Source organism: Temnothorax nylanderi, unplaced genomic scaffold (assembly GCF_030848795.1).
Source record: "Temnothorax nylanderi isolate EJ_2023f unplaced genomic scaffold, tnyl_v1.0 TNYL_tig0141_pilon, whole genome shotgun sequence".
Classification (NCBI taxonomy): domain Eukaryota; kingdom Metazoa; phylum Arthropoda; class Insecta; order Hymenoptera; family Formicidae; genus Temnothorax; species Temnothorax nylanderi.
In genome coordinates this window covers 335479-407567 of record NW_027249203.1, presented here as the reverse complement: position 1 = coordinate 407567, position 72089 = coordinate 335479, and the positions used below count along the sequence as shown (strand labels likewise).

The 72089-nt window shown below is 38.2% G+C and overlaps 3 protein-coding genes and 1 long non-coding RNA gene across 11 annotated transcripts in view; 2 read left to right on the top strand and 2 right to left on the bottom strand.

Annotated features, from left to right (window-relative positions):
* Positions 1-27609: 27609 nt before the first annotated feature.
* LOC139777224 (uncharacterized) lies at positions 27610-37789 on the bottom strand. Of its 2 annotated transcripts, XM_071714524.1 has the most exons (5): positions 37353-37789; positions 36525-36713; positions 36297-36442; positions 29954-30305; positions 27610-29302 (listed from the first exon to the last, which is right to left on the bottom strand). In XM_071714524.1, exons 2-5 carry the CDS (start codon positions 36700-36702, stop codon positions 28767-28769), a joined length of 1212 nt encoding a protein of 403 aa, XP_071570625.1. In that variant the 5' UTR covers positions 36703-36713; positions 37353-37789; the 3' UTR covers positions 27610-28766. The 2 variants fall into 2 exon arrangements, with proteins under 2 accessions (XP_071570625.1, XP_071570627.1); XM_071714526.1 differs by lacking the exons at positions 36297-36442; positions 36525-36713; positions 37353-37789 and adding exons at positions 30562-30836; positions 30981-31254.
* A 44-nt stretch (positions 37790-37833) lies between these two features.
* On the top strand, positions 37834-42069 carry LOC139777222 (uncharacterized). 7 transcript variants are annotated; one of them, XM_071714518.1, is made up of 8 exons: positions 37834-37953; positions 38232-38345; positions 38680-38763; positions 38843-38944; positions 39016-39132; positions 39204-39320; positions 39392-39508; positions 39754-42069. In XM_071714518.1, the coding sequence occupies exons 2-8, from the start codon at positions 38235-38237 to the stop codon at positions 41974-41976; spliced, it is 2871 nt and encodes a 956-aa protein (XP_071570619.1). In that variant the 5' UTR covers positions 37834-37953; positions 38232-38234; the 3' UTR covers positions 41977-42069. The 7 variants fall into 7 exon arrangements, with proteins under 7 accessions (XP_071570619.1, XP_071570618.1, XP_071570623.1 ...); XM_071714517.1 differs by lacking the exon at positions 37834-37953 and adding an exon at positions 37960-38100; XM_071714522.1 differs by lacking the exon at positions 37834-37953 and having other exon boundaries at positions 37960-38345; positions 39031-39132; positions 39219-39320.
* Positions 42070-54015: 11946 nt separating this feature from the next.
* LOC139777227 (uncharacterized) lies at positions 54016-54979 on the top strand. The gene is made up of 2 exons (XR_011719285.1): positions 54016-54105; positions 54180-54979. It is a non-coding gene; the product is annotated as an uncharacterized lncRNA (long non-coding RNA).
* A 15293-nt stretch (positions 54980-70272) lies between these two features.
* LOC139777218 (uncharacterized) overlaps positions 70273-72089 on the bottom strand; it is a 2604-nt gene continuing 787 nt past the window's right edge. Inside the window, exons 3-6 of the mRNA XM_071714513.1 lie at positions 71712-71963; positions 71381-71419; positions 70368-70424; positions 70273-70286 (exon numbers count right to left, since the gene is read on the bottom strand). Coding sequence (XP_071570614.1) covers positions 70273-70286; positions 70368-70424; positions 71381-71419; positions 71712-71963 — 362 coding nt within the window. The remainder of the gene's footprint in view (positions 70287-70367; positions 70425-71380; positions 71420-71711; positions 71964-72089) is intronic.

Here is a 72089-nt window from a genome sequence, read left to right as displayed (position 1 = left end):
TAGTCAAAGGTGGCAATGATATCTCTAGGAGTCTCGTGAGTCGAAAGGCTCAAAACAATGTGACACACTACTAGGCGGCCGGTCCTCGCGGGCCGGTCGTCGCACGAGCCCGGTTTGCCGTACGGCGCCTCTGTCCGTCGTCGGGATCTCACCGCTTACGACGGCACGGCGTCTAACGGTCGAACATGAGTTTCGCGAGTTCGATGTCGAGACTCGGAATCGTCTGTAGACGACTTGGGTGACTTACAGTGCCAGACTAGAGTCAAGCTCAACAGGGTCTTCTTTCCCCGCTAATTTTTCCAAGCCCGTTCCCTTGGCAGTGGTTTCACTAGATAGTAGATAGGGACAGTGGGAATCTAGTCCCCCCCCCCCCCCGATTCGTCACAAGTAGCGCTGTCCAGTAAGGACAAAGGGGTTCAACCCCGAGGGGAAATGTACATGGTAGGTTTTCCGGATGTACGCTAATTCCGGGCCCTCACTGCTCGTCGGGCCAGCCTGGGCGGACCCTGAGGGGCCAGACCTGGGTCGGAGTGTCTGAGGGACGGGGGGTTGCTTGGGCGGGGTTCCTATGGGGTCCCCGTCACGGGTGCTCCCCCCGGCTCTCTGGGGGTCAGGGCTGGTGACTTTAGGGTCCCTGGCTCTGGCCCCCTGCCCTCCTAGGAGGGCGCGGTGAGGAGAGGACGTCCCGCTCCCTGATGGGCGGGCCTGATGGTTGTCGGGGCGCTCCCTGACGGCTTGGGCCTGACTGATTGCCCCTGCGCTTCCTGATGGCTTAGGCCGGACTGGTTGCCGGGGCACTCCCTGACGGCCTGGGCCTGACTGGTTGCCCCAGCGCTCCCGGATGGTCTGTCCTGACTTGCTGCGGCTGGATCTATGGTCCTCTCCTCTACCGCCTGAGGGGCGGCGCGTGGTTCGGGTCCACCACGCGTCGCAGCTGGTCCTGACTGGTCGCTACGGCGCTCCCCGATGGGCCAGCACCCTCAGAGTGGGGGGGTGGTGGATTGGGGTTAGTCCCCCCCAATCTGCCACTTATTAGCTTTTGTCCTTAAAGACAAGGGGGCTTGCCCCCCAGGAGGGTGCCTGTTCAAGGCCGGCGCGGGGAGGATCGTGGAAGAAATGCTTACGCGATACCCGGATCCTCCCCCGTTTAGACAGCGCCAAAGGTGGGACTAGTGGGGGTTTTAGCCAGTAGGTCGTGCGCGTATATACGTCTAGCGACGGGCGCGCACGGAATCCGGCACTACCCCGCCTCGGGCCCGAGAGGCGGGGTGTTTTTTAGAAGATTTCCCCCACTTAAAAAAAAAAGGTAAACGTAAAGCCACTGATCAACCAGCCATCATACAAACGCTAATAGAAAAGCGCCAAAAAGCTGAGGAAGAAAAAGCAAAGAGACACTGTAGCGAATTCCACCGCGTTCGCTCGTAGCGGGCGAGAAGGGGGGGTGGAAAGAGAAGAAATGCCGGGACTCGTCTCGAGTGAGACGATAAGGTTTCGGGACTGGGAAAATCCGGAGAATAACTTGAAATGTCCTCACTTGATTTAACACATTTTAATGTTTCTTACAGTGGCCTGCGTATTATCGCGCGAGGCATTAAGTTGCGCTGTAAGGCAAATCGGAGCGCGTAATGCGTGCCGCGTGCTCCGGAATGGAGACTCGCGTTGAGAGCCGATCACGATTTTCGGTGTCCTGAGCTGCACAATCGACGATACGGAGATGTCTTTCACGATCGACGATACAGCGACGTCCTTTAGAGTGTTAGCGGAGAACTAGAAGTCGGTCGAGCGACTCCACACTTTTCGGAGCAACCGTCGGGATCTTATTTCTCGCGACGGACCGTTCGCTTAAACCGAATTGCACGCAACTCAGACATGATCTGACTTCGCCGCGGCGCTGTTGTTTGGGAAACATCGCGATCACGTTCGACGATCCAGGAAGTGGCGCCGCACGGTGGATCGCAAAAGTGTTACTGTGCTTTGACTCAATTTAGATTGTTCGATCCTGAACAATCCGCCCGCCTCGAAACGACAGTTTCGAATATAGTGAATCAACCGGGTTTTATTTCCACCATGCAACTTCCGGATCGCTGAGTTCCAACCTTGAAGGACGTAATCGCTCGGTCCCTTGGTCCGCATAACTTGACTTAATCAAATATTTTATTCACAAAGACGCAAAGTACTGCATCGGCATGTCGCAACTTACAGACTAAAGATTCTTACCTTCTAAGATTACAAATTTGACAAAAGTCTATGTGGGGGTTTTTGACGCGTCGTCGCGCTGTGACTCGATATTGATCGGCAACAAACATAATTGGGCGAGAGGTCGCTTATACTCCGACTTTGCCGTTTTAATAGAGACAACGCGCACTAATCCGTCTGAGCCTTCGTGACAGCGTATGACTCGCCCAAGCTCCCATTTACATGGGGGTAATGTCGAATTCCGGATTAGGACCATCGAGCCGACTTTAATTGAAGGCTGAGCTTTACGCCACTTGACTCGTTGTTGCAGCGTGTTGACGTAGTCGGTTTGCCAAATTTTCCAAAATCGTTCAGTGATATGTCGGATCAGTTGCCATCGCGACAGTCGATTTTCTTGAATGTGAAGGACCGAAGGTTCTGGGATCGCCGTGATAGCCGCGCCGATCAAGAAGTGCCCTGGTGTTAGAGGGTCGTAGTTGTCGAACGAATCCGTTAAAGCGCCGAGGGGGCGGGAGTTTAGGCAAGCCTCAATTTTGCACAGGAGCGTTGTGAGCTCTTCGAACGTGAGCGTATGCGATCCAATGACTCTGCGTAGATGGTGCTTGATGCTCCGCACTCCGGCTTCCCACAGTCCTCCGAAGTGAGGGGCGTGAGGGGGAATAAAGTGCCATGTAACCTTATCTGACGCTGTTCGATTTAGGAAGTCAGGATCTTGAAGAGCCTTTCGATATGCAATGGTTAACTCGGTGTCTGCACCCGTGAACGTAGTCCCGTTGTCGGAATACATTGCTTCGGGTAGTCCTCTGCGAGCGCAGAATCTTGTGTAGGCGTCAAGGAAAGCGGAAGTGGAGTAGCTCCCCACGAGCTCGAGGTGCATCGCTCTTGTCGCCAAACAAATGAATACGGCGATGTACGACTTGCGTGAGGTGATGCCTCGACCCGCGGACGCTCGAGTGGCAATCGGGCCAGCGTAATCCACGCCGCAATGAAGGAAAGTTCGTGATGGAGCAAAAACTCTTGCTCGCGGCAATGGCCCCATCAATTGAGTGGGAATGGCTGCCTTTTCGCGCGCACAGGTGACGCACCGATTTATCATCAATTTGACCATATTGCGAGCTCGGAGTATCCAAAACTTCCGTCTTAGAGTAGCTAGCGTCAGTTGAACGCCAGCATTCGTCTCGCACTATCATTTGAACGACTGAATGGGGCGCTAAGAGAATCGGATGCTTGACGCAGAATGGAAGCGGAGCTCTTTCTATCCGCCCGCCTACGCGAATTAGTTTGTTGCCGTCGATGAAAGGGTTTAGGGAGATAATTGCGCTTTTTGAAGAAAGCGGCCTTTTTTGTTGAAGGGCTCGCAGCTCCTCGGAGAATATTTCGGCTTGAACCGTCTGAAGCCAGAACAGCCTTGCTTTCTGGTAGTAGTTAGCCGTTAGAGCCTTTGAGTTTGGAAGGTCCGATAGTTGTTTTGACTGGTTCCGACATCGGTGGACAAACCGAATGACATAGGCGGTGACCCGGAGAAGTTTGGGCCACGTGGAGTATCGGGAAGCGAGGTCCCAAGATTCTTTAGCATGCGCGAGATTGACAGAGATTGATTTGGCTTCTGTTTGCGCGACTTCTTCTGATGACGACGCGAGATCGATCGGCCATTCGGAGGGCTCTAGACGTAGCCAATCAGGGCCGTGCCACCAAAGGGAATTGGACTCAAAGTTTGTGCCAAGGAGTCCTCTTGATGCGCAATCTGCTGGATTGTCTTTAGTTGGCACGTGATGCCATTCGTCGTACGGTGTCCGAGATTGGATCGCGGCAACCCGATGAGATACGAACGTCTTCCACTTAGACGGATGCTGTCTCAACCATTTGCGAACGACTTTTGAATCTGTCCAGCAACGACGTCGGAATTTTGGATGATTTAAGGAGGCGCACACCGCTTCCATAAGGCGCGATAATAAATCTGCGGCCAGCAGTTCGAGCCGAGGGATGGTCATGGGTTTGATGAGAGCGACCTTGGATTTCCCAGCGAGTAATGCGGTGGTCGTTTCCCCTGAAATTGATGTAACGCGTATGTAAACGACAGCGGCGTAAGCGACATTGGATGCGTCGGCGAAGCCGTGCAGCTCACACTGGGCTGTGTCGGAGCCTCGGTTTACCCATCGAGGTAGAAGTAAATTCTCTAAGGCAGCGAGTTGCTTGTAAATGAGCTTCCATTTTGTGAGGGCAGAGTCTTCAATGACGTCGTCCCAATCGAGCTTACGACGCCAGAGCTGCTGCATGAAGATTTTCGCGTTAATTGTAACTGGCGTGACCCATCCGAGCGGGTCGAAGAGTTTGGCTATCGTGGATAAAATCGTGCGCTTTGTACGAGGAAGAGATTCCGGTAGCGAAACTTGAAACTTAAACGCGTCGAGCGCGGGATTCCAAGAAATACCAAGCACCTTCATGCTGTCTTCAGGCTGCAAGACGTTGCAGGCTAGTCCGTGATCGTCTGAGGGAATATCAGTGAGGAGTTCCGATCGATTGCTTGCCCACTTTTGAAGTTTGAATCCTCCACGCTGTAGGAGAACGCAGAGTTGCTCACGCATGCACCGCAGAAGGGGCATGTCTTCTGCCCCATAGAGAACGTCGTCGATGTATGTGTTCAGTAGTAAAATGAGACAGGCAAGGGGGAAGTCGTGACCTTCATCCTCTATAAGTTGTTGAAGAACTCGTAGAGCTTGGAATGGCGCAGGTACTTCGCCGTATGTCACTGTGAGCAATCGATATTCTTCCACCGTTGAAGGTTCCTTACCGTTCCAAAGGATGCGCTGATAGTCTTGATCGCGTGGATCGATCCAGATCTGGCGGTACATTTTTGCTATGTCCGCCGCGTAAACATATTGAAATTGCCGCCAGCGCATTAGGACGTCGAACAACTCAGTTTGTAGTTTAGGGCCAGCTAAAAGATGACTGTTTAGCGAAGTGCCATTTGACGTTATGCTAGAGGCGTTGAAAACGACCCTGAGTTTAGTCGTTGCGCTAGAGGCTCGAATTACAGGGTGATACGGAATGTAAACGGTTTGTGTACTTCCTGCGGACGGAGAGGAGGCGACGACCTTCTCCATATGTCCCAGTTCTTCGTACTCTGAGAGAAAGGCTGCATATTCTCGCTTCAAGTCGGGGTGACGGTCCAGTCTGCGATTTAGTGAAGCGAGCATGCGCAGCGCTTGAGCTCGGGATTCGCCAATGTCTATGGGAGGGCCCTCCTTGAAAGGCAGCCGCACTATGTATTTTCCGCCTTGATCGCGGGAGTGAGTTTTGCGGAAGTGTTCCTCACATTGCCTTTCCTCGGGTGGGAGTATCCTTTCGCAGGGAAGTTCTTCGACCTCCCAGAATTTGCGTAACTCTTGGTCCAAGGAACAATGCTGAACAGTGATAGAATGAGGTAGCAAGCTCGTCGCGGAGGTGGGTCCGGAGATGACCCAACCAAAGTGAGATTGTTGAGCGATCGGTTGTTCTGCCGAGCCTCTTCGAATCCCGTCCTGAATTATGCTGCCGTACAAATCGGCACCTATGAGAATGTCAATTGGATCGGCTCTTGTTGGATCGTCATCAGCCAAATTTAGTTGAGTCAGATGACTCCATTTTACGTCGAATTTGGCGCGGGGAGGAATGTATTTGGTTAGTGAATTTATTATAAAGGCGAGAGTTGAAAAGGTTGGTTCGGCGCGATCTCGTGGAGTAACGTGAATATTAGCCGCGTGACGGCATGTTCCAACCTTGACGCATCCTACCGCAGATATTGAAGTGCGGGTGCGGATGCGTTGCACACGCAGTGTTTGTGCGAGCTTTTCCGTGATGAACGAAACTTCCGATCCTTGATCTAGAAGGGCTCTGACGCTTAGTGTACGCCCAGACGGACAGCTGACGTTGACTCTCGCTGTCGCAAGCAACACCGGAGTAGGAACCGCGGTGATCGAGACGGCGGAGAGCGAATTTACCTTTGAAGCTTCGATTGCGGTGGACGGTTCGCTCGCAGGAACCGTCACGAGATTTGTACTCGACGAGAGCGAGTCATCGTGCAACATTGAATGATGCTGACGCTGGCATGTACGACACGTGAATTTACTTTTACAGTCTGTCACCGCATGCTTAGTGCTTAGATAATTGAAACAGCGTTTATTTTGCTTAACTATATCGCGACGTTGACTCGGGCTCTTTTCGATGAATTTTGGACACTTATTAATAAAGTGAAACTTTTGACACAGTGGACAGCTCGGATTAAATGCTGTTGATGCGTTAGCGGTAGTTACCTTGAGGCCGCGATTGAATTTCGAAGAGCCGGGAGGCGCGAGTTCCTCGAGAGCGAGCGCACGCGATGATAAAAATCGATTGAGATCGTCGTACGTTGGGGGAGGAGAATCGTCGCCGAATTTCAATTTCCACGCTCGGCGCGTAGCGGTGTCGAGTTTTTGAGATACAAAATAAACTAAAATATCGCTTAATATTTCGTCGGATGAACGATCGAGACGCCTTAACGCCGCAAGTGGCTTTTCAGCTCTGTCACGTAACGCATGTAATTCCGTAGCCGATTCGCGAGAAATGCTCGTCAGATTATACAGCGCCGAAACATGAATTTCGATTAGTCGACGTTTATTTTCAAAACGCGTTGTGAGCGCTTTCCACGCGACGTCGAAATTCTCCGCGGTAATAGTTAGACTAGCGATCGCATCACGAGCACGTCCGGTTAAACTAGACGCAAGAAAGTGCATTCTACTAAAATCCGACAGTTCTTTATTCTTAATTATTAACGCTTGAAAGCGATCTCGAAAACTCTCCCACTCTTCGAATTTACCTGAGAACGGAGGCAATTGTATGGAAGGCAAGTGCATTAACGACAGCGACGCTGATTCGGATCGCATAGTCGACGACGCAAAGGATTGATTTGGATTGATGACGGGCTCCAGTTCCTCCAGCCTTTCCGCCATATTATCCAGCGCCTCCTGATAGTGATCCTTGTGGATGTCCAATTGGTTGGTGGCGAAGTACTCCACGGCTTTCCTTTTGTCCTCGGGATAAGCGTGAAGGAGAGCTGCATGACCGTTGACGCATTGCGCCCACGTTTCCTTGAGCGACGTTATCCGCGAATGTTCGAGAGCACGCGGTAGCGCGAGATAGCGCGAGGTAGAAGACGACCACAAATAACGACACAGCAAGTAACCGAAAAATAAAGTGTGTATTTACAAAATGTATATATGTACAGAAAGGAAGCCGTGAGCGCGCACAGAGTTTAGCACGGCAACGGCGGCGGAAGCTATCAAGCAAGCGAATGCGTGTAGCAACGCGAAAAGCGGCGTTAAGCGGTTTGTAAAGGCGGTCGTATAAAGATACTAGGCGATGTCGGCGAGAGACAAGGCGAAAAGCAGTTAAGCAAGCGAGTGCGAAACGGCGGTGGAACGCGGTATAGCAAAGCGGTGTCGAAAAGCGGTGTACTAGCGGTGATCTGCGAGCGAAATCGGTTCCGCGGCGCAGCGGCGGTCTTTTATCACCTCCGCGGTGATGCTCCCTCCAGGCAGATCACCGATGATTTCGGACGGGTGATTGGCCCTCGGCGGCCTACGTCATCGCATTGACGTCACCGTTTTCACGTGACAATGCGAAGTGATCGTTACTTGTTTTCGTCAGCGGTGTTTATGGCATGAACTTTCTCCCTCGTTGGCGCGGTAGCGTGACTTTGTTATTGCCGAGCGAATGTCAGCGAATATTCCAGAATGCGACTAAGAGAAAATCCATGCCACAATTTGCCAATAATGCGACTTCTACATAGCGATCTTTAAATAGTGCTGAAGGCGAGCGAACCCCGACATGCAATCAAACGCGATTTCCGGCAAGAGTAGCGCAATCTCAAACAGCGAACGAATTTTTGCGGGAGTGTAATTATTTCGGCCCATCTTCTTGAAGTTATCTAAAGCTCGGGCCACAGAATAAAGCAACGACTGTTGCTTTGCAATGAGTTCGCTCATGGCGAAAGTTTGTCCGCTTCACTTGTACCTGAGTTTTGAAGCACTTCGATTTCACTATAATATTATGTGTTGAACTGAAACACTCAGTATGAGCGACTATTTTCAAGACGCTTAGTAGAGTTCCCGAGTCGCAACGTAAACACTTAATCCGGCTCGAAGGACCAACAGTTTTTTGTAGCAAATTCCACCGCGTTCGCTCGTAGCGGGCGAGAAGGGGGGGGGGTGGAAAGAGAAGAAATGCCGGGACTCGTCTCGAGTGAGACGATAAGGTTTCGGGACTGGGAAAATCCGGAGAATAACTTGAAATGTCCTCACTTGATTTAACACATTTTAATGTTTCTTACAGTGACCTGCGTATTATCGCGCGAGGCATTAAGTTGCGCTGTAAGGCAAATCGGAGCGCGTAATGCGTGCCGCGTGCTCCGGAATGGAGACTCGCGTTGAGAGCCGATCACGATTTTCGGTGTCCTGAGCTGCACAATCGACGATACGGAGATGTCTTTCACGATCGACAATACAGCGACGTCCTTTAGAGTGTTAGCGGAGAACTAGAAGTCGGTCGAGCGACTCCACATTTTTCGGAGCAACCGTCGGGATCTTATTTCTCGCGATGGACCGTTCGCTAAACCGAATTGCACGCAACTCAGACATGATCTGACTTCGCCGCGGCGCTGTCGTTCGGGAAACATCGCGATCACGTTCGACGATCCAGGAAGTGGCGCCGCACGGTGGATCGCGAAAGTGTTACTGTGCTTTGACTCAATTTAGATCGTTCGATCCTGAACAGACACAAAAAAAGGATGGAAATGGAAAACAAAATGTTGGCAAAACTGGATAAACTTCTAGAGAAGAACTAAATACCTCAATGGTACAGAACCAGTTGCACAGTTTGGAAAAGTGCAATTACATAGTACAAAAGTTTGGTTGTTTTTCGGAATATATATTCTATTATATATTATTTTATTACACGCACGTTTATTTTATTATTAATATATTCTCTCTTACGTTATATTAAACAAAGTGATACCTATAATTTCATTTATTAACATTAAATAGTATATAAAGTAGGTATATAAGATGGGTATATAGAAGATTAAAATATTAAAAAATTAAAAGATTAAAAGATTAAAAGATAAAAGATGAAGAGAGATAATGATTAAACCAAAGATTACATTATAATTTTTTAAGGTTTTTAGTTTGTATACAATAAATATTAACCGATTGCATAGTAAATTGTAGTTTTTTATTTCAAATAAATGAATATGTACCAGTTATACATTTCTTAGTCGTAATCTCTGAGCTATTAGATCTCGCTTTGCAGCACCTGCATAAGCAGCATCACATATTTTCATTATTGACCATCACACAATCTATCACATCTACATCCTCAATTACTTCTATATTAAAATCATCATTTTTCATTAGATACACATTATGTAATACACAACAGGCAAGAATATGCAGTGGAATTAAGTCTACTCTATCCATTGCAAGTGTTGTAAGAAGGCTTCGAAAACGTCTCTTTAATAGTCCGAAAGCTCTTTCAATAGCAATTCTCGCAGAAGCATGACAAAAGTTATAATTTCGTTGACGTTGTGTCATATGGCCATTGTCTCGATACGGTATTAGCAAATTTTCATGCAATTTATAGGCTAGATCTCCAACTAAGTGGCACTCTTGTGGAAACTTTGACACATTTCCAAGATAGGATTGTACTTCCGACAGACGAAACACTCGTTGATCATGTACCGACCCCACATGTCCAACATAACAGTGGATAAATTGGCAAGTGTGGTCACAAATAGCCTGCAACAAAAGACATGCAAACCAATATAGATTACATAAAATTGGCATGAAAATCATTAACATTGGAATTCCCGATAAAATTACTGAAGTAGAAAATATTACCTGAAGTTGGATTGAGTGATAACTTTTGCGATTGATATACGCTGCTGGATCATCTTTAGGAGCTGGAATATTGATGTGCGTGCCATCAATAGCACCAATGACTTTAGGGAATCCACTGGTAGCTTTAAATCCTGCCCACACTTGACCAATTCGTTCATTTGTAGGCCATTTAATTACAGTAGGTGCCAGCTCAATAAGTGCATTTATAACACGTCTTGTTATATATAATGCAGTACTTCTACCGACATTAAATCGATCGGAAATCGACTTGAAGATTAAAACAAAAATATATAACAGTTGTTTTCTAGTTAAGGCTCCTGGGGTTTCGCCGCCGTCATGTTAGATCATGACGTCAAAGGCGGGAAATGACACGCTGAAAATTCTTGCGTGCCATTTCCAAATAAAAAGATATTTGCATAAAATAACATACTTCAAATTACTTCAGCACACTTTAAAAATACTCCGAGAACTATTCCTTTCTCTTCATAGTTAATAAACAACGGTAAAATAAATGTAATACGAAACCGTGCGCCGGCGCATAAGCACTCATATTACATTCATTTTATGGCTGTTTCTTAACTGTCAATGGAAAGGGATAGTTCTCGGGAGTATTTTTGGTGTGTGCTGAAGTGATCTGAAGTATTATGTTATCTTTTTATTTGGAAATGGCACGCAAGAATTTTCAGCGTGTCATTTCTCGTCCCTGACGTCACGATCTTACATAATGACGGCGAGAGCCCAGGAGCCTTATTGACACAAATCATGAGCATAAGCATGACAAACATAAGCATCACTCTGTTTATGTTGCCAACATGTCAAACAAAGAAAGATTGATGCTTGTGTTGACTGATATCACTGACCATGTTCAACAAAACTGTGAACTTATTCATTACCTTAAAGAATCTGGAGTAGCTAATCGCCACAACGCCAACAAACACTGTTTGCGTGGAGAAATCATAGGTGCTCCCTCTGTTTTCTCTCTTAGTAGTATCGGCAATAATAGACAGAAGATACTCGAAGGTTCCAGGAAGCATCCTAAATCATGCATTAGTTATTGTTTATCAGTTAGATATTGTATTCTCTATTCAAATCTGTACTAAACTGTTTACCATAGACTTTTTGATAGAGAAATATTTTTAGGAAAACATTCTTTATATAATTGATACCTGAAATGAGCTTTGAAATTTTGACTTGTCAACCCTGGCACTACTGTTTCAACATAATTTTGTACTCTGGACACTTTTCTTCTTTTATTTAACATTTTTTCCAATATTTCAAGTTCATCATTATCGCTGTCACTTGATGACGTATCTACCAACTCCCGTATTTGCAGTGCTATTATTGTTACCAAATCTCTTCGATTTGCCTCCATTGTTTGCTACTGGAGTTTTGTGCTCGACGCAATTCTCCGCGGTATATACGGGGGTAATATCCTTTCGAGGCTCGGACACGTGCCTTACCACGTAATCGGCGAATCTTAAGTCCTCGGTGGTAAGATACAGCTGCCGCTTTAATAGAATGGTAAGATCGAGCTGCCTCAGCTCGAGATCGATCGCCTCTATCCGTGTGTTTTCAACCTTTTACAAATGCAATATTCGATTATAAATCAAACCGTTTATATTCCATCCCTATTCAAATACACATCTAGCATTTAAGCTTACCTCGACTAGCACATCGATAGCTTCTTTTGTACAAACAGCACATTTGTAGCGCCGACTTAAACGCACGGACAATTTCCTCAGCTGCCTCAGCTTCGGGAAGAACGAGACACCCGCGGGGGGTAGTGTGCGACGATTGCACCCGGTTAACGAAGCTGATCGCGCTCAGCGGGCGAAATTGCGCCCGTGCGACGAGACGAGACGACACGCCACGGCGCGGTACAGCGTACAGCGACGGTGAACGGTGACGATACAGCGCGAATCGCGAGATACAGTGCGACGAGACGAGACGACACGGACACGAATGCCACGCGAGAGGAACGAAGCAACGTATCGGCGGATCGACGATCAACGATCGCGAGAAACGTACCGATTGACCGTCTCGCGGAGAAGAGTATGAAGAGACGAGGAAACCGATGACCGAAAAGCGATGTGGGACTTCAGACTCCAGGTCAATTAACCTGTTACCTAAACGCAAACGCAAACACCATAATGCCAACGCTACGCTAGTGCCGTTCATGGAGCTTGCTATCGCTATCGCGCTATTGGCTCCATGAACAGTTTTGGTAGCGTTTGCGTTTATAGCGTTAATAGCGTCTTCCCGAACGTACCCACAGAACGATCGGAATGCGTCCGGCGGACGTGACGCCCACCGTCGCCGAAAAACTGCTGCGCACGGTGTACAGTCGCGCGAAGATCGCCGCGCCGGCGAGATTTCGAGTCGACGATCAGGTGCGCGTGAGCAAATTTAAAACGATCTTCGAAAAGGCTACACTCCCAATTGGACCACCGAGATCTTTCGCATAGCCAAAGTACAAAGGACCAATCCCGTTACGTATCTGCTGAAAGACATTCGCGGAGAAGCGATAGCCGGAGGATTCTACGAACACGAGTTGCTACGCGTCTCCAATTCCGACGTCTATCTCGTGGAAAAAGTCCTGCGTAAGCGCGGCAATCGAGTGTACGTGAAGTGGCTAGGGATGGACAGTTCGCACAATTCGTGGATAGATAAGGCGTCTGTATTGTAACAGAAATACTTAGACATTCGTAGACACGCACAACGTGTACTTTATTATTAATAAAAGTTTACACATTCATTGATTTGCTTCTTACGTGTTATTGATTTTTTACGATAAAACAATTTTAGAAAGCGTATGATATTGTTTCTTTTTTTACAGCGGTATTCCGTAATGTCCCCACGGAAGCGTTTTCTCGCTGTCCAACGTCACGTATCGCTTATCGTCGTGCGGACTGAGAGATAGTTTTTGCTCCGACACGGTGTTGTTGTGAGCGCACAACGTATTAAGGATTAATTGTACTTGGCAACACCGAGGGCCGGATTACTTGGTAATCCGACCCTAGCGACAAGAGTCGAATCTAACATCCGCCGAAAAATCTGACGATTGCATCGGACGACCGATCATCCAATGCAATCCGACACGGGAACCAGGAGCGTTAAACTCCGGGACAACCAAAAACGCTGATGCGAAGGTCAGCGCAAGGCGCTGACCGCGTAAGGTTAGCGCTACCTCGGTTAGCAACGGCACGCGACTCGGACATGATAAATACCGCCGAATCATATCAAATCAAAATCGAAACGAGCACGTGCGTCACAATACCTGTTACAATATTAGAACTCGTTAAAATCTTCAAACGTCATTCGAGTATAACGCGATTATCGGACTTAAATAAATGGGACAATTGTAAATTTGAACAAGATAAATATATTTGAATTCATTATTTAACACATTGCGACGAGCTTTATTCTCCGACCCGGAATCTCCGAAACCTGTGCCGGAACTATCCCGGTTACGGCACAACAGTGTAAACCTTGTGCAACGTCGAGCGTATGCACGACTGGCGCGTCTTCAGCTCGCGCGCGTTCCGCAGGCACGTAATCCTCGAACGTGATCTTCGCAACTACGTTTCTTTTAACATCCTTTATTCTCTTGGTGTCGTCGCGTCCGAGTACCTTATAAGTGTACATCTTCGCTCTGAGGCCCACGAACTCCGTCATGATCGCGCCGTTGTTCTCGTCCTTCATCAAACTGGGCACCTTCTTGTTGACGCGCGGCATGCCGTGGGCGTTATTCTCCGCGTAATTGCTCGTGTCGATCCTGTCTATGTCGCGTCTCATACGCTCGTACGCGTCTTCGCACTCCAGCGAATAGATCAGACTATCGGTATCCGTGTAAAGAATTCGACACCGGTCGCGATAGAGCGGCACCATGTAGTCGTAGTGAAACTCGTAGAGACGCGTCTTGGATATCTCGAGAATACACATACCCACGTAGACCGGCTTGTTGAATTTTACCTCGAGCCTTCGCAGCTCGATTGCCACCAGATTCTCCGAGAAGACGCTTCTGCTGTGAAAGTTCGGCCTGCCGATCAACGCCTCCGCACCGTACCGTACCGTGATCGCGCACGTTCTCCATCGTTTTGCCGAAGACGGCATTGTTCATCAGTTTGTACATATTCCGTTCGAACTCGTTGCTCGCGCGCGTCATGAACGTCGTGTTCAGCTCGATGTAGCCGCGAAGCCACGGTGACTGGGCGAATCGCAGGACTCGACGAACGCGCGTCAGACGCAAACCGAGTCGCAGACATTGCTGCAGGTTTCGATAGTGCGTCACGTAGCGCGATTTGTCGTAGAGAGTAGCGAGCAGTTTCTCCTGCCGCTTACCGGGCGGTTTATCACGCGTCGGGCACAGCGGCAGGTCCGCGTGGGTGTCGTGCAGGTCCCGCGGATACTCGAGATCCACCTCCAGAATGTAACCGATATCGCTGTCCGTCGGCACGGTCGTCACGTCGAAATTCTCAGGGTCGTCGAGCCACTGGAAATTCGCGTACGGCAGCGATTCGCTCATAGCCCAGCCGTACAGATTGTTCACGTCGTAATACATGAGATACGTAGTGGGCTGAGACGAGTCGTACGTCGGTACGTGCCTTGTTGGCTCGCGCGTACCTGAGCGAACATTGACTGAGGCCGCCGCGTATTCCGCGTTCCACGAACAGCGCCATGTCGATGTCGGTGAGCAGCTCGAAACGCACGCCGGTGTACCTCAACATGGCGTCCCACGTGTACCTCGGCAACGTATAATAATACGCGGGATCCAGCCCGTAACTCGCTAAACACGTGTCCCGAAAATTTTCAAAGATATCCGCCAGAAGAAGCACGTCGGTCTTGAGATACAGATCGCTGTACTCGCCGAGATCTTGCACGCGAAAACGTCGCCAGACCCTCGTCGCGTGCTCGTAATCGCTCTCGCTCGCGGTCTCGTCGGTCAGGGAGCTGTAAAAGACCTCGCGCGGCGGAAGCTCGGTCTCCCGCAGTTTGTCCACGCTGTCGACGTACTCGTACGGAAATACTTCCTTGCGAGTGAGCAGATCGAGATCCTCCGTGCTCAAATTCGCGTACTCCGAGGGCGTTATTCTCAGCTTGTCCTTGTCCAGATAGGACGCGGTTTCGATACTCGCGGCTAAAAATTTGTACGAATCTACGAATCGAAGCCACACGAATCGATTCCACATCCCGTCCGTTTGCGTCTCCTTAACGATCTTCGAGAAAGATATGTAATTTTCTTTCGTAAGCGGCAAGAGATCGACCTCACCCTCAAATCGTTCGCAATTTTCTCGATGATAAAGTGCGCGTCGTAACCCGACAGATTGTGGAAGAACACGGGAATCACGTACACGTTTCTGTAATTCAGATTGCAACGAGAATGCGCCGGACCTCTGTAGCGTCCGGTTAGATGACAGTGATCTCGCATGCGCTTGTCCTCCGGTTGGAACACTTTCCGACACACGTGACAATGCGTCGCGCGCCGAAATTCGAGTTTCTCGTCCTCCGTAAGTTCTATCATCGATATATTGGTTGAGATTTTAATCTTAGCGTGACGTGCGAGAACGCGAAGCTCGTTCACGAACCACGAAACGCAGTCCTCGCCGCGACGATATCTGTACGTAGATACGGTATCGTCGTAGGTGCAGCACAAATAGTAGCCCAGGCTGAACGGTACGTGACGCTGATAAGCGTATCTTTCCGTTCTCGCGCCCCCTTCGGCATTCTCCCTCTCCCGTTGTTCGAGAAAACACTCCAGATCCGCGTACACTACGAAGGGGAGTACGCGGATCTGGAGTGTCTTCTCGAACAACGGGAGAGGGAGAATGCCGAAGGGGGCGCGAGAACGGAAAGATACGCTTATCAGCGTCACGTACCGTTCAGCCTGGGCTACTATTTGTGCTGCACCTACGACGATCCTTTCTGTCGCTCCTTTCTGTCGTGATTGTTGAACGACAGCCACTTATCGTTCTCGTTCAGAAGAACGATGGCGCAGTCGTTCATTCGGCCGCAGTCGACGCTGTGAGCGTCCAACTTTTCGCGCGTATAGAAATAGTGTAGACATCTGCGAAGTAACGTGCGTGCGATTACTATGTGTTTATATATATAACAATAATACCTCGTCGTTTCCTTATTCCTCAAATTTTTTTACTTACCGATCGCAAACGTGCTTCGCACACCGGCTCACGGTCAATTGCGAATTCACCAATCGCGACAGATTCTTTATCCAGGCGAAATGGCCCCTGTTGACGCCACGTAGCGTATCGCGCAGATACAGGAGATTTACGTGTCTATCCCTCTTATCGTCGGTTAACCGCAGAGGCACAATCGCGTTGTCGTCGGCGCCCCGTCCGAACCTAATCTTTTTTTCACTTCCTTCCCGAGTTGTAAATACGTTGATCGATACGTCGTTCTGACGTTCGAACTTTCCGATCTGTTTCAGATCTATGGGAAACTTGATCCCGTCGAGATTCAGCACCGTCCAGTAATCGGGATACGAGCCGCATCGTTGCGCGTTGTGCTTGGCGGGATACAGAGCCGCGACCACCGCACGCGCGAAACACGTGTCGTTCTCAGACAGCACGTTGACCACCGCCTGTTTAAGTCTTATACCTAGCGGTATCTTCATCCAACATCCCACTCGCATGGGATTACACTTGTTCACGTTCACCGTTAGGTTGAGTATTCGCGACAACGCCCATCCGCTGTCGCGTTCCTGAAATTCGTCCAACGCCGCTAGAATCGCGTCGCGCACGTGCTTTTCGTACCACTTGCCCAGATCGGACTCTTGGAGAAGCTGTTCGTTCCGCGTATCGATACTCTTCATATCAGTCTTAACGTCCGCTACGAATTCCCCATTGAATATGGCACTGACCTTCAGATACACGTATCTGTTCAAATTATCCTGCACTTTTTCGAGCACGGTGCCCCTCGCATCCTCGAGAAATCGCGCGGGTTCGATGTACATATAGTTCGTCACAGCGCCGGTCAGTACGCGACTTTGGAACGCCGTATCGATCTCGACCCACGAAAATCCTCTGCCGACGCTGCTACCGCCGTCCCCACCGTCCAAACCGGCACCTGCGGAGCGTTCGAATCATCGACACAGATCCTCCCTCGAACCTTCCAATCGCGCTATTCGAGCCACCAGAGCGGTCACGGCTCCCGTACTTCCTCGCCCCCCAGAGCGTTTGACTCGACAACTCTCCCGCAAGAGCCGGAGACACTCGTCGCATCGTCGTCTCCACGCGCGGTACCCGTCCGCGTCGCGGACGTCCGCGGCGAGAAACTCGTCGCACTGTTCCTGCATCCTATCCAGAAGGGCCTTTCACCCTCGGGAACACTGAATTTCACTCGATCGAACAGACGACAAGACCTGTAGGTGTGAAGCCTACGTATCTTCTCTCCTCCATCCACCGTCTGATAATACAAATAATACTAGAGCGGCAGGTAACGCATATAATCGTTCGCCCTAACGGAGTATGCCATTGTCGTCTCTATCCACGCTCGCTCGCGCGCAGTTCGCGCTCCGATCTCCCTTCGCAGATGATGAGTCGCCAGATTCCATCGCGCGTCCTCATTCACAACCGACGCGCATACGTTTGACGATAACGACGTTTCGAGTCTCGCCTATTCGTCGTCCGAATCGGACGAGAACATGGGCATGGGCTCGTAGCAGTGCAGTTCGTCGTCAGATTCCTCGGGCGAGGGATAACGGCGATCGTTCATTCGCGAGTACGCATCGATAATGCTATCAATTAGACGTAAATTCACCGTCCTCTATTCTTTTCCAATATATTTGGTAATTGAGAAACATCCGGTTCGATTGGCGATCGACGAGGTGTGAAGCCTACGTATCTTCTCTCCTCCATCCACCGTCTGATAGTACAGATAATACTCGAGCGGCAGGTAACGCATATAATCGTCCGCCCTAACGGAGTATGCCATTGTCGTCTCTATCCACGCTCGCTCGCCAATTAGACGTAAATTCACCGTCCTCTATCCTTTTCCAATATATTTGGCAATTGAGAAACCTCCGGTTCGATTGGCGATCGGCGACAGAGCTGCCAATTCTAGACCCCAGCCTGACTCGTAAATCGAGTGGTGGGGATACTACGCGCGCTCGGCGGTCCGTCTTCGAGCTTCGGCTAGCTTCGGAATACTAGACGAGGACAGTCACATTATGTTTTGTCTCCTTCTCGCGCGCTGAATTCTTCCGTACAACAGCGAGAAGTCTTTCGTGAACGCGAGGGAAGGATTTTTTCGGCGGTGCAGCGCGACGCGACAAAATGCTCTCGTCTACTATCCGCTAGGCTATGTACATATAAAATTATAATTAATATAATTGTATAATATTTTTCCACGTCACCTAAGAGGTACTATTATAGGCCTATTCCACTAAAAAATGACACTATGAAATGATCGTAGCTTGTCAGGGGGACAAATAAAATTATGTAATATATATAAAAAATTGCACTTATTGTTCGTCAAAAAGATAAATAAAATTAATAATTTAATAAATATGGTAAATGAGCTATATGTATAAAAATAAAATAAATAATAAATATAAATAAATATAATATATAATAAATGAATTTTTACATTTTTACTCTGACCTATTGCAATAATTTTGACAATTTTTTCCAATAAGTATTCTAAAAAAGACAAGACACGTATTTTTTTGTTTGGATTTACGATTTATATTTTTGATAGTGTAATTTTAAAAATTAAATTTTTTGGTAACTACTTTTTAAAATGTTAATATCTTGGAAATGTTTAATCTTATCGAAAAACTAATATATACATCAAATATATACATCATGTAATTCATTTTAAACTGAACAAATTTTATCCCAAGATATTAACGTTTTAAAAAGTAGAGCTATCGAAAAATTCAATTTTTACAAAAATTACACGTTGGTGCGATCAAATATTGATCGTAGGTCCAAACAAAAAAAAATACTTGTCTTCTTTTTTTCAGAATACTTCTCGGGAAAAAAGTTGTCTAAATTAACTTTCTAACTGAAATTTGTACAAACTTTTTAAAACAAGAAGTTTTGAAAATCATAGATCTGTAACTGATATAAATTTAGGACCCGACTGCGAAGAATACCTCCGTCAATTAATGAAGGATGGAAATGCAAAGGAGGTTGCAATTGTTCGACAGAACTGTCTACAATTTTATATTACCGCGGCCGAGGAAATTTGTAAAAGATTGCCGATAAATGATACATTTTTAACAAAGTTAAAAGTATTTCTTCCACAGATAGCTTTATCAAATGACAACAGAGAAAGATTGTTTGAAGATCTTTCTTTCATTGTTAAAACAATCGGCGGTTTTGACAAAAGTGGTCTAAAGACAGAATGGTTTACATTGAATTTAGATTTCACAGATACAGAGAAAGATGATTTGTCAAAATTAAATTTTGATGATATGTGGGCACAAATTTTGCAAAAGAATGATTCAGAAGGTAACGAAAGATACCCACATTTAAAATCTGTTGTGAATTCTATTAGATCACTGCCAAACTCAAACGCCGACGCGGAGAGAATATTTTCTTTTCTAACAGATATCAAAACAAAAAAACGAAACACATTATCCTCGGCCACTGTAAATGCTATTTGTGTATTAAAATCAGCATTAAAAACAAGAGGGGAAACTGCTCTGAACATGAAGATTGATGTAGAGCATTTATCTTTCATGAAGACAGACAAATTATATCCTACTATTTCTAAAAGACAAAAAAGTAGTCTTCGGCTATATGCTGCAGATGATGATATTGCTGGTCCCTCTTCGTTTGACATGCAGGAATAACAAAAAGTTAATAATTTTTAACCTCTTTTTTTTAATAGCAAAGCATTATATCAGTTACAGCTATGTAAAAGAAATAATATTTAATATTATTAGGGCTGGTGATTTGCTTCGAAGATTTTGATATTCGAAGCTTCGAAGCTTCGAAGTTTCGAACAATATATTTGTGCGAATGTCGAATTCATTTAAAGGACGCTAAAAATATTGTAAAAAAAAAGAATTAGTCAATATATATACAAAAGAATGTGTAATTATTCCTAAATTACAATCTTGAAATTGTTACGTCCTGCAGACTCCACGATTCCCCTTTTTCGCGAGAATTCTTAGGTACCTAAGATAGCCCTAGGTTTAAGATAAGTAAACTAAGCGCGGACGGTTATCGATCGGCAAGCGAGGTTTGATCTCCTCGCATTCCTTTTTTTTACGATCAAACTGCCTATTTGCTTGAGGAACTAAAAGCGACCTCCCAGACGAATTCTATCAGTTGTCTGGCCCACCCGGCGACATAACGCGCGAAAAGGGCCTTAGTCGCAGATAAAATTGGTAAAAATCTTTATTGCATCGAGCGAGGTTTGTTCGTACGATGTTTCCGACAAACAGAAACAAAGCCTAACACGTGTTCTAAAATACACATGGTGGAAGTTTCTGTTTGCACTTAAGATCGAGAGGTATGGATCGTCTGTTAACATAGGAACAGGGTCGCGAGATAAATAAGGACCCCTAATAAAAGGAAAATCGGCAATAGTCGAAAACAAATGCGTCATGTGACACTGGGAGAAGCGATGAGTTGCACCCCCGATAGGACGGTGGAGGTCTTACGAGGGGACTCACCAATGGAAAACCGGAAAAATCGATAACCGTCTCTAGCTTTCTAGGATAGGCGAAAACTTAAGATCTGGCTCTTGGGTGAGAAACGTCTCGCCCAATAGAAAACCCTCTAGATAAAAATTAGAAGAATCCCACCAACCAAAAGTCCCAAAACGAAAACCAGACACCTCCCACAAGGAAACCCACCCTTTCCACCCTTGGAACTTTCCTATAAAAATCGCGACTTTAAGCACTTACTGTCACTTCCGATCCGGCACGAGACAATTCACTTCTGAGTTCATATACTCATCCCAGTTTTCGTTAAATATTAAAGACGATTTTTGTTGTTCGGCATCCTAAAAAAATTGCGAGTAAATTCTGTGCGCGCTAAGTGTCACGAACCACCCTCACTAGCGACTAGGCGAGACCTGCGGTCAGCACCAGCCCCGACAGAGATCCATATATACTCATACACCTGTTTCATCAAAAAGTAAGTCCTGTACACACACACACGTATATATATCGGCTCCCCTTCGTTTATATATTCACGGGTTAGGGAAGTCTCTCAGTTAAAACCTTCAACTATTTTTAACCCTATTACTTCCGAATTAGCCGATTTATCGGTAGATCCGCCATAGTCTTTCTCTATTACTTTGAGTTAGCTGACCCGTCGGTGGACCGAGGTATATTGCTTTGAGTTAGCTGACCCGTCGGTGGACCAAGGTATGTTGCTTTGAGTTAGCTGACCCGTCGGTGGACCAAGGTATGTTGCTTTGAGTTAGCTGATTCGTCGGTGGACCGAGGTATATTGCTTTGAGTTAGCTGACTCGTCGGTGGACCGAGGTATATTGCTTTGAGTTAGCTGACTCGTCGGTGGACTCGAGGTATATTGGTTGAGTTAGTTGACTCGTTGGTAGACTCGAGCCACTCCTTGGATCTCCAAAACCTGAGGTGACTTCCCCCCAGTTGGCGGATTTTAATAATTAACAATCCGCTAACTTGTAGTGGATTCGGCCGGTCCCACCCATGAGAAGTCGCGAAACGCCGCGAGACACGAAAGACGTCGTCAACATAAGCGGGCGCGAAAGGAGGTCGAAACCCAAGGATCGGAATTTCCCCAGGAACAAGATAACCCCGGTCCTCCGCATCTCGCCATTCCACCGCTTCCACCAGCGTTTACGGAGGAGCCCTGTTGTTCATCACGGGAGAATCGCCCCGTTGCCGCACCCCGTCGCGTTGTCCTACCCTCTCGCCTCGTTCCCGCACCTTATCGCCCCGTTTGCCGCGTCCGCCCTTTCCGCATACTCCCCGTTAGACCCAATCCCCCTCCTCCGGTCGAACACAGGGTACCATCCCCGACCCCCTCGACCGCCTCCACCATCGACATCGATGAACCTAACCCTTCCGAAATAGTCACCCTAGATTAACAATCATTTCTTTTTTTTAATTCATAAAATTCTTGTCCCTCTGTTTTCACTCCCCAAACTTTTCTTATATTTAGTTCTTAATGTCGACTTAAATTTCAAGTACTCATATACACCACACACACACCTAATCAAATTATTATGCTATTCAATCCCGATCTCGATGTAATAATAGCGGGCAGGATGTCCACTTCCAAATAGATTCCCCCTCAAAAGGTTCTGCCCGATCACCCCCGCACTTATGTAACACCCGCGAGAAGTACACACATGTACCTTAAACATACACTTCCATTGTAAAATGCTTTCAATCTACCGTTTAATTTGCCTAGTTCTCACCTATTGTAATATCGACAGATTACTTAACTTAAATTTATAATAAATATTTTATTTATGTTAAATACAAATTTCCATTTATTTATAATCTAAGACCTAACTCACTACTCATCTCCCTCTCGAAATTGCACGAGGTCCGATCCCGAGTTAAAGGGATTAAATTCCTTGACTCGAAAGAGGACCGACGATCGCACCGCTCACGGAAGGCGTCTTAGCGTCCCTACAAACGTTGACCCTTCCTGAGTCATAAAAGTGCGTTCGGGCTCGCGCCACGCGCCGCAGAGCGCGTACCTGCGAGCAGTATTGTTAAGCTTCGAGTTACGTCCTTCCTTACCCCGACCCCACTGGTTAGCCTTTCCTTCGCTTCCCAGATTTTCTTATCCTAATCCCGGGGTTGGATGTAACAAAATATTATAACATGAATTATTACATGTTTAAAATAGAAAAGTTTTAAATAAAAAATTTAGCCCTTTTTATTGAAACATGAAACGAGTTTTCGGAAATATTTCTCGTTCTGAAATTATCAAATAACACATACTGCGATATTTATCCTCAATATGCTATAGTTGTTTGAAGTATATCTATCACTTAAAAGATTAATATTGCAATTGGTATTTATATATCTTATTTAAAAAAATATATATTTATCAAGAATAGTTGTTGAGTTATTTATATTTGTTTATCGCAAAATTCGTATGTGTACATATATATAGCGAGAATAGCGCGCGTTGGCTAATGTATAGTTTTTAAGAGTGGAGATCACTTTTAAACTTTCAAAAAATCAATTTTTTTAAAGGTTGAACATTTTATAATATTTTTAAAATAAAACGCTTGTTACAATTTGAAACATTTACCAAGTTACAATATTTTATTGCGTCGCAACGGAGCTGCATGGCCTCTGAGAATGTTTCGACAAATGTTTTTATTTTTCAAAACAAATTTTTATTAAAGTAATAAAGCCATGTACTTTTATTTTTTTTGACAAATAATATTTAGTTTTATTTAGTTTTTATTTTAGTTCTTTTTTAATTTTATATTTAGTTTAAAAATAATTTTGTTAACGAATTGTTAATTGTTAATTGTCTTAACAATTTTTATATAGATTAAAAGCAAAATGTGTTGGACACCTAATTGATGAATTTTCGAAAAACACGTGATTAAAGTTTCAGTGACAGTATATAACACAATTTTAATCTCTGACGCAATAAAATATTGTAACTTGGTAAATGTTTCAAATTGTAACAAACGTTTTATTTTAAAAATATTATAAAATGTTCAACCTTTAAAAAAATTGATTTTTTGAAAGTTTAAAAGTGATCTCCACTCTTAAAAACTATACATTAGCCAACGCGTGCTATTCTCGCTATATATATGTACACATACGAATTTTGCGATAAACAAATATAAATAACTTAACAACTATTCTTGATAAATATATATTTTTTTAAATAAGATATATAAATACCAATTGCAATATTAATCTTTTAAGTGATAGATATACTTCAAACAACTATAGCATATTGTCCTCATATTGAGGACAAATATCGCAGTATGTGTTATTTGATAATTTCAGAACGAGAAATATTTCCGAAAACTCGTTTCATGTTTCAATAAAAACGGCTTAATTTTTTATTTAAAACTTTTCTATTTTAAACATGTAATAATTCATGTTATAATATTTCAAGATTGTAATTTAGGAATAATTACACATTTCTTTAGCATATATATTAACTAATTCTTTTTTTTACAATATTTTTAGCGTCCTTTAAATGAATTCGACATTCGCACAAATATATTGTTCGAAACTTCGAAGCTTCGAAGTTAACTTCGAATTTCGAAGCTTCGAAGCTTCGAAGTTGTCAAAAGTAACAGCCCTAAATATTATGTAATATGTATTATATAATTTTATTATATATATATATATATATATATATATATATATATGGGGCGTTCCACGCCAAATCGGACACCATTGGGCTTTTGCATCTCCGATTTTTTTGAAAATGTTTTATGTTATAGTATTAGTTGAAAGAGGCCTCCATGATTTTTTTCAAATTTTTTTGTCAAAACGTTTTCAAAATATCGATTTTTGAAAAATTACGTTACTTTTTTTTTAAACGCCCATAACTTTACGAAAAATGGGCCAAATGGGACGTTTTTTTTTTCAAAATGTTCGTATTTAAACACACTTTTGATAAAAAATATCAAAAAAATTTTTCAAACTGTATTTCTATAAGATTTTCAAATTTTTAACATAAATTGTTGATTTACAAAAAACACGTACTGATCGATTTTCTTCAAAATTTTTTGTAAAAAACTATCATCGATTCCACAAATTTTAAGCCTAAATTCATAATGGGATAATGACGGGATCTATTTTTTTTCGATCTTTTAATTTCTATTTTTTATTTATCCGTGCTGAAAAATATCTGAAAAGAATAAATAATTTACACAGGAACTACTATTAATAATTATCTGAGACATAGTGATTACTAAATAGTTTACAAATTGATTTCAGGAAAAATACAGTTGAATTAAAGCGTTTATTATGCTTGATAATTTTTTTTTATTAAGTAGCGTTTATTTTCTTACACGTTTAAATATTTTAAAAATTCGAGATTCAACAGATGATGAAAATTCTTTAAATCTCAAAGTGCCTTCTCCGTCTGGAATTATACAATGATATTTCTGCGTTCCTGTTATTGTCTTAGCTCTAATATATCGCTTGTCTAATGATTCTTTGCTCTGAATATAATCTTCGTTAGAGAAGAATTGCACATAGATATTTGGCAAAGAATTTGATTTTATCGCCCAGTTATATAATTCTTGAGGAGTTGAGATTTGTTCGTCATATGGAAGTTGAAGACTTGCTCGTGCCGCTATTCTCTTAACAGTTCCCCCTACTCCATCACAAGGACCTTTGCCATGAGCTGTTGCAAAATAATGCCATTCAGCTTTTAGCCCAAAGTCTTCTTCATGAAAATTGAGATTTACAAAATTTTTATAATTTTTAAATTGTTGAGGTGCTCCGTCGGAAAAATAAATAACTTTTACAGCATCATTGTTTAATTTTTTGATAAAACTCGTAGTAATTCTTGTGAATTCATGAACAGCAACTGCATCATGAGATAAGCAATCCGATATGATTACTATACTGTTGTGAACAAGTTCATTATTTTTTTTGTAATAAATGACAACTGGATAAATAGTTGCTTGACTGTTATTCCAATGGAATCCTGATGCGGCATTCTGAATAACAAAGGCATAGTTTTCCGCAAAATCACAAATAACAATGTACTCATTCTCTCTCAGTGATTCTTTCAGCGTTCTTAAATAGTTTGCTTGTTTTTTAGCAATATAAGTGTGTGATAAAAGACTTGTTATATTTTCACAAAAACTGTCGATGAAGTCTGACGAATTTTTTACGAATGTCTCCAAGCTTGTATGAGGCTTCGAAATCCAATACTTATAAGTTATTTCATCAATTCCATTTTCATCAAATATATCTAATAATAAATTTTCTAAAGTTTGTATTCCTGGACACTTATCACAGTCGTGAAAATAACATTTGGAAGTTGGATCCTGACAAATAATTATTTTAAAGCAGTCACTATATTGCTGTAATGGTATTGCTAATTGGTCTGTAAGAGCTGCCAAATCACACCCTGGAATAAAGAAGATCATAACTATTTTTTGACAAAGATTTTACTAGTATATCACTTACCTAACATCATTAACTTGACGTTTTGGTGCATAGAACAAACACAAATAGTGTGAGTTCCGCTAGAACCAGCAAGTACGCAATGTTGAGGACGTAATGACGCAAATTTAGAAAAACCAACCCGATAAGCTGGATATCGTACTTTAAAAAGTTCATACAACTCTTTTAAGTTGGAGAGAATAAGGCGTTTTTGGATATGTTCACGTTTTCCGTCATCGTTTCTAATAGAAAGATAATCTTTCATTCCCGGCATATTCATGCTAATTTCATCGTCTACATAGAATTCCAAAATTTTAGACTTTATATCATTTGATAATGGTCGACCTAAACATAATAAAATTCAACTTATCTTTACTGAATAAAATATTAAAATAAGTGGTTTTTATATAAAAAAGTCTTTACTAACCTAATTTCGTACTTGGTGTTGAAAGAATCCCTTTCACTTCTCGAAGAGATTTAGCTATTGATGCCATGTATTTTGTACAGCCAATTGTATCACATAATCGGGATAACCCCCATGTTTCAGGTAAAAGGGTGAGAATTTGAATTTTTTCAGATCGATTTGTATTAGTGTCGTTAAATTTAATTTTTAATTTGTCGATCATTTCCAAAAAATTCTTTGAATTAACTTCATCCTCAGACTCTTTCAACACTCCTAACGACGTCTTCAAATCGTAACATACTTTTTGGACTTTGTTTTCTAAATAATTTGGATTACGCCCCTGGCGGAAAAAATTCTCCAACTTTTTATGCAACAACTGCGCCAAACTACAACCAATTACGAAAAAAAATACGCGAAAACTACAAGTAAAGTAGAGATTCTACATGGAAATAAGAAGTTTTAATGCTAAACAATGCTAAGATTACAACTAATCACAAGAAAATGCGCGATTTCGAAAACTTTCTTAATTGTTTGTAGATGAGCGTAAAAAATTCTCAAACATTTTTAACAACTCCGCCAAACTACAAGTAACTACGACAAAAAATCCGCGGAAACTACAACTAAATTAGAGATGCAATTAACTTAATGCCAAACTACGCTAAAATTGCAACTATTCACGAGAAAATGCGCGGTTTCGGACAGTTTTTTTATTTGTTGTAGATAAGCATAATAAGACATAGAAATCATTAATTATGCGTAGAAACTGGTTGCGCATAATTTCTACGTTTTTCTCCGTCTAATTACAACTTAAGATGACATTTTATGGACAGTAGAGCAGCAGCGGCAGATCGTACTGATTGGCTACAAAATATAGAAGTTCTCGAGTTTTTAGAAATTCTCTGTCTTGTAGTCAATCGGTACGATCTGCTGCTGTTGTTCACTGCCCATGAAATGTCACCTTCATACATATAAATCTACGTAATAATTTTAATAAACTTGATCCAGTATACATAAAATCTACGTAATAATTTTAATAAACTTTATTCAGTATACATACATACATACATGTTGAGATCACTTGCTTATGCAAGATTTACAAACACACAGGTCAATTTACCGGAAAGTTCTCATAGAACAATGACGCCAAACTCTCCGATGTAACGTAACATATTAACGGATTAACGCAAACGTGCATCGTTGGTATAAAAAAACAATTTATTAGGAAATAAACTCTTGAATGCAAAATCTGTCTCTTATGCGCAGCGCTCGATACTACGAGATCTTAATAGGCTTTATCAATTATATAATCAAATATATAAAAAAATATATAATCAAAATTTCCATAATCCAACTTTTCTGCAAAATAATCTAAGACTAAGGGATTTATAATTAAGGGACATAAGTTTTTGAGGCGATGTGTTTCCTACATGTACGGGGATCCAAGATTTCAAAATCCAAAGATTCTAAAAGCAGAAAACTCCCGAGACATCCGAGCTTAAGAACTAATGAATTTAAAAACACGAAAATTCTTTAGATGCTTTTTACATGGATTTTACGAATAAGATCCTAAAAATATTGTGTGAACACTTACAATTTTGTAGGTTTACATTGATCATTAAACAAAAATATTTAGTATTATGTATCTATATGTTATACAAGAAGTGTTAACTGTAGTTTATATAAAAGTAGTTTATATAAAAGTAGTTCATATAAAAAAAAACAACGTACATATTAAACTAAATCACAAAATACTTTGATTAAATTGCACGTTTCACGAACACACTTAGCGCATAATGAAAGGAATAGGGGACAGTTCAATATTAATGTATGAAATTCATATGTAATTTATTAACACAGAATAGACGAACAGAGAAATAGCGCTAAGAAACAGTGATGAAATTTTATTCTATTTCTGTTCCATATGCACAATGAATATGTTAATATTAAACATATTCATTGTGCATATGGCATACAGAAATAGAATAAAATTTCATCACTGTTCCTTAGCGCTATTTCTCTGTTCGTCTATTCTGTATTAATAAATTACATATGAATTTCATACATTAATATTGAACTGTTCCCTATTCCTTTCATTGTGCGCAACCCCTTAAAGTACGCTTTGGCTCTAAATAAAAGGAAAACAAATAAATGATTTCTGACTCATATATAAACTTTACATTAATCACACCTCACTTACAGCTTCTGAACTCTCAGAGCAGGAATGCTCACTATCTGACTTGTCGTCTCCAGAAACTTCCAAATTTTGTAAATGTTCAGTTGTAGGGTTTTTCTTTTTTGTCACTTCAGGATTGGGCGTTTTTATAGCCTTGTAATTAATTTTCTTCCTGGCTGCTGAAATTGCCCCGTTGAAGTATTTGTTCAGTTTAGTTCTATTCATTTGCTCCTCAATAAAAGTCTGCGGCATATGTCTCTTATCTCTCATCCAATGGCAAAACAATGATGAAACTGCACTTTTTTTAGTAGGAGTTAATATCGGTTCCTTAACATTACGTTGTTCACGCACAGAACGTTCAGCCAGCTTGTCGGGTCCCCAGACAGCATAGCATGCACTTCTTATGAATGAGCTGAACTCTTTTTCACGCATAAGTTCCTCGTAAATCATTGTAGGTATCCAAACATCATCTCCTATATGGGTTGTTCGTTCTTTTAACGCATTAATTTTATTCTTATATTGAGGTGCATTATCACCAATATTATCTGCAATTATTAGAAACATTGAAACGTATTATAAATGTAGAATTTAATAATATAAAAATAAAATAATTAAGGACTCTCAATAATAATAAGAACATAAAAGAAAAATTGGCAATAAGAGAGTCGACGCGATTATTAGTGCGTAATGTCAAAATAAGACACAGATATATTTTCATATTACAAGTTTCCGGACGTTTCGGCTCTTTTTCGAGCCATCCTCAGCAGTACAATAAACCATTCTCCATCATAACCATGAGCTTTCGGATTAGGAGGTCGGAAAACCATGAAAACTAAATGATTGCTATCAGATAGTCCGGAGAACGGAAGGTGGTCAACAATATAAAATAACATTAAAAATACATTAAAGATTGAAGTGTCCATGACATGTTGTTGTCACGATAGATCGCACGACACTCAATATAGCAATCATTTAATTCTCATGGTTTTCCGACCTCCTAATCCGAAAGCTCATGGTTATGATGGAGAATGGTTTATTGTACTGCTGAGGATGGCTCGAAGAAGAGCTGGAACGTCTGGAAACTTGTAATATGAAAATATATCTGTGTCTTTTGACATTACGCACTAATAACCGCGTCGACTCTCTTATTGCCAATTTTTCTTTTATATTCTTAATAGTATAAAATAAATTCTTACCATGAATCGTACGGTTGCTGATCGTTTCTAGAATAGTAACGATATCTTTTCCGGTTTTTTCGGTAAGGTTGTAATTTCCAGATTTTTTTAAAGTATCATATTGTTCTTCCCAATGCCTTGCTCTGTTTTCAGCATGTTTTAGTTTCTGTAAACATTCATCTAATTCTCTTTGTTTTTCTTTTAGTAAATCATTACTTGAACACTTGTCTTCTTCATTATTAGAAGCATCGGATGCTTCACTCCCAACATCAGCACTGGAATGTAACGACCGCTGCTTAGATGCACTTACATAAGCAGCAATAATAGAAGTATTAGTCTCCTTTGTAGATTTTTTACAAAGCTCTTGATCAATCTAAAAATAATTTATTAAAAAATTACATGAATTCTGAATAACACACGCAGCAAATATAAGAAAGTGTTTCAAACTAAGGTTTCACGATTCTGAATCGATTCTTTTCCGAACAAATTTGGAGAAAAAGGGTTGTTCGTGTTGCTTGCATCCCAGTGAAAACAACCTAGTCAAAATGATGTCAAAGTGACATCATTTTACTTGGTTACCTAATGCATTAACCAAATTAAGGATTGTATACGTCATAATGTTTCTGTACCACGAGTCGCAATGAAGCCTTGAGAATCAGATTTGAATGACGAAACATTTCAGTTTTAATTATTCTGTCATGATAATTCTGTCATGATGAATCTGTATCGGGAAACGTCACATCCCAAAAACCTTTAAAAAGATTATATTTATTATATATAACATAAAAAGTGATAATAAAATAAAATATTATATAGGCCAGTCATATTAGAGTAATTTAGGGGGTTAACCTTCCAATTACTCTTTTCAGGTTGCAACCACCATGAATCGCTTTGATTTAAGGTGCTGTAAGTGGGATTAATTTTGCTTCGCATAATTAATGCGCATTAAAAAGTTATTAACAATATTATCAACAAAATACGCAATTTTTTTTATTTTTTCTCAAATATCTCGAAAACTAAGCAAGATAGGGTAACTAACTATACGTACCTTTTTTGTAGAGCGTAAAATTATCTACAATAATGATCTGAACAACATTTATCGTCAAGTCAGTCGTTTAGCTTGCACGCGCCGTCAAAGTCCGAGACTCGGATCTCGAAAACCCTCGATTTCATCGTTTTTTTTATGTTGCGTCGGTGATTTTTTTCAGTCATTTAAAATGGAATTAAAAATTCCCAAAAAATCACACATCATCTGAGAACTACAAAGAATACTTTTCAGGGTATAACCGATTTTTTAGACCCTTTTTCTTTAGTTTGTAGATATGTAAGCAAAAAATTTTGATTTTTTGGACTACTCTTAGTTTTTCGCTGTTTTCAGACCTTAGAATTTATTTGAGACGAATTTTATCGTATGCATCTTGTTGTGGACAAAATTTGCAACAAAAAAGGACCCTTGTATTTTTTTCGTACGACGAACGCTGATTTTTTTATTGACGCGCAAAGTTATCTAATATTGCGTATAGGTCGGATAACGCTCGTTTTACACTAAAATAATTATTTTTTATTAAAATTTACGTAATTTTTCGCATTATTATTGAACCATATTGCAAAGCCGTTTTCAACGCATTCTCTCATGTTTAATTATTTATTAACAAATTGTTTATTTAAAAATTATTATAAACAATTAGAAAAACATGTTATAATCGTTGCACTCGTCGTCTCATATCAACTCGAAAAATGTTTTTAAAAAATTTATTCATATTATTTATAACATTTATTCAAACATACAGACAGTGCATCTTTTGACTATTTTCCACACCACCTCTGAGGTAAAGTCAATGGTGCGTTTTTTTTCTGTGGTTTCCCCAGTAGGCCTAATAACATGTTTTTCTAATTGTTTATAATAATTTTTAAATAAACAATTTGTTAATAAATAAGTAAACATGAGAGAATGTGTTGAAAACGGCTTTGCAATATGGTTCAATAATAATACGAAAAATTACGTAAATTTTAATAAAAAATAATTATTTTAGTGTAAAACAAGCGTTATCCGACCTGTACGCAATATTGGATAACTTTGCGCGTCAATAAAAAAATCAGCGTTTGTCGTACGAAAAAAATACAAGGGTCCTTTTTTGTTGCAAATTTCGTCCACAACAAGATGCATATGATAAAATTCGTCTCAAATAAATTCTAAGGCCTGAAAACAGCGAAAAACTAAGAGTAGTCCAAAAAATCAAAATTTTTTGCTTACATAGCTACAAACTAAAGAAAAAGGGTCTAAAAAATCGGTTACACCCTGAAAAGTATTCTTTGTAGTTCTCAGATGATGTGTGATTTTTTGGGAATTTTTAATTCCATTTTAAATAACGGAAAAAAATCACCGACGCAACATAAAAAAAAACGATGAAATCGAGGGTTTTCGGGATCCGAGTCTCGGACTTTGACGGCGCGTGCAAGCTAAACGATTGACTTGACGATAAATGTTGTTCAGATCATTATTGTAGATAATTTTACGCTCTACAAAAAAGGTACGTATAGTTAGTTACCCTATCTTGCTTAGTTTTCGAGATATTTGAGAAAAAATAAAAAAAATTGCGTTTTTTGTTGATAATATTGTTAATAACTTTTTAATGCGCATTAATTATGCGAAGCAAATCTAATCCCACTTACAGCACCTTAAATCAAAGCGATGCATGGTGGTTGCAACCTGAAAAGAGTAATTGGAAGGTTCGATGTCTAATATGACTGGCCTATATACCTTCTGGTGTATTTGGTCGCTCATATTTCCGTCGATGTCGTGAGCATCGATTTTTACGTTTTTGTAATTCTTCTTCTGACAACGACAAAGACTTATAATACTAAAAATCAAATATCATAAATTACTTTTTTATGAGAAAAATATTTATATATTTATATTTATATTTATATTTACTTATTTATATTTATATTTATATTTATTTATTTATATTAACATTTATTTTTTAATTTATATTTATATTAATTTATATCAGGGTTGAGTAAATAAATATATTTTTTTAACTAAATCAAGTTAAAGTTAATGGCTTATAAATTTAATTTAGTTACGTTAAAACTTAAAAGTTACATGAATAAAAAAAACTAACTCAGTTAAAAGTTACGTTAAAATTAGATTAACTCAAGTTAAATTAAAAGTTAATTTTGAAAAGCATTATTTATACTACATTAGAAAGTCGTAATTTTTTAAAGTTAGATTACCCAAAACAATTATAATGTAGAATATGTAGATTATCAAATAAATTCAATACTTTATTTGTACATAATTTTATATGAAATAACAAAGAAATATTATTTTTATGTGGAATTGTATTTTTTCTTTTACAATTCTTTTCTTTTGCATTGATACATCTTTAACTTAGGAAAAAACTGAATAAGTTAAAGTTTATATGTTTTAAAATGACTAGTTAAAGTTAAAAATTAAATTATTTTAAATTAACTAAGTTAAGTAAAAAGTTATTAACTTTTTAACTTTATTAAACTTTTAACTTTTTAATTTGTTACTACTCGACCCTGATTTATATATATATTTTTTTATTTATTTATATTTTATATAACTATATTGTTAATATTGCATTACTTCTCTGCATTCCCAGCAATCCCAGCCTTTTAACTTTGCTCTGTCAGCTTTACATCGCATGTTAAGCTGCTTTGAAATATTTGAATTCTTGATTGGATAAAATGCAAGTCGAGATTGTTTCAGTCTCTTTCTTAGATATGGTCTACATAATATTGGACTTTTTGACAGATTATTTTCGTCTGTATTTTTGTGCAAAGATTTATTTGCATCTGATGAATCAGTTTCCGTATTGGAATTAAAATGAATAGGACTTATATTAATTGTATCTTCATCCTTTGTATATTCATCCTTTGTTTTCGTACAACTATTAACGGTCGTCATTTTTGGGATAAAAAATCGCTACAAAATCACATGTACGTAAACAATAATTAATCGATGAATGAAATTATGTTTACACATAAATAATACCGAATTTTGCTTATATTTCAGGGAGTTCGAAGTTTTGCTTTTCTCGATATATCTCAAACACTAATCGAAATATCAAAAAATGTTTTATACAAAAATTTCATAGTAAAAATACCTCTATTTAACTGCATTAATAATATTTTGAAAAAATAATTTTTTGAAAAAAATTTTTTTATTTGTAGAAAAAAAATTTTCTTAAAAATTTTATTACTATGATTAAATAAACATGTTTTTACCATGAAACTTTTGTATAGAACATTTTTTGATATTTCGAATAGTGTTCGAGATATATTGAGAAAAGCGAAAAACCGCTACACACATAAGGGATGATTTTATCCCTTAGAATCGTCTTTGGGCAGCCAAAATTTCTAAATTCATCTATTTACTCCCCCCCCCCCCTCTATATGTATGGCAAGTTTCATCAATATCAGAAAAGTGCGAAGAGTGCACACAACACAAACAAGCCAATTTTTTGGGGAAAAAATGGAATTGATTCCGAATCGTGCATCCATATTTCAAACTCTTTGCAAGTTATGTATCTAATAATTAAACGATTGTCATAAAAATAATCTTATGTATCATTTTATACACATAAAAAATGTTATTAATGATAAAAATCAATATATCTATAAATACTCGCATATTACGAATAGGCCAGTCATATTAGACAAATTTAGGGGGTTAATCTTCCAATTAATCTTCCCAGATTGCAACCACTATGAATCGCTTTGATTTGAGGTGCTATAAATGGGATTTATTTTGCTTCGCAAAATTAACGTAAAATAAGAAGTTATTAACAATATTATCAACAAAAATGCGATTTTTTTATTTTTTCTCAAATATCTCAAAAACTAAGCAAGATAGGGAACTAACTATACGTACCTTTTTTGTAGAACGTAAAATTATCTACAATAATGATCTGAACAACATTTATCGTCATGTCAGTCGTTTAGCTTGCACGCGCCGTCGAAGTCCGAGGCTCAGATCCCGACAACCCTCGATTTCATCGTTTTTTTTATGTTGCGCCGGTGATTTCTTTCCGTCATTTAAAATAGAATTAAAAATCCTAAAAAAATCACATCATCTGAGAACTACAAAAAATACTTTTCAAATGATGTGTGATTTTTAATTCCATTTTAAATGACGGAAAAAAATTACCGGCGCAACATCAAAAAAACGATGAAATCGAGGGTTTTCGGGATCAGACTTTGACGGACTTTGACGGCGCGTGCAAGCTAAACGACTGACTTGACGATAAATGTTGTTCAGATCATTATTGTAGATAATTTTACGCTCTACAAAAAAGGTACGTATAGTTAGTTTCCCTATCTTGCTTAGTTTTCAAGATATTTAAGAAAAAATTAAAAAATCGCGTTTTTTGTTGATAATATTGTTAAAAACCTTTTATTCCGCGTTAATTTTGCGAAGCAAAATAAATCCCACTTATAGCACCTCAAATCAAAGCGATTCATGGTGGTTGCAACCTGGGAAGATTAATTGGAAGGTTCGATATCTAATATGACTGGCCTAGAATATTAGCAGTAGTGTTAGTATGTCATTTTAATCGAAGATAAAAACATTTAGAAAAAATTAGGTACTTGCACATTGCTTCCTCATCATTTTTAAGTGTACAAATTAGAAATTTGCACATTGCTTTTAATTCGGTCACAAAGCTCCTCTTATGAAGAAGCTTGTATTTTATTTGACGCAAATTATCAGTATTTATTAGGTTGGCTTCCTCATAGAGGAAGCTTTATATGAGCGAATTAAAAGCAATGTGCAAATCTGTAATTTGCACACTTAAATATGATGAGAAAGCAATGTGCAAATATCTAATTTGCATACTTCTTTTATTTTTATATAATTTTCATAGAAAATTTACAAAAGCCTAATCAGTTTTTCTTCATTCAAAATTTTATAGATAAAGAATCTCTTTATCTCTTCAGGATTCATTTTGTGAGAAATGTCCGTGGTAGCTCTAACTTTTGCAAATTTTGAGATATCGGGCTATTTCTAATTCTATTATTATTCTTCAGTCTTTTCTATTCCTATTTAATATATAATTCTTTAAAATTTGGTTGATTAGTTGTTGAGTTACAGACAAATATCTAAATTTGAAAATTCAAGGAATCCGTACATACAGAAGTTCTTTAAAGCCGGGTCTAATCAACCAAATCTTAAATAATTATATATTAAGTAGGGGTAGAAAAGATTGAAGAATATAATAGAATTAGTAATATCGGGGATAGCTCGATATCTCAAAATTTGCGAAAGTTAGAGCTACCACGGACATTTCTCACAAATTCCTAAAAAAAATTTTCAAATAATGATGTATTTTTTTACCTTTCTTTTTTTAACAATATTGCTGATTTCATTTTCCTTTTCCTGACTGAGTAAAGATTCATCATTGTCATGAATTATAGACGTTGTTAATTTTGGAACTCGAACTCTTTTTTCACTTAATTTCATCTTGAGTTCTGCTTCTGTATCTATGAGGCGAAAGTGAGAACATACAAAGTTAGAATGATTTTGAATAGACAAACTCTTGATCGAATATGTATGTACTTTTACCTCCTAACTTTAAAACTTGACAAGTTTGTTTTTTTCCATCAGGCAGTATTAATTTATCAGTATTTTTTTTATACGTATCAGTTTTTGAATCATAATTGTCAATATTAAATTTGTAAATATCTGCTGTACGCACAGTACGATATTTTTTGGTTTGTGGCACATATATATATGCAAACATAATGTTAATGTCTGTAATATAAATGAAATTATTTGAAACAATATTGAATAAATCAGTGAGAAAACATGCATTTTGTAACACGTCGATTCTAAAACGGAAAACACTCTTGCATAAAGGCATAATGCACAACGCATAAGGCAATGAACCAATCAGAGTTTTTTAATTCCATTGTGGCAATAGAAATTATTTATGCAAGAGTGTGTGCTTCCCACTTAAGGTCAATCCAGACAAACTTGCATATGTGCATAGGCATGTAAAGAAATGGATTGGTCTATATACATCTGCATAAGGAAATAGACGAATCCATTTGCACCTATGCAAGTTTATCTGGATAAACCTTTAAGATAACGTTCCAAAACGTCCTCAAAAGGAAAATTTTACTCGATATAATCAAGAGACACGGTAGTGTCTCGCGCCAAGTACACGCAAAGCGAGACCGCACCGTGACTCTTTTACGCGACGCGACGAGTTGCGAGTACTCGAGACGTTGAGATATAGGATACGTTACATATAACTATATATTTCGAGTAGAATTTTCCTCGGGAAGGACGTTTTGAAACCAAACCTAAGAACATAACCTTGCAAAGTATAATGAGGATTATTTCATAAAATATACCATGTGTGTTAAAACATGCTATCAAAATACTTACTTTTATCGTAGTAGCCGTAATCGGCGTGTCTCGGCAATGTCGCCGTAGGCCACGAATGGCGCCGTTACAAGAATGCGATGTACTTGTACTTGCTTGCGTGTTACGTGAGAGAAACTCCCGGACTGTTTCGTCGATTATTTTCTCTGTTTATACACAATCGCGCGTTCTTGAGTGTACTTGCTTGCGTGTTACGTGAGAGAAACTCCCGGGCTGTTTCGTCGATTATTTTCTCTGTTTATACACAATCGCGCGTTCTTGAGTGTACTTGCTTGCGTGTTACGTGAGAGAAACTCCCGGACTGTTTCGTCGATTATTTTCTCTGTAAATTATTCTTGAGTTGATGCCGTAGCACATGTGGCCGTAGGTTCGTCCAAGGAACTTCGCGCCGCGCGGATCACGATCACTTCCCCCTGCGGCCTCGTCGCGTTCACGCATTGCACTGCACGTTTTCCGTTGAATGCGCGCGCAGTAGAAGCCTGAAGAGGCGAGAGCGGCAGTAGCACGGAAGAGAACCACAAAATTGTGGACGTTACCTACGGGAGTCGGTAACAGCTAAATCCGCGGCCGTGGCTGCTCTCGAGAGATAAGACTTCCAGTTGAGGTTATCATCGAGTAAACACGTTGTATCGTTGTGACAGTTTGTTCTATAGAAGCATACGACCGATTTCACCGTCTCCGATTAACTTGATCCTCCGATTAAACTCACTCTTCATCTCTTTCTAACTCTTCCCTTAGGAAGAAACGAAAAGTGAGTTTAATCGGAAGATCAAGTTAATCGGAGGCGGTGAAATCGGCCCTTAAAGTGATTTAACTGTGATTGCATGAATTGTATTACTTTGAGTTGAGTGAACGTTAAATTTATGTGTTTACGTGTAATAGAAAATGCCTCCACGGAAATATAAAAGATATTTAGAACCTGATTCAACAGAGGATATCCCTCGTCAAACCCTTCATAGCAAAAGAAAGCGAGAAAATATCTCACCCAACAGAGAGGTAAATGGTTTTTTATGTCTACAAGCTTAAGCATCATCAATTATATACGTATATATATCCTTAAAATAATTACACCGAACTCTTTCTTTGATGCTTTAATTGACACACACACACGCACACACGCACGCACGCACGCGCACACACACACACACACACACACATACACACGCACGCGCGCACACACACACACACACACACACACACACACACACACACACACACACACACACACACACACACACACGCTTATATATATATATATATATATATATATACATATATAATAAATAAATATTTATATTACCTACGTAACGTTTTATTATGTACATTACAGAAGATCAGTCACTCTCCGTCAATATCAAATCAGTCGGAACAAAATGATATTGGAAAGTGTGAACAAAATCTGCATTCATCTCCTGTGAGTACAAAATGTATACAGACGTCTATACATTAAAATGTAAAATGTACTTCTTACATGTAATAGATCTTTGTTTCAGGAGCAACATCATAATGAACCATTTGATAATGATGCGAATTTGTTCGACGAAGATGCGTTATTTGAAAATCCCAGTTCTGAAGAAGATGAAAACGATGAGGAAGTATGTTATAATCGATTAATGAAATCGAAATAAACTCGAATATTTGAGATCTACTTCTTCTTTAATAATAGATCTTTATGTTTCAGGAGCAACGTCATAATGAACCATTTGATAATGATGTGAATTTGTTCGACGAAGATGCGTTATTTGAAAATCCCAGTTCTGAAGAAGATGGAAACGATGAGGAAGTATGTTATAATCGATTAATGAAATCGAAATAAACTCGAATATTTGAGATCTACTTCTTCTTTAATAATAGATCTTTATGTTTCAGGAGCAACATTATAATGAACCATTTGATAATGATGCGAATTTGTTCGACGAAGATGCGTTACTTGAAAATCCCAGTTCTGAAGAAGATGGAAACGATGAGGAAGTATGTTATAATCGATTAATGAAATCGAAATAAACTCGAATATTTGAGATCTACTTCTTATATAATAATAGATCTTTATGTTTCAGGAGCAACATCATAATGAACTATTTGATGATGATGCGAATTTGTTCGACGAAGATGCGTTATTTGAAAATCCCAGTTCTGAAGAAGATGGAAACGACGAGGAAGTATGTTATAACATTGATAAAATCGAAACCTAGCAAACACAAAGTAACTGTTATAACAGTTAGTTATAATTTCCCACTCAACAATAACTGTTATATAACACACGCGTATATAACATTTTTATATTATTGAGTGGGACATTATAAGTAACAGTTATATAAGTGTTTGCTGGGAATAAACTGAAATATTTGAGATAAACTTAAATATTACTTTCTATTAACTCAACTGTTTTCTTATGTGATTGCAGATATTGGACAATCAGTATGATCGATTTCTGAGTAAAAAATTGTGCCCATGTTCAGCAACAACAAAAGGAGAAGCGCTAATAATGGCCACACTTATAGGTAGAAAACACTGTTTGACTTGGGTTGCGATACTTGACATCATAAATATGATAAATAAGTTGTACAGCAAGGATGTCTTACCAAGTTCAAAGTACAGTTTATTCAAACATTTTCCATTAGCTGAAGACACTATTAAAGTCCACTTATTTTGTCCAAGTTGCCAAAGATACCTCGGTGAACGACCAAACTTACGTTCGGCTAACGTAGTATGTCATGCCTGTGAGAGAGATATTGATGACGCTGCAATATCGTCATTCTTTATAACTTTAAATTTTACATGCCAGCTGCAAATTTTATTGAATAATCCAAATATTTCGAAACATTTAGACCACCGCTTTTCTCGGCGAAAAGAAAACAATAATGCATTAGAAGATATTTATGATGGCTATATGTACAAAAAATATTCTGCTCCAGGTAATCAGTTAGATTCCAGATGGAATTTGTCATATACTTTTAATACAGATGGATGTCAAGCAGCGAAATCAAGCAAAACATCTATTTGGCCTATATATGCTATGTTACATGAGTTGCCGTTGAAAATGCGATCAAAACATATGTTTCTAATCGGATTATGGGTACACAAGAAAGAACCCAATATGAACACGTTTTTACGACCATTCGTCAATGAAGCAAACTCTTTGGCGCGGGACGGTGTACAATGGAATCTGAACAACGAAATTATTACCAGTAAAGTCTACCCTATATGTTGCTGCGTGGATTCTGTTGCCCGACCTTGTATTTTGAACATGATTCGTTTTAACGGCTTTTACGGATGCAACTTTTGCGAACATCCTACCGAAGGTGTTGATGGATACCGCCGATATACTATGTCGACGTGTGTACCTCCGAATCGCACAGATACATCTATAAGATGTAGAATGCAAAATACGTTAAATGGTGAAATTCTTCCAGTCATGAATATGGGAATTAAAGGTCCGTCGGTACTGATGAATCTGGAAGGATTTAATTTGGTAGATGGAATAGTACCTGATTATATGCACTCTGTTTTACTAGGAGTTATTCGACAATATACAGAGATGATATTAACGTCACGAGGGGAAGAATATTATGTTGGTTCGCCAAATCAGTTAGCTATAATAAATCAGCGTCTAACTTCTATTCGACCACCAACATGTATCACACGATTACCAAGAACACTTGAAGAACGAAAGTGTTGGAAAGCTTCGGAATGGCGTTCTTGGCTCCTGTGGTACATGTTGATATGTCTGCGGGGATTACTTCCTATGAAATATTTGCGGCATGTGGCACTATTAATAACTGCCATTCATATATTATTACAAAAATCCGTAACAATAGAAAGTATTGATCATGCTCACCAGTTGCTGATTAAATTTCTGGTCCAATTGCAAAAGTATTTTGGAAAATCTTCTATGACGTTCAATATGCACTTGCTCTTACACTTAAGTACGAGCGTAAAGAACTGGGGACCTTTGTGGACTCATAATACCTTTCCGTTTGAAAATGAAAACAGATTAGTACTTCAGATGAAGACTAGTCCATATCTTATAGCTGTACAGATTGCGAGGAGATATTTCTTTTATAAACAACTGCCCATGCACTTGAACAAGTTTCCAAACGGTAATAGATTTATAGACTTTTGTGAACATTATTTTCAAAACAGGTTGAAATATGTTTGTAAAATTGACGATTGTGTATTACTTGGATCAGGTAAAGACTATACTTTAACTTTAGAAGAACAAAATTGTTTTGGAAGTGCTATATCTTGCAAAGTATTCCATAAAATGCTTTGCCACGGACTTCGTTTCACAAGTGAAATTTACACGCGAGCGAATAAGTCCAATGATTCTATCATTGTTACTCGAGACGGTACGAAAGGTATAATTACAAATATATGTTCTTATGAGATCACTGAAAATGATCGAGTGGTAAAAAAAGTTGTTGTGTTTTTTCGAAAAATTAATGTATCATGTCAACCGTATCTTGCAACCAATGATGTGATCGTAACTCATATTAGAGAATGTTTCATCACCGACGGTTTATTGGAGAAATGTTCTCCTGCATTTATTCGAGATCACTGTATCATGATGACGTTGAATGATAAACATTATATTAGTGACATACCAAGAGGATGTCTTGGCGATTAATATCGATATTATTTTCTTCCTAATTTTGTTAATAATAGTAATATCTGTAACAAATCTTTGTAATACAAATAAAATTAATGTAATTATAAAAAATTGTGTTTTTTATTTCTCGATTTAGCTTTATTGTATATTTATCGAACAACTGTTGAAGATTGTAATTGATTGTAAAGTTATAATTTTAACGCCAATGTACGATTAACTACGTCTTATTTTGCAGAAGTTCATTGTATATTTTGAAAAAGCGTAGAAATATCTTACGCGAAACTACGTCTTATTACAACATTAATAAATTTTTATTTTAATGCCAATGTACGATTAACTACGTCTTATTTTGCAGAAGTTTATTGTATATTTTGAAAAAGCGTAGAAATATCTTACGTGAAACTACGTCTTATTACAACATTAATAAATTTTTATTTTAATGCCAATGTACTATTAACTACGTCTTATTTTGCAAAAGTTTATTGTATATTTTTAAAAAATGTAGAAATTTCTTACGCGAAACTACGTCTTATTACAACATTAATAAATTTTTATTTTAATGCTAATGTACGATTAACTACGTCTTATTTTGCAGAAGTTTTTTGTATATTTTGAAAAGGTGTAGAAACATCTTACGCGAAACTACGTCTTATTACAGCATTAATTAAATTTTTATTTTGATGAGAATTTACGATAAACTACGTCTCGATTGCAGAAGTTCATTGTATATTTTCAAAAGTTGTAGAACTTTTTTACGAGAAACTACGTTTTATTATGACATTTACAATTTTCGTAGTTTTTCCTACTATTTCGTAATATTTCCTATTTGGTTGCAGAAATGCGTGATTTAACAGTAAAATCACGTAGTTCTTTGTAGTTTTTTTTCCGCCAGGGGCACACGTTTTTTAACAATTGGCGATTGATTTAATAAAGAAATTGCATTGTTAACCACAGGCAACACTGTTCCTAAGCTTAATTGAGACATACTACTGGTTTGCGACGTTAGTTCTTCACTAAAATCTTCTAATCCTAAAAAGTAATAAGAACCATCATTTATTTCAACATAAAACAATTGTTTTATTATAATAAAATAAAATTCAAATATTCACGACATAGTTTAATTAACCTTACCAGACGCGGTGTTTGAAATTGATGAAAGGACGTTTTCAATTTTAACATCTTCTGATTCATCTTCTGATTCATCTTCTTGGTTATCACTAGTTACGATAACAGATTCAAAAGTAGTATTTTTTGAGTCCAATGTTTTTCTACATGATGTGCAGAGATAGTCTTTATCATTTAAACCATGTAAATTCTGTTGAGTTACAGAAGCTCGTCGGAGACTTTTCCTCACTCTATGTTGTTCTAGTTGTAAAGGATTACAACACAAATTATATCGTCCAAAATTTTCCATGATATAAATATTCACAATAAATTGTTTTTTTTTAGAGTAAACGATGAAAATTTCACAGTTATTTTTTTAAGAGCAGTTAATATAGGTTATTCACAGGAGACGCTGATAACACACGATTAACAACAATAACCCTACTTTTGTTCCGAAACAAGGATGTAGACGCGAAAGATACTCAGCCGCTAAGTTATCCATCGCAATTTTCGTTACCGACTGTAGTAAAAGGTTGGAGCTAATTTGAAAATGTGCAAATTTTTGAATAAATACATTAACCAAATTCTTTTAAAATGGACTTTGTCCTTCAAATATTGACTAAAAAATAATCAAATACATATTAAAGCACTAATCATATATTGTAGTAAATAATAAGAATAAAGAATGGGGATAATGATTCCCTTCTCGGGATACATGGCGTTTTTAAGGAACGTACCCAAACTTTTAACCGCCCTCTATTCATTCACTTCCTCTTTAATTCCCTTCCTCCTTTTTGGACCAACTGTTTAACGTCTCTTTCCGAAAGACGGACATATATTGTAGTATATTCAAATAAAAATTATCGATCATTTGTTTATTAAATGATAAAGATATATGTTTTTTTTAAATAAATAACAATGACTGTTGCCGATAAGCCTGAAAAAAAAGATTTATATGGGACGTTTCACGTCAACCGGATCACTTGTCTGCCCAAAATTTGAAGCGACCTACGAAGATGTTCGATAGCTCAAAAAATTAGTCTTTACTAGTACTTTCGAAAGTCATGTGCCCCGTTTTGAAATCCAAAATGGCTGATCCAATATAGCGGCTGAAAGCCTGAAAATTGGAGAAAAATCTACATAATTTAACGTAATCATGTTTTTAAATATTGATTCGGTTTTGAAATGGCTTGGTAAGGAGTTTTCAGTGTCTCTGATCACGATCCTGGAGTTGAATAACTGATATCTAAGATGGCGGATCCAATATGGCGACTGAAAGTGTAAAAATTAGTAAAAAGCTAATCTTATCTTGGTTACGTTACTGAAATTCAAGACGGCGTATCCAATATGGTTGCAGAAACCGTAAAAAGACTACTTAATTTAAACTCCATTTTCTCTAATAAATATTTTATAGATTATTTTTTAAAAAGTCTACTAATTAGGAATCCGATAGTCAAAGGTAAGAGCAGTCAATTTGAAAAGAACCGTTGAAACCACCACAGTAACTCTATGAGCAACCTATGGTATTAGTTCACCACCTATCCTGAAAAGGACTGTTGGAGAAGCAACACCAGCTTACTGAACCGCGAAAAAGAAATTTTCACCAACTATCCTGAAAAGGACTGTTGGAGAAAATATATCGATAGCTCACTAAGTTACCGATGGAAATGCTTACTAACTATCCTGAAAAGGACCGCTAGGGAAGCCACCACAGTAACTCTCTGAGCAACCTATAGTATTCGCTCACCAACTATCCTGAAAAGGACTGTTGGAGAAGGAACATCAGCTTACTGAACCGTGAAAAAGAAATTTTCACCAACTATCCTGAAAAGGACTGTTGGAGAAAATATATCGATAGCTCACTAAGTTACCGATGGAAATGCTCACTAACTATCCTGAAAAGGACCGTTAGGGAAGCCACCACAGTAACTCTCTGAGCAACCTATAGTATTCGCTCACCAACTATCCTGAAAAGGACTGTTGGAGAAGCAACATTTGATTTTAAGATTTTTAAGAAAGTTGGGAAAGTTTCATCAACTTCTGAAAAGACTGCTGGAGAAAATATAATATTAACAGCTCACTGAGTTACCGATGGGATTGCTCACTAACTACTCTGAAAAAAAAAAAAAAAAAACGTTAGAGTAGTAACCACAGTAACAATTTGATTTTTAAATTAAGTAGTCTTTTTACGGTTTCTGCAACCATATTGGATACGCCGTCTTGAATTTCAGTAACGTAACCAAGATAAGATTAGCTTTTTACTAATTTTTACACTTTCAGTCGCCATATTGGATCCGCCATCTTAGATATCAGTTATTCAACTCCAGGATCGTGATCAGAGACACTGAAAACTCCTTACCAAGCCATTTCAAAACCGAATCAATATTTAAAAACATGATTACGTTAAATTATGTAGATTTTTCTCCAATTTTCAGGCTTTCAGCCGCTATATTGGATCAGCCATCTTGGATTTCAAACGGGGCACATGACTTTCGAAAGTACTAGTAAAGACTAATTTTTTGAGCTATCGAACATCTTCGTAGGTCGCTTCAAATTTTGGGCAGACAAGTGATCCGGTTGACGTGAAACGTCCCATATATATTTTTCAGCACGGATAAATAAAAAATAGAAATTAAAAGATCGAAAAAAAAATAGATCCCGTCATTATCCCATTATGAATTTAGGCTTAAAATTTGTGGAATCGATGATAGTTTTTTACAAAAAATTTTGAAGAAAATCGATCAGTACGTGTTTTTTGTAAATCAACAATTTGTGTTAAAAATTTGAAAATCTTATAGAAATACAGTTTGAAAAATTTTTTTGATATTTTTTATCAAAAGTGTGTTTAAATACGAAAATTTTGAAAAAAAACGTCCCATTTGGCCCATTTTTCGTAAAGTTATGGGCGTTTAAAAAAAAAGTAACGTAATTTTTCAAAAATCGATATTTTGAAAACGTTTTGACAAAAAAATTTGAAAAAAATCATGGAGGCCTCTTTCAACTAATACTATAACATAAAACATTTTCAAAAAAATCGGAGATGCAAAAGCCCAATGGTGTCCGATTTGGCGTGGAACGCCCCATATATATATAATAATTTATTATACATATATTATATTTATTTATATTTATTATTTATTTTATTTTTATATTTACAGCTTATTTACTATATTTATTAAATTATTAATTTTATTTTTTCTGAGACGAACTGTATATGCGATATTTATATTATATTATACAATTTTATTTATCTTTTTGACGAGCAATAAGTGCAATTTCTTACATATATTACATAATTTTATTTGTCCCCCTGACAAGCTACGATCATTTCATAGTGTTATTTTTTAGTGGAATAGGCCTACGGGGGACACCACTTAAAAAAACGCATTTATAATAGTACTTCTTAGGTGACGTGGAAAACTATTATACAATTATATTAATTATATTTTTTTATATTTTATTTTATATTTTAAATTAATTATATTTTATATTTTTTAAATATTTTATATTAATTATAATTTTATATGTACATAGCCTCGCGGATAGTAGACGAGAGCATTTCGTCGAGTCGCGCCGCACCGCCGAAAAAATCCTTCCCTCGCGTTCACGAGAGACTTCTCGCTGTTTACCAGGCTGACTGGTAGTACGGAAGGATTCAGCACGCGAGAAGGAGACAGAACATAATGTGACTGTCCTCGTCTAGTATTCCGAAGCTAGCCGAAACTCGAAGACGGACCGCCGAGCGCGCGTAGTATCCCCACCACTCGATTTACGAGTCAGGCTGGGGTCTAGAATTGGCAGCTCTGATCGGCGATTCCAATTTCGCGACGGATCAGATATCTCGTTACGTCGACTCTCCACAAATCCGATGTGCAACAATTTCTCACGAGCGGTTCGCTAATTTTTACGATCGGTTTCCTGATTTTAGGATTGAACACCGGTTTGCAAAGTTCTACGTACTCGTCGCTCATACCGCGTTTAAAAAAATATTAACAATAATTTATCCCGTTCCGATCCGTTCGCACCACTCTCTCTCGATAATGCTACAGTAGCGCCGCTAACGCGTCTCAGTCAATAGTAACAGATTCCATTCTCCATCACTCTTCTCCTAAATATTTGGTATTGGAGAGACCTCCGGTACGATTGACGATCGGGAACTCCGATTTCCCGACTGATCAGATATCTCGTTACGTTGACTCTCCACAAAAGCGGGATCCGTTAACGCACGGTGCGATAGCGCACAGCCCGATAGCACACGTTAAATTTAAAATAATTCTCGATAGCCCACATCCCTTTAGCACACGTCCCGATAGCACACCAAATAAATGGCGCACTATCCCGATAACGCAGCAACTAATATGCACATTTGCCCGATAGCACACAAGAAAATGAAACATAGTACCGATAGCGCACGAAATGTTGGAAGCATTATCCCGATAGCGCACGCGCGTTTCTTTCCCGATAGCGCACGAGGAGCGCTAAAGAGACGTTACCTAACGAGAAAAAAAAGTTTATTTCCCGATAACGTACGAGGTGCGCTACAGGGACGCGTGCTAAAAAGAAATGACACGTTTATTTCCCGATAGCGCACGCACGTTTCTTTCCCGATAGCGCACGAGGTGCGCTAAAGGGACGTGTGCTAAAGAGAAAAAAACGTTTATTTCCCGATAGCGCACGAGGTGCGCTAAAGGGACGTGTGCTAACGAGAAGAAAAACGTTCATTTCCCGATAACGCACGAGGTGCGCTACAGGGACGTGTGCTAAAGAGAAATGACACGTTTATTTCCCGATAGCGCACGCACGTTTCTTTCCCGATAGCGCACGAGGTGCGCTAAAGGGACGTGTGCTAAAGAGAAAAAAACGTTTATTTCCCGATAGCGCACGAAGTGCGCTAAAGGGACGTGTGCTAACGAGAAGAAAAACGTTCATTTCCCGATAACGCACGAGGTACGCTACAGGGACGTGTGCTAAAGAGAAATGACACGTTTATTTCTCGATAGCGCACGAGGTGCGCTAAAGGGACGTCTGCTAACGAGAAGAAAAACGTTCATTTCCCGATAACGCACGAGGTGCGCTAATGGGACGTGTGCTAAAGAGAAAAGACGCGTTTCTTTCCCGATAGCGCACGAGGTGCGCTAAAGGGACATGTGTTAACGAGAAGAAAAACGTTTATTTCCCGATAACGCACGAGGTGCGCTACAGGGACGTGTGCTAAAGAGAAATGACACGTTTATTTCCCGATAGCGCACGCACGTTTCTTTCCCGATAGCGCACGAGGTGCGCTAAAGGGACGTGTGCTAACGAAAAGAAAAACGTTCATTTCCCGATAACGCACGAGGTGCGCTACAGGGACGTGTGCTTGTGTGAATAGACGCGTTTCTTACACTTTGTAGAGGAATGAATATGTATCGCTAAAATAAAAGTATTTGTAAAATTTATATTAAGAAACTTACACACACACACACACACACACACACACACACACACACACACACACACACACACACACACACACACACACACACACACACACACACACACACACACACACACACACACACACCACACACACACACACACTCACATATATATATATATATATATATATATATATATATATGTAAACTATGTCCATACCTTGAGTATGGTATCTGAATATCTGAAATAATATAATTACATTTCGACGTTTTTCATATGATTTATTGCCTGTAAATAATTAAGAATTGTACTTTACTCTTTCTCGATTAAGATCTCATGTATATTGAAGAATTCTGTTACCATATTCCAAAATATATATTATGTGAGACGGTACATACGTATATGTAAATGCAGAAGTATAATCATTACAAATATAATTATCATAGTGATACAGATTCAATTCTCTATAAAGTTATATGTTTAAATACCCAATACAATATAAATGTAAAGGAGGGAGTGTAAAAGTGGCCGTTTTGTGCCCCGATGGGAAACCTGTGAAACATTTTTTTCCACCTTATTTAAGGTTGAAATAAGAAGAAAATAGTGGTCATTTACCTAGGAAACCACGGGAAATATTTTAAAATCTTCAATAAATGTGTTTAAAACGTCTGTTAAAATAATTGTGTTTGAGCGGTTTAATAAAAGGTGAAACGTTTTAAAACAAGCACTACATTTCTATTTAATGAATTTTACATTTTGAAATTGTATATAATATTTTTATTACATTTTTAATATATATTTTTTATTATATATATATATTTTTTAATACTTTCTGTACATACACATATATGCAGTCACAACATTTATCTTGTTATTTCTGTCCTGTTTTCTTACTATGTCAACCATTTATGAAAAATTCAGATATATTTGAAAGATTACGAAATTTAGTGTTCAGAATCTGATTCAGATGAACCCTCATAATCATCTTCAAAATAATTATTTAAATAATCTGCAGGTAAATGTATTATTGGTTGATATACAGCAAACCCGAAGTACCATAGAATGGACGCAATTATAGATGCAATTATTGGTCACACATGTGGCTACAAAGTAGGAAAGCGAGTTGTCGGTTGCTGCTCTCACGTCGCAACAATTTGATGGTACTTTGGGTTTGCACATCAACCAACAATACATTCACCTACAAATTATTTAAATATATAATTATTTTGAAGATGATTATGATGGTTCATCTAAATCAGATTCTGAACACTAAATCTCGTAATCTTTCAAATGTATCTGAATATTTTTCATAAATGGTTGACGCAGTTAGTGAGGAAACAGAACAGAAATAAGATAAATGTTATGTGACTGCATATATGTGTATGTACAGAAAGTATAAAAAAATATAAAAAAATAAAAAATATATATTAAAAATGTAATAAAAATTATATACAATTTTATGATGCAAAATTCAATAAATTTTAAACACATTTATTATAGATTTTAAAATATTTCCCATGGTTTCCTGAGTAAATAACCATTATTTCCTTCTTATCTCAACCTTAAATAAGGTGGAAAAAAATGTTTCACAGGTTTCCCATCGGGGCACAAAACGGCCACTTTTACACTTCCTCCTTTGAATCATTCTTTGAAAATAAATTATTACAAGATATTTTTCTAGTGACACAGATATATATATATATATATATATATATATCTTTGTCAAATGGTCGGTTCCGGGACATCCTATTTTTTTAATGTTTCTCAATGCGCCCTAACACCCTGGTTCTATTCTACAAAGGAAAATTAAATCAACCAATTACTTTTTGAGATATTGGAAAATAATGTTTTCCAGGGCACTTTCGTAATGGTATATTCCAGGAGGGTAATGTTACAGTAATGTTTCCAGGACTGGCTTGAAAAAAATATATACTTTATGGTAGATTCCAAGACATGTTATATATACTTTATGTTAGATTCCAAGACATGCACCATTTTATGGTGCGTTAGTTTCCAAGACACGAACAATTTTTGGCCATAACGTAAAATTACTGACTTGCGGGATAATGTTTACAAAATACCGTACCTTATGTTTCCATACCACGTTCTTAAGTGTCAAGAAGTATCTTAAATCCCTTGAATATACGGAAATTACAAAAAAGTGATATGTACCGTTTAATGACACAACCTCAATTTTCGGGGTGCAAGCACATTTTTATAAATGTGAAATTATTCACTTGCAGGTTAATGTTTGTGGAATACCGTAAATTCACATTTCCTTACCGCGTTCTTAAATGTTGAAATGTATATTAACGCGCTGAATATATGTAAACAAGCAAGAACTAGCCTGTAATATTTTATGGCCTAACGTTAGTTACCAGGATATAAACAAATTTTCACAAATAATCTGAAATTGTTGATTGGCGTCTTAATGTCTGCGGAATACCTGCTTGAACTTACATTTTCTTACTGTGTCCTTCAATGTAAAAAAGTATATTAAACCCATTGAATATACGTAAGCAGAAATTAATATGTACATTTTATAGCCCAACGGTAGCTTCCAAGACACAAACAAATGTTTATAAATAATATGAAATTGTACACTTGCGTGTTAATGTCTGCGAAATACATTAAACTCACATATTCTTACCGTATCCTCCAATGTGAAAAAATATATTAAACCCGTTGAATATACGTAAATAAGCAAATATGTACATTTAATAGCTCAACGGTAGCTTCCAGGACACAAACAAATTTTTTAAAATCGAAATTTAATCATTTAACTAAACAACGCGTTTCTGGTAACATTTATATTCTAAGTATTTTTCAAGTAACTGCTAATCAATTTTGTGATGTATGGATAAATATATTGATAACCGTTTACGATTTTGTTGAATGACATTTAGACTTCATACATAGAAATTACGTTCCTCTTCTAATCATTTTTTCCAACGACATGCACTACATGATTTTGTGCTGTAACTTACGATAACACAGCTTGACGGTATTTTTAAGTGTTTATGAGTTTATTAAACTTGTTAAGTTGTTAGAAAGTAAGGAAGTTGCCATATCATTAGCCTAACGTTAGTTTCCAGGCCATAAACAAATTTTCGTAAATAATGTAAAATTATACGTTATAAATTGCGAGTTAATGTTTGTGGAATACCGAAAACTCATATTGTACGTCTTACCCTGTTTGCAAATGTTAAGAAGTATGTTAAACTCATTATTGAACGTACATAATTAAGCAAAAACTGCTATATATCACTTTACGGTTTGATGTTAGTTTCCAGGACACGATCAATTTTTCGCAAATAATGTAAAATTATTAATTTGGGGGACGATGCGTGTGAAATAACGTAAACTTATGTTTCCATATCGCGTTTTCAAATGTTAAGAAGTACTTTAAACCAGTTGAATGTACGGAAGTTATCAAAAATTGATATGTACAGTTGTATGACATAACCTCAAATTTCGGGGTACAAGCACATTTTTGTAAATGTGAAATTATTCACTTGCGGGTTGACGTGTGTGGAATACCACCGTAAACTCACATTATCTTACCCCGTTCTCAATCGTTAAAATGTATATTAAACGCGCTGAATATACGTAAATAAGCAAAAACTGACATGTAATAAATTATGGCCTAACGTTAGTTTCCAGGACATAAAAATTTTTCATAAATAATGTGAAATTATTCACTTGCGGGTTAACGTCTGCGGAATCGGGTTGACGTGTGTGGAATACCGTAAACTCACATTCTCTTACCACGTTCTCAAACGTTAAAATGTATATTAAACGTGCTGAATATACGTAAATAAGCAAAAACTGACATGTAATAAATTATGGCCTAACGTTAGTTTCCAGGACATAAAAATTTTTCATAAATAATGTGAAATTATTCACTTGCGGGTTAATGTCTGCGGAATACCTCCTTGAACTTACATTTTCTTACTGTGTCCTTCAATGTAAAAAAGTATATTAAACCCGTTGAATATACGTAAGCAGAAATTAATATGTACATTTTATAGCCCAACGGTAGCTTCCAAGACACAAACAATTTTTCATAAATAATATGAAATTGTTCACTTGTGTGTTAATGTCTGCGAAATACATTAAACTCACATATTCTTACCGTATCCTCCAATGTGAAAAAGTATATTAAACCCGTTGAATATACGTAAATAAGCAAATATGTACATTTTATAGCTCAACGGTAGCTTCCAGGACACAAACAAATTTTTTTAAATCGAAATTTAATCATTTAACTAAACAACGCGTTTGGATATTATTCATTCTAATAAGTCTTTCCCAAGTAACTGTTAATAATCAATTTCGGTGTACGGATAAATATATGCTGAAAACCATTTACGATTTGAATGACTTTTAGACTTTATATTATACATATGAGTTACATTCCTTTTATATTCATTTTTTCCATACACTACATAATTTTGTGCTACAACCTAAAATATCATAGCTTGATGGTGTTTTTAAGTGTTTATGAGTTTATTTAAATTCGTTTAGTTTTTAAAGAATAAGGAAATTGCCATCATGTGGCCTAACGTTAGTTCCCAGCGCATAAACAAATTTTTGTAAATAATATATAATTACCCTGCATAAAACGTCTTATTCAAAAATATTGTTTCGCATTCACGAGATTTTGTCATGAATTCTACTTTGCAACAATCTCGGATTGGATCACGGGTCAATACTTTTCAGTGCGATACTGGGAATAGAACGTGAAAATCTTGTATACCTCTGAATCCAAAAACAATTAGCAAAAGAAGTGAATCTTTTTCAATGCGAGGGTTCGCATTCGTTTAAATGTTATCTATTGCGATTGAATGCGAGGGATGTTTTGAGCCAAGTGAATTCTTTTTAATGAGAGAGTTAGCATTCGATAGAATTCTATTGAATGCGATAGAATGAGAGGAATATTTGAAATGAATTGAATCCTTTTTAATGCGAGAATTCGCATTCGTTTGAAGGTTATCGATTGCGATTGAATGCGAGGAATATTTTAAGCTAAGTGAATTTTTTTTAATGCGTAAGTTCGTATTTGTTAAAATTTTGCCACTCCGAAAGGAGATTCGAATACTTTTCAATACGTAAGGGCGAAATAAAATATATACTTGACTGTTTCAACACCGCAGCCAGGCGTGTGGTGGGGATAGCGCACACAAGGAAAGAGCCGTGCACACTGTACATGCGCACACGTACACGGCTCTTTCCTTGTGTGCGCTACCCCCATCACACGCCTAGCAGCAGTAGCAGCAGTGCTGAAACGCAAGTTCGGCTGGATCGGCATGCTTCGTGCTCGTGCTATTCATTATCCCGTCCAATCCCGTCGTGAAATATTTAGTGTATTATTTCCTCGTGAAAACAAGTGCATTTAAGAGATTAAGTACAACTGAAATGCTGAAATATGTTTCTATACATATTCATTCGTTCCACTAAGGAATTTGCAACAATACCAGCTTCCAAAGTCCCACATTTCAGACTTCTATCGGTATTGGTTAATGACCAAAAGAGGTATGGATGACATTCAAGCAGATATGGAAGCACTAAAAACGTTTGACTACATCCGGAAAAAAATTGCTGATATGAAAACTCTCCCACGAGGCAAGTTACTGCTACATTATTTTCAATACAATGACCCATATTTATATTATTTTACATTATAATTGTGTTTGTAGGTGATAGAGAGACTCGAGGAGAAACTCAGGAGGAAGAACGTGAATCCGATGAAGAAAATGAAATGCCCGAAGAAATGTGAAGATTTGCTCAATCCCTGAATGAAGATCAGATTGAAGACGATAAATTTCCAGATGAAACAGAACCTACTAACGAAGATCAGGAAGGCCTTTCCGAAGAAGAACGACAGGAAGGAATGGAAGCCTTCTTACCAAATTGGGAAAGTAGACATCCGGAACAAGAGCAATGCAATTTAATGCACAGAATGCTGTTAACCAAATGTACGAACCTGAAAATTGCAGCAACCCACCGGTCCCATCAAATAATTTCCATTCTTTTCCATCCACATTTTTCATTCTTCCAAGTGATGTAACGTTAAACGAAGTAGTGTCATTATAAGCGATTGTGACCATTGGTATGTCACGGAATTCTTTCAGACAATTCCGTGACATATCCATCGTCAGGCTGCCTGATTTCATATGAAAATTATTTTATATAAAATTGGGCAATGTCACGGAATTGTCTGAAAGAATTCCGTGACATACCAATGTAATTTACTTAGATTATAAACCAAAGAAACTCTTATTCTATTCATCGTTTATTGTGATATTTCAAATATTTTTTTAAGTATTACTTCAGACGCTTCAGACTGATTGTGAGATATATTAGCTAATACCCTGAGAGTACAACATGTAGTAGAGCTTTATAAAGCAGCTTTACTTAATTTTTAAGCAAGTTTTATTTTCTCACCTGCTGTATTTATAATTAAACGATTGTAATAAAAAAAATTATAATTTTAAAATTTGTCTATTTCTACTTTGTCATAGAAAGGAATATGAACCTCTATTTGCTAATACTTCCGAATCCTTTTCAATACGAAGCATTGATGCCAAAAGTCGCATTCGACGCGGATGAATTTAATGCGATCCAATACTTTTCAATGCAAAGCCTCAACCACTGCTGTCTCACATTCAGCGCGGTAAAGTTTTATGCGAACCAATACTTTTCAATCCCTTTCTTGGCATCAGAAAGCAGAATTCAGAAGTATTCAAAATATCAATACTTTTTAATTCTTTTCAATCCGACATTTTATGCAGGGATTACTTTTCAATGACGTGTGGTATTAAAATAATACATTTTGAATGCAATTCATATTTTCAGCTCAACCTCGTAAAAAAATAGTAAGACCACGTTGGACTGTAGAAGAAAAGGAAATTGCCTTTTCATTGTTTGAAGAAAATATTAATACACATATTTTACCATCTTTGAACGAAATAACGTCCAAAATACGCAAAACTATTTTGAAAGATCGTGGTCCAGCAGCAGTCAATACTTGGTTGTATACTCTAATTCGCAAAAAAAAGGCCCAGACAAAGAAATAGGAAGAACATATAAACAAACATGAATAAATAAATATAGGTCATTCACATTTATTTGTATCATCCATTGAAATTTGTTTTTACTTGTCGATCTCATATGAATGTACAAATTTAAACAAAACTTTTTTATTTTATAAGAATACTTTTAAAACCTGTGATTAAAGACAGATGCAAGTCATAAGGTTTACAGTAAATATATTTAATTTTACGTATATTAATAATGTTAATGCAAAGAATTTATTTATTTTAGTAAGAGAAATTTATATTTATTTTAAAAGTACAAAAAGCTCATAGCAATTAAAAAGGTATTATTTTTATAAAGTATTACTTTAACAATTACAAATGTGATGTTAAAATGTAACGTTAAAACAAATGTACATTTATGTATAAAGGCTCGTGTACAATAAGCAAAGTAAGAAGTAAGAGTAGATGTAAGAAGTGAGAAGTTAAGAGAGCTAAAATAAAGGCGTAAGCGAAATAAATTACTTTTATTTCTTACTACAACTTCAGCCTTTAAGTACGCTTACAAAATGTACGACTGAAGTAAGAGTAAGAAATAAAAATAATTTATTTCGCTTATGCCTACTCTTACTTCTTACTCCGCATATTGTAGATGGGCTTTGATGACTGATGTTAATTATAAGCAAAGTAAAAAGTTAGATTAAACATTAAAGTTTTCGAACATTGTTTGCATGTTTGTAGCATCGCATTAATGCGAAATTTCTTTCTATTTTTAAACAGAAAAAAGTGACAGTAGCAATTTGGCAAGATACCATTTATGCAAAGTTTTAATTTAAAAAAATATTTTTATTAATATTGTAAAAGCATTTGAGTTGTCATATAGATGCAAATCAAATTTGAAATCAATATTTTTAATTTTATGTATGTACTAAAAATGTTAATTTATAATAAATATATACCAATATAATTACTATCCTCTTTTGTATAAATTTCTCTAATAAATAACACTACATGATTTCACTTATAAGAATAATTATTTCCTATATATTTTTTGTTACTAAAAACAAATCTGTCACTTGTCTATCATGAATAATTTGGAAAAAAATGAAGTGAAGTAAATAAAAAATAACTATATTGGTGGATTTAATAATGCTGCAGCGATAATGGAAATTTACTTTTAAATTTTGATAGAGCCATTTAAAAACACAAGGATTTATAAATAGTAATAAGTAAAAGAAGCAATTAATTCTATTGCAATACAAAATTATGTTATATACGGCTTTTGTACTTACTTAATATAAATAAATAACGCTACATAAACAAGTAATATGAAATTGACGAAATATAAAATGTAGATCATTCAGGCAATAATTCATTTGTATTTCATTGTCTTATACTTTGTCTTGTCACTGTATTTTGTATTTCGCTATTTTATATAGTCAATTTTATTTCGTTCTTTCATTTAGTATTTTTTAATTATCATCTGTAATCACAGAAGGCATTTGTCACACGATTTAGATTTACTGTTAAAAATAACTTTTATTTACTGTAGGAAACTATTATTACTGTGTAGGAAACTATTATTAAATCAATACTTCTCTAATCCAAAAAAGCAGTAGTAAAAAAAAGATTTTGAAGCTTAAAAATTACTTTAATATGTTTTTAACAAATCTACCAAATGACGTGACAGACAAACTAAAACATTCGACTTGAGTTTAGCAATAAAAAATATGATAGAATCATTTATTTTCGTACCTGAAGCAGAATAAATGTTATAGTGAAATACATTTAAATACCTAATTCGAATCCAAATTTTATGTTTATTTTTATAGGAGAGAACTTATTAATTATTCTAAAAGCATTGGGTATATTTGTCTTTACCGCAATTGCATTTCGTAGAAAACCTAATATTAATAGACACGTAATCATCTACATGAAATATTATATTTATAAATTGCAACGTATAATAATTAATAACATTAACTGATAGTAATTTTAAATATTTACAAATACATTCATTAAACGAAATTAATTAAATAATAAAGGTAACAAAGATACTGTTATGTGAACTAATATTAGTTTCTAAGACTCAAGCACATTTTCGTAGATAATGCATTCACTTGTGAATTAATGGTTGCGGAATAACATAAACTTATATTTCCATACCCCGTTCTAAAATGTTAAGAAGATATGTTAAATAGTTGAATACGACTAAATTATAAAAAAGTGATATGTACTGTTTTATGACATAACCTTGTAACGAACAGCGAAAATTGTCGCGTGTTCGTTTCGCGAAGACGCACACCACCAATCTCGCCAATATTTTGTAAAAACGAAAGCTAGAGTAAGACACCCACGAAATTAATGTATTAATTCGTATATATATCTCGTGGCAATCGATAACGACCGAAATCATGACGGCATTGCAAATTTACTTTTGGATAAGGGCTGCGATAATATTAATATTATTCATTGACAATAATGTTAATGTTATAATAAACTTATTATTGGTATGCATGTTAAAAATAGTATTAGGTAGTATTATAAGGAAATATTATAGTTGTATTACTCTTTCGACGATTGCATTGTTGCGCGTTTAATTGATTGTCTCTGTATTTACATCGGCCCGCGACGCTCTCGAACACGTACTCGATCATTCTCATAGCGCACGTGACGCTCACGCGTACTCGCGTGAACCCGGTGGCCCTTTCCCCGAGACGCCACCGAGCTGGGGGTATAAATACGGGCCTCGCGAGGCGGCATTTCGCATTTGGTCCTCGGTTTCGGAAACGAGATCCTAGTTTCGAGAGCACCGCGAGTCGAAAGGACTTAACCGCGAGTCGAAAGGACTTAGCCGCGAGCGCTTCCATTCGAACTTAGCCGCGAGCGCTTCCATTCGAACTTAGCCGCGAGCGCATCCATTCGAACTTAGCCGCGAGCCGTCAATCTGAGAGCTGTGCCTCTCGTTCTCACGCGTTGTCGCATATTGTCGAGCCTGTACGATCCAGGAACGAGTGAATAATAAATCTGTTCATTTAATACCGAATTAAAATTGTTTCTTCCTGTCTCTCGACCGAATTACCTCCGATCTCCCCACATCAATGCGCGCCTCCCGCAGGGCGTTCTTGATCAATCCTTCCTCAGATGCGCGCCTCTCGCAGGGCGTTCTCTACTTTCCGCAGTTCTTTCTTCGTTCCTAACTCAAGTCAACAAAATCTAGTTAAGCTGCATGATAGCGTTAAGACTTATCCACTACACGCACACACTCCCGCACGCGCACGACTGCATGCCCGCTAAGAGAAGCCGTAGCAACCGTCACCAATTGGAGCTGGCTGAGGAACGAGAAACCGAAAGGTAAGTGTGGCTGCCACCCATGGTTCGATCGAGGCGATCGGGACAAGCCCACCAAATTAAACGGCTGCGGCGTGCCTATTACACGGCCGGTGCATTCGATCCGCGAATATTTGACGTGGTGCCGTCTCAGTCCGCTCCGTCCGTGCCTCTCCGCGACCCGCCGGTCGCGCCGAGCCCGTCTCAATCGGCTCCAGTTGCCGAGGTGCCGCCGAAACCCAAAATCACTAAAGTCGAGATTCTAACCCAAGAAATTCGTCTCATTCTTCGGGCGTGCCCCGAGACCCAAATTCTGAAGAAAGCCGGAGTATAAGACTTGCTCGTACTTACTGTCGCGATACCTCGGGAAGGTCCCGGTCGTACTAAAGTCGCGCGTCCTTTAAACCCGCCCCGACGTCCCGATCGCACTCCGGGACGTAACAACCTCAAGGTACAAGCACATTTTCATAAATGTGAAATTATTCACTTGCAGGTTACTGTTTGTGGAATACCGTAAACTTACATCTCCTTACCGTGTTTACGAATGTTGAAATGTATACTAAACGCGCTGAATGTACGTACACAAGCAAAAACTAACATGTAATATTTTATGGTCTACCGTTAGCTTCCAGGACATAAACAAATTTTTATAAATAATATGAAATTGTTCACTTGCGTGTTAATGTCTGCGAAATATATTAAACTCACATATTCTTACCGTATCCTCCAATGTGAAAAAGTATATTAAACCCGTTGAATATACGTAAATAAGCAAATATATACATTTTATAGCCTAACGGTAGCTTCCAGGACACAAACAAATTTTTTTAAACAAAAATTTAATCATTTAACTAAACAACGCGTTTCTGGTATTATTTATTCTAAGTCTTTTCCAAGTAACTGCTAATCAATTTTGTGACGTATGGATAAATATACTGATAACCGTTTACGATTTTGTTGAATGACATTTAGACTTTATACATAGAAATTACGTTCCTCTTCTAATCATTTTTTCCAACGACATACACTACATGATTTTGTGCTATAACTTACGATAAGACAGCTTGACGGTATTTTTAAGTGTTTATGAGTTTACTAAACTTGTTAAGTTGTTAGAAAGTAAGGAAATTGCCATCATTAGCCTAACGTTAGTTTCCAAGACAAATTTTCGTAAATAATGTAAAATTATACAATTGCGAGTTAATGTTTGTGGAATACCGAAAACTCATATTGTACGTCTTACCCCGTTTGCAAATGTTAAGAAGTATGTTGAATTCATTATTGAATGTACATAAATAAGCAAAAACTGCTATATATCACTTTACGGCTTGATGTTAGTTTCCAGGACACGATCAATTTTTCGCAAATCATGTAAAATTATTGATTTGCGGGACAATGCTTGCGAAATAACGTAAACTTATGTTTCCATATCGCGTTTTCAAATGTTAAGAAGTACTTTAAACCCCTTGAATGTACGGAAGTTATCAAAAATTGATATGCACAGTTCTATGACATAACCTCAAATTTCGGGGTACAAGCACATTTTTGTAAATGCGAAATTATTCACTTGCGGGTTGACGTGTGTGGAATACCGTAAACTCACATTCTTTTACCACGTTCTCAGACGTTAAAATGTATATTAAACGCGCTGAATATACATAAATAAGCAAAAACTGACATGTAATAAATTATGGCCTAACGTTAGTTTCCAGGACATAAAAATTTTTCATAAATAATGTGAAATTATTCACTTGCGAGTTAACTTCTGCGGAATCGGGTTGACGTGTGTGGAATACCGTAAACTCACATTCTCTTACCACGTTCTCAAACGTTAAAATGTATATTAAACACGCTGAATATACATAAATAAGTAAAAACTGACATTTAATAAATTATGTCCTAACGTTAGTTTCCAGGACAATCTTTTGTACATATACATTTGAGTGTACATAATTCGTATATGTATACATTTTTTCCAAGACTGTCCTGGAAAATATCATTAGACATATTATGTTTCCAGGTCAGACCTGGAATCCACCAAATGTCTCGGAAAATGCCATTAGGTAGTAGGAGATGTCCCGGTACCGACCATTTGACAAATATATATCTATAAGAAATAAATAAATATATATATATATAATATATATATTATATATATATATATATATATATATATATATATATATAAGTAATACAATATACTAACTTTAGGTATTACATGTTAAGCACATTTCTTGACGTTTGACTTATTAAAAAGGAGTACACGTGGTTTTCAATTTTCTAATAAGTCAACTAATAATATCTTATCTTAAATATTTCTACAATCTCTGCAAAGAAATTGATGAGCGTTGATAATTTCATCACAGAGCATAAGATTCTATTAGCGGAGACTATGATATTAATCTTTCGCATAAAAGATTCTCGTGCTTTGTAATGGATTCTTCCCTTTTTGATATTCGATGAAACTTGAATCTGTGGTTTGCCCATTATCACACATTCACCAATTGTTTTCTTCTGTTAAAATAAAAAATAAATAAGATACAATATTAATAAGCAGCGTGACATGAAAATGTTCCTTGTGTGTACTGCAATCTTACTCATATAACTGTCATCATAATCATAATAATTCAGCCTCCTTTAGGCTCTACGAACAGTAATAAAACAATATATGATAATATTTCATATGAAAATTGTGCCATATTTATCTCGTCACTTATATGTGTTGCATACCATGCATTATTACTAGCAAAGGTTCCACTGAAAATAAAAACATTGATTAGCGAAAAATTTATTAAACTTATCTTGAGTATCTTTTATTATTATCTACAAACTATGAGAATATAACAATACTCACTTTTAATTAAATGTGTCGTACATGTATATACATCCACTTTTTTGTTCAACGTTACTAATAAAATACTCGAATTACATTATGATAGCAAACATTGCTTATCCAACTTAATATAAGAAGTGTCAAAATTCGGTAAACTTTCATGTTTGATACTAAAAACACCAAATATGCTATTAAAACAGGGATGCATGCAAAGTTAGGAAATCTGTCATATTTGGAGTAGAAGAACGCTCTGTTAGATTATTTATTTTTGTTTAAATAAAAATAAGAAAATTATAAATTATTATTTAAATAAAAGTTTTTTAAATGCATTCTTCTACAATGCCTCCAAATATGACAACATATGATTTCATAACCTCGCGTACATTCCTGTTTCAATATTATATTTAGCGTTTTTAGTATCAAACATCTGGAAATTTACCGGATATTGACCCTTCTTATTTTACATTGGATTAGCAATGTTTGCTGTCATAATGCAGCTCGAGTATTTTAGCAACGTGAGACTAGAGTCCTATAATAATATTATTATAGGACTCTACGTGAGACAAGTTAACACACACACACACACACACACACACACACACACACACACACACACACACACACACACACACACACACACACACACACACACACACACACACACACACACACACACACACACATTTAATTAAAAGTGAGTATTGTTGTTATATTCTCATAGTTTGTAGATAATAATTAAGGGTATGTAAGATAAGTTTAATAATGTATTAGTTAATCAATTTTTTACTATTTACAGTGAAATCTTCACTAGAAATAATGTACAATAAACAACCTATACAAGTGCTGGTATAAATAAGGATAAATATGCACAATTACATTAAGAAATATTTTTATTTTGTTTTCTTATCGTTTGTTGATCCTAAAGGAGCTTGGATTATTACGATGACAATTATACAGTAAGGTAAGATTACAGCACACAAGATATTTTTGTCACACTGCTTATTAAATATTATATCATATTCATTTTTATTTTAGCAGAAGACAGTAATAGATGAATGGTAATCTGCAAACCAGAAATCCAAGTTGCATCGAATGTAAAGAAAAAATCCATTACAAAGCATGAGAATCTGTTAAGCAAGAGCTTAATATTCTAGTCTCCGCAAATAGAAGCTTGTTATTTGTAATGGAAAGATCAACGCTCATAAGGCTTTAATATTGATAATATTGTTGCGCTCGTCGCGAAGCACTCTCTCACGCTCGCACTCTCACGCGCACTCACTCCCGTGACCCGCGGAAATAAAGGGAACACCGTTTTACAAAAGGAACTCGGTTAGCGTTTATTAAAACAAGGCGCGATACAAGAGAGCGTGGACACACGTCCGTTCGGTCCAGCAGCTCCAGAACAAACCATCAGCTGTTTCATTAAATCAATAAATCAATCAAAGAGTCCCGTTGTCAAGGGACGTGCTTTGGCTTGAAGCTATTCGAGCAAAGTTCAGGCTTCTCGTGAGCGAAGTTCCGCGCGCAACGGGTGTTCCATCACGGGTGCAACACTGCCCCCCTTCTTCCTAGATTGTCGTCCCGACAATCCACAGAAGGGCAGTGCCCCGATACACGACTTCCCGGGCACCAGGCTGGCCCCTTGTTCTACCCCGGGCTGCTGCCACAGGTTAACGAACTGCCCTCTTCTGGTCCCTCGCCGTAAAACACCTCGAGGTAGGCTTCGCTTCTTTCGGCTTCCCGGGAAAGAGCTGGCCAGACTCCTCCCCTCCGACACCAGGGCGAACCATCCTCTTCTGCGGGAACATCCCCCGACGTTACCGCTCTTCCTCGAAATCTTCGGACAAGGGGGGGGGGGAACTTCCCGTGGACCCTGCGCCCCGCAGGGCTCCCCAGGTCCCCGCCCGGCATTTGCCCTACGGCCCACGGAAAAACCACGGGTCAAAAACCGTGGGCAGGCGGCTTCTTCTAAGGAGCCGAGACTTTCTTCGGTTGGATGACGAACCGCTTCGGATTCCTTAAAAAGCTCCTCTTATTTACCAAAGACTTTCCTTCAACAAAAACAGTAACATAACTCGCAGTAACATTGCTAAAACGATTAAGCTTCTATAGAAGATAAAAAAAAGTCGAATTTTTCTCATAACTGGGGCACTCAGAACGGAAATGCCCCGTCTCTCCGCAGGACCAACACTCCCCGCAATTGGTCCTGGAACCTCCTCGAGACGCGCTGTCCTTTCCACCCTCCTCCTCCTTCTCTTCTCCCACCTTCCCTTCCGAGTTTCGCGAAATGCGTCTTTCTTTTTTTTCAAAACCCCTCTCACTTCCGAAATTTTCCCCGTGAATGGCCTTTACAGCTTTCGCCTTTTCTACCGCTAACTTTAAGGAGGTAATTCCCTCCAATTGGAGAGTCCTCCTCAGAAAGCCGTCAGATATTACAGAAACAAATTGCGCGCACGCGATCTTATCTCGAACCGAAAAAGAACACTCGGGGTAAGCTAATCGCGACAGTCTTTCCAATTCCGCACCAAGAGAAGCCAAATCTTCTCCATTTCTCTGCTTTCGGCCCGTAAATTGCGTATAAAAGTTTTGCGACAAACCCCCCTCGCCGAAACGCAACTCCAATTTCGATTTTAGTTCTTCAAAACATAAATTCTCTAAATTTTCGACCGACTCTAATACCGTCCGCGCTTTTCCCCTAAGACTCGCGGCCAACGCAACGGATTTTGACGCGTCGTCCCAATTATTCGCACGCGCGATGAGAAGAAATTGGGAGAGGAATTCTCGCAGCGGCGTCGAGCCGTTCCGCGCGCAACGGGTGTTCCATCACGGGTGCAACACTATATATATATATATAAAATATAATATATAAAATATAAAATATAATATATATATATATATATATATATAAAGTTAAAGGAAATAACGAAATATTTACACATTAAAATTGAATTCGCAAAATTTATTTGTGAAAATTACAAAGAATCTTATAATTATAATATATAAATGTTTAATATTTTGTTGTATTAAAACAATCAGAACTGTTTTATATCAAATGCACTTACAATTAGACATTTTCTACGCTTTGCAAACATTAACATTTTTCAGTACTCTAAAATTAAAATATTCAAATTATAACTCAGCTTATATAAATATTTGCTACAAACGAAAATTATTTATGATTACATTATAGATCTGTTCATTTTAACTGAACTGGCTGCACCAGTTCAAAGTTTATCTTTTCTTTTCCAATATGGAGTAAAGAAGATAAATTCTGAATTAGTGCAACCAGTTCAGCTAAAACGAACAGATCTTATATCATGACAACTCTGACTCGACTAGAATTTTGTCTTATAAGTTTTTGAAAAAAAAACAAACAAATTAATAAATCATTTGTGGAATTATTTGTTACTAAAACCATTGCACGCGTAAAAAGTTTTAGTCGTAACCGTAAGATTCGACCAATCGCGTTGCTCGATTCGGCCAACCGTAAAATGCATCGTCTATAATAGTGAGCAGTAAGCAGTACGAAATGGGATTTGTTTATTTCGTTACTCCCGACAAAATGGACAAATCCTATTTGGTATTGTTTGCTGCTTACTACTTATGGCTCTGGCAGACCAGCGCGATTTGCGACACGCGACGCGCGATTATCCAATGGGCGTACAATTTTTTGAAAAGAGCTGTACGCCCATTGGATAATCGCGCGTCGCGTGTCGCAAATCGCGCTGGTCTGCCAGAGCCATTACTCTGTACTATTTACTGCCCTTGTAGACGACGCATAAGAATCGTAGCAATGCGATTACGGCTAAAACTTTTTTACGTGCAATAGCCTTAATGACGAAAATTATTTATGATTACATTATATCGTGACAACTCATCTGACTCGAGTTTTTTCTTATAAAGTAAAAAAAAATTAATCATCAATAGAACTGTTTATGGAACTTATTAAAAAACATTGAGAAAAAGATCTTTTTCTGAACATAAATTTTAAGATTACTTTTAAATTCTATGTTTACATACTAATATTAAGGCCATTCTACACGCACTTTCCATCATCATAAACTTAACCGTAACGTAAGAATTCGACCAATCGCGTTGCTTGATTCGTGTGACATACAATCGAATCAAGCAACGTGGTTGAATCCTTAAGGCCCAAGCACAGACTTTTGCATAACGCATAAGCATGAGAAATTTGATTGGTTGAATTTCTTATGCATATGCGTTATGCATGTTTGGACCAATCAAATTTCTTATGCATATGCGTTATGCGTTATGCAAAAGTCTGAGCTCTGGCCTTTACATTATGGTTAAGTTTATGGTTACGGAAGGTGTGTAGAATGGCCTTAAAACCCATTCTACATAAAGTCCTTATGGAATTATAACTTTTAAATAACTTTGATATTCCACATTACAAATTGGACATCTTTTTGATTGTAGTTCTAAGATACAATCACTGCAACAACATAAATGACCACAAGAAATAAAAATATGATCTGCTTTATTTACTAAGCAGATGCTGCAGCAGTCAGATGTACGTACATCAGATACTGACTGCACTGGACAATATGGTATATCTTCATTTTCAATTTCATCTGCAAAAATATTGCCATAATCATCGGAAGGAATGCGATAAATATTTTCATCTTCACCTGCAGTAAAAGAATTATGATTTTAGCTTACAATTACAATAATTACAATTATAATTAAATAAATATGTTTTATATGTGTAATGCAAATGACATTAATACCAAATCAAAACAAAGAAAAACAGATTTGAATTACTCAATTTTTTAATTTGTTTATAATATATTTTACACTCAATACATATTAAAATTTTTATTATTACAAATTAGTACAGTAATATGCATCAGTATTAGTATATTATAAGTAAAAATCCAAAACAAAATCTAAAACATTAATTCTTTTTCCTTTAATTTTTTATGCTTAACCAAATATAAGAAATATAATGTATAAATGTTTTTACTAAAATAAAAAATTACGACCAAAATACTTTCAATAGATACAAAAGTAATTTATTTGTTTTAAATTAATATGTGCTCTCTCAAATATTTATTTTAAGTGTTTCGGTAATTATATAACTAGAAAATTTAACGATTTAAATGTATTTGTTTTATATAACTTACTATAGTAATATTAACGTAAATAAATAATAATGTAACTATATATTCATTATACGAACAAATTATTTTCTCAGCAATTATTATGTCTATTGTAAAAATATGTTAATATTACTTTGTAATTTAATATTACTTTATGTAAAAGTATCTTACTTGAGGGCTTGCGAACCAGCAGGTTGTTTATGCTATCGTGTATATTTCAAACAAAATAAGGACAAACGTTTCGGCCATAACTGTGGCCTTCTTCAGTGTATCAACTAGTCGTTAAAATTTAAAACATCACCCCTTTTTTACAATAATAAAAACGCCATTCGCTTACAAAAATCAGATTAACGCATCCTCTTCCATTAATTCAACCGCCATTTGCTTACATCGTCAATACAATCGTCGTCTCAAGTCCGATCACAGCTCGTCGACGTATCATCGTGTCTAGTACTTAATTTGAGCCTTCCCTGAGTCAATCGAGAACGAATCCGTCTCTACCTTGTCCCCACATTGCATTCACTGGTTAGGAGGGACTGAGGTTGAATATCCTTATGCGAAATATTAAATTTAGTGTTGAATTCAATGTATTGTTGCGCTCGTCCGCGCGTTCGCTGCACTCACAACACTCTCACTCGCGAACGCGGCGCGCGATCCCGTTGCCGGGAATAAAGACTCTCTCAATTAGAAAGGAACTCGTTTAATGGGTATTAGCGAATACAACGAAGGGCTCGTGAACACGTCTGTTCGACACGAAGGCCCGGCGAAGAATCTGAATAACGATGAACGTCAACAAACAAATACACGGCTCGTCGTCAGGCACGTCGACAGACAGCGCTTCGCGGCTGCCTTCCGGGTTTCTACCGGGCGTCACGGCTCGGGCGCAACACTGCCCTCCCTCTTCCAGATTGTCGTCCCGACAATCAAGGAGATAGTTTGCAGCCGTTCTTCCGGGATCTCAATGCCTCGATGCTTCTTTTTTTTTTTCTTTCTTGCCCTCCCCGAAGTGAAACTCTCGGGTTACCAGGCTGCATCCTCATCAGGCAAATCTCTGACCGATCCGCCGCCTGTGCTCCTCTTCTGTCTTGAGGACTTGCGGCCTTCTTTCTTCCTTTTTCAGGCAAGGGGGGGGAAATGTAACTACCGTGGACCCTTTGTCCAAAGGACTCCCCAAGCCTCCGCCTTGGCATTTGCCCGTAGTCCCTCGGAAAACCACGGATCGAAAACCTCGGAAAAGGCGGTCTTCTTAAAAAAAGGGGGTCTTCCTTGAAGGAGAAAACAAAAACGAAACTCGAAGGAGGAGAAGGTCCACTCGGCCTCCGCAGAAGTCGGAGTCGTTCCTCGTCCGTAGCCGCCTCTGGCACTCCCTTCTTCCCTCCTTCTCGGGTAACTGAAAAACAATTAAAACGTGTAAACATTGTAAACATAAATAAGAATTATTTCCCCTCTCCCCTCGGGCTCCGCTAGACTCCTCGCGTCACGACCTTGAAATCGCAGGTTTCACCCTCGATTTCTATAGAGAGCCGGGAATCTACCGGTCTGTCACTAACAATGTCCCACGACAACGGGGCGAAGCAGTCACCGAAAGTGCAGCCGAGTGGACAACCCGACAAGGAGGCCGAACGACAGGTATTGTCACAGGCGAGCCAGACGGCAGACGAGGGTACGAGGGAGTCACCTCAATTCGAGGAGCTACCCGACGAGGAGGTCCAGAGGCTGATGGCGAGGGGCGGAGCAGACATCGTCCAGACTACATCGCCAGGCAGTCAGATCTTCGCTGTGGAAGTGGAAGTGCAGCAGGAGACGCAACAGGAGCAGAGCAGCCAAAAGGACCAGAACGTTTACACACAGCTGTAAAGCAGCAGAAGATATATACCTTTTTGTTAATGTACGAGAGAGTATTTTATTCAAAGATTTTGAGTCTTATTATTTTATAGAATTTTATTTGGACACTAGAGTCATTTTATATATTTTTATTATTTTAATCATTTAATAACGTGTTGCATGAAGGAAGAAAGGAGTATAAATTAGAAATACGGCAGCGAGCCGACGAGTTAGCGTAGGATATGCGATAAGATAAATTACTAATAAAGGAAAAAGAGTTTACACATAAACATATACAAAATACTTACCCAGAAACATTCCTTCAATCCTACACAAGCATCGATACGACGAGCACATAGAATAGATAACATTAAAGATAACATTCATCCAGATGGATTCAGACAAATTCAAGATAATTATATTAACTTTTATTTTTATCCTTTTTGCCGTAGCAGTAGTCAGTATACTGTTACTGGTATATTCCAATAAAGTAGAATCAGAAACACATTGCTCACCATGAATTTCAAAGAATATATAATTGTTTCATTAATAATATTTTTCCCATTATTCACAAGTTTCCCAGACACGGATTTCATAATTACATTATTCCTATTATTCACACTATACATCTTGATACTTGGAGCGGGAGTAGATCCGCGACCGATCCGCGAGTGACGGTCTTATTTAATTATAACATTTAAGCTACACTTTTAGCGTTATTAGCGAACAGGACATATTCCTGAATGCGCCTATATTTTATTTGAATTTTACAAGCGATAGTTACAATTACACTTCACTACACTAATTACACTCTATAGGCAGTAAGCCGACCGAAGAACGCAGAGATTATCTGTGAATGGAAGAAATTCCAATTTGATAAAGTTAACAATTTTATAAAGTTCTATTAACATTACAAACGATCAAACAGTTTTATTAAGGCCTTCAGCCGATGAGATGCACACGGTGCACAAGTACAATTAAATTTACACTTTATTCAATTTATCTAAGGGTTTTATTATAGAAATGACCTTTTGGGGTCAATTAACATTCAATTACATTATTTGCAATATTTTAAAGCATTTTGAAGAATTACACCCTTTTACTACACTTTTACACTTCCTACACCTGTTTCTGAGATTCAGCGTGCGAGACGAGCCAGCGAAGGCTCTACACTTTAAACTACACTTTCAACACTTGTTACACCTGTTTCCAGATTCAGCGTGCGAGACGAGCCAGCGAAGGCTCTACACTTTTCTATTACACCCATTACACTTTCTACACTTGCATGTGAGATTTCAGCGTGCGAGGCCGAAGCACCGAAAGGTGCTACACTTTTACACTTTCTACACTCGACGTCTTAGAATAAGCGTGCGAGATGAGCCAGCCAAGGCAGTTACACTTTTGATACACTTTTAGCACTCTGAGTGCAGATACATTAAATTCATTGAATTTTCAACATATTATTTACAGTTACTTCTCGAGGAAGAGAGTCAAGCCAAATGGAGTTGTTCCAGGCAAAGATTTATTTAACATTGCGAATAGCAGTGATTTTCATTATATTCAGTTACACCTTATTACACTTTTATGTACTTTCTACACTTTTAGACGGCACTGAGCCGATTTGATATTATATTCATTAATTTGATATTTAAACATTATTCCCTGTCAATTTAAGAATTCGTTATTATGCGATTATGCGTGCGGTAATTTTAAGCCGCGTTATACTTACCTTTTGATACTTACCTTTATTACACCGACTCCGGTGATTAGATGAGACGATTCCATGACGATCCTGGGTACCTGAAAGAAAAAGAAATTAATACTTACCTAGCTTTGCATTGGATTCGTCTGATTGTGACGTTGAGAGTCACTCGATATTAATCGAGTGACTTTGAGTTCGCTTGCGCGAATGTTGCGTGCAGCGACGCGTTTGGTTCACGCGGGTGCGAAAGCCAAGTCGCGCCGTTGCACTTTAGTGTAGCATCTCACGAAAAGGTGCCGAGTCCCAACAACGACTCGGCCAGCGAAGTGCAGATGGAATCGTACCATCTACACCCAAAGGTGCGTTCCGCGAGTGCGAAGGCTGCGCGCCTAAAATGAGGACTCAGCGCATGCGTGAGTCTAAGGTGGGAGAACTCGACCCGTTCCTCCCGGACAGTCCGTCGCGAATTTTCGATGCGTCAACACGTACATCGGTTGCGCTATACAAATCGGAAAAGGCGTTCTTATCCCGTTATCCGCTAGCGTCAGTAGCGTGATTGAACATTAATTAGAAGCAGTTAGTGCGCGATACGGGATACCCATTTGCGCTTATATTGATCGTTAAGATCCGCTTTAACCAGAATAACGGCGTTTCGATTAAAACTCGACGTAGCAACACGCGATCGAGCGAATACGTGCGTTAGAAGAGATTGCTGTACAATCTAGTTTTAGAATAAATTATTATTTGTTTATAATAAACAAAAAGCATTATTTCGCGACCCCAGTGAACATCCTATCCTCGTAAATACGTTTGCTTAACAAGGGCGTGGCCCACGGCCTTGAACGCGCCCGCAACGTGAATCGACAGCCATATTGCCGAGAAGGAAGGACGGGGCAACGCAGTAAAGAAAGGTTTCTGTATTAGATCCTTAAAATACAGTGGCGACCGTATATTCAGCCCAAGTAGTAAGTGGCTATATTTTATTATTTTGAAATTTCCATTCGTTGTTCCGGTCACAACCTAACCCAAATGTCTCTCTATGAAAGGAGCTAACCTATCAGCATGTACAATCTTCTTCCTATTCCGAGGAGACCTGTGAATACAGAACACTACATCACTTAATTTCCTAACTATAGAATATGGGCCCTCCCAACTGCTCTGCAACTTAGGAGCCCTCCCTCTTCTCCTTTGAGGATTAAACAGCCAAACTTTCTGCCCCTCTTGGAAAAGAAATGATCTCGCTCTCTCATCATACCAGGTTTTAGTCTTCGAAGATCTCAACGACATTCTCTCTCTCGCCTCAAAATGAATTCTTCCTAATCTCTTCCTCAAGTCCTGGACGTAATTCCCGGAAGATTTCTGCTCCTGAACGCCCGGAGAATTACCTTGTAACAAATCTAGAGGAAGTCTTAAGTCTCTAGCGAAATATAACTCTGCTGGAGTGAGACCCGTGGTCTCATGCTTAGATGATCTAAATGCCAGTAGAAACATGGGAATCCACCTATCCCAATCTTTTTGATTCTCAGAGACAAATTTCGCCAAGAAATTCGTTATCGTCTGATGTTGACGTTCGACTTGGCCATCCGACTGGGGATGTAAAGGAGTAGTCCTTGTCTTTTTAATTCCCAGAAGGTACACTAATTCCCAAAATAATTTAGACTCAAAATTTCGCCCTTGGTCAGTGTGGATTTCTGAGGGTACTCCGTGTCTGGAGATAACCTCGTTAACGAAGATCTCGGCGATAGTCCTTGTCCTAATATTCT

Excerpts from the sequence above, each read along its gene's own strand:
- LOC139777224 (XM_071714524.1), bottom strand. The coding sequence starts at position 36,702 with ATGTTTGCATATATATATGTGCCACAAACCAAAAAATATCGTACTGTG. Across the intron at positions 36,443-36,524 it reads TCAAGTTTTAAAGTTAGGAG|ATACAGAAGCAGAACTCAAG; the intron begins GTAAAAGTACAT and ends TTCGCCTCATAG. Across the intron at positions 30,306-36,296 it reads ATATTGTTAAAAAAAGAAAG|ATTGATCAAGAGCTTTGTAA; the intron begins GTAAAAAAATAC and ends AATTATTTTTAG.
- LOC139777222 (XM_071714518.1), top strand. The coding sequence starts at position 38,235 with ATGCCTCCACGGAAATATAAAAGATATTTAGAACCTGATTCAACAGAG. Across the intron at positions 38,945-39,015 it reads AAGATGAAAACGATGAGGAA|ATCTTTATGTTTCAGGAGCA; the intron begins GTATGTTATAAT and ends CTTTAATAATAG. Across the intron at positions 39,133-39,203 it reads AAGATGGAAACGATGAGGAA|ATCTTTATGTTTCAGGAGCA; the intron begins GTATGTTATAAT and ends CTTTAATAATAG.